General features: G+C 49.4%; 1 pseudogene; it reads left to right on the top strand.

The window, feature by feature from the left end:
* Nucleotides 1-40,501: 40,501 nt before the first annotated feature.
* LOC147976322 (uncharacterized) lies at nucleotides 40,502-42,360 on the top strand (annotated as a pseudogene).
* The last annotated feature ends 29,729 nt before the right edge of the window (nucleotides 42,361-72,089 follow it).

Genomic DNA, 72,089 nt, shown 5'->3' with positions numbered 1-72,089 from the left:
TTCTTCTTTTCTTGTCGCCGGGTTCGGGATGGCCGACTCCTAATCAGTCGGCTTGTTTTCAGCAGAACCCCCTTCTTCCAGCAACCGGGGCTGCGGGGGTGGAATGCCAGTTTCTCCCTGATCGCACGGTGGACGACGTTGACGACCTGGACCTGGGGGCGGCCGCCATGGAAGACGACGTCGTAGGGGAAGGCGGCGAGGCAGGTGGCCCTGGGCTCGGGGCCGCCTTTGAGGACTGGCCGGATGACGATGAGGTCGAAGTTGTTTCGCGTCGTCAGCCAGTGCCCGATCATCAAGGCACGGGCCCATCTACTGCGTCGGCTGCTCGTGGTGGCACGCAGAAATGCCGGGCCGCATCGACCCACTTCGGCAGCCGGCCAAAGAAGCCCAGGGGTACCGCGGCGGTGACCAAGCGGGATGAAGCGGCCGCGAAGGCGGCCCGCTTCCACAAGGTGGTGAAGCAGCCGCAGGCGGTTTCGGCGTAAGGGTCGCTTTTCTCACGCCTTTCTTTTTCCTCTTCGGTTGATATTCTTCTAAGCCCTCTTCTTGACTTATCAAACAGGGCCCCGCTTTCTCTCTAGCGGGCCTCTGCTGCCTCCATAGTCAGAGCCGTGGGAGGGTCTTCAAGCTCCCGCCGTGTGGATCCCCGTGCCGATCTCCTAGAGGCGACGGAGCGGAACATGCGGGAGGAGCGGGAGGCGGAGGAGCGGAGGGCGGTTCGGGAGGTGAGGGAGAAGTCGGTGGAGGCGCGAGTCGACGCGGCTGCCAAGGCCCAGGCGGAGGCCGCGGCTGCCGAGAGGGAGGCAGAGGCCCTGCAGAACCAGCATCCGCAGCTCGTCATCCCCCTTCGTGCCGCGGCTCCTGACATCCCAGTGCCCCCGACGGAGGAGGCCGGCCGCGGCCGGCCGGTGATGGAGAGGGAGGCGGTGCCGTCACCGCCGACTGGAATGGGCTAAGGAGGCCGGCCTAATGCACCACTCATGCAGCCGGCTAGAGGCGCGCCGACTGTGGGGGCGGATCTTGTTGTCTCGTCGCCGTCTTATCGGTGCACAGGGAAGGCGACTTCGGCGCCGGAGCCGCAAAAAACTGCGGGTGGCAGCTTGTCGGCCCAGGACCCAGAAGCAGCCAGCGATAGCTCATCTGGGTGGACGCTGGGCGGTGGGACGGCCGTGCTGAACGTGGCGGCGCAGGACATCCGGAACCGACTTCAGACCCAAGCCGCCGCGGTGAAGCAGTACACTCAAGAGTTTCTCACGACGCGAACGGTTATTCGGGTGAGTCCTCATGCTCTTCGTCGATTGCTCCTGATTTCTTCCGTGGGGGTGCGTCAGGGCACCCACTGGGTGTAGTCCCCGAGTTCCGAGTCGGCTGCTGAGCAGGAGGCTTGGAACTTCTTGGTAGACTTTGATTGTTTTCTTGTTCTTACTCGCATCTCTTATCTTATCTGCAGGAGTATCATAACCTCCACGCAGCTGCTTTCAACTCCCAGGCCCAGGAGTTGAATCAGAAAGCCACTGAGCTGGCCGGAAGCCGGAGTAAGTGCTTCATCTTTTATCTCAAGTGGGGGCGCGTCAGCGCACCCACTGGGTGTAGTCCCCGAGATCCGGGCCGACCGCTGAGCAGTCGGGTCGAATCTTTTCCAGATGACTTCTTTCTTATTGCCTTTTTTTCTTCTTCTTCATATCTGCAGGGGCCAATGCCGACTTGAGGGAGCAGCTCGGTGGGGCCCAGTCCGCCCTTCGCGCCAAGGAAACCAAGTGCAACGCCCTGGCTCAGGAGCGCGATCGCCTGGCTAAGAAACTGGCCGACCAGGAGGAGAGCCACAAGGCGGCCCTGAAGGCGCCGCAGGACAGCGAGGCCGCCCTCAAAGCCGAATATGAGACCGAGGCGGTGAGCTGGGCCGAGGTGAGGCAGGCGCTGAGTCGTCTTTTGATTTTGAACTACTGCTTTCTTCTTTGTGCAGATTACTTTCCCAGTTACTCCGTTGCCGCTACCCAAGCCATCGAGGCCTACCGCGACGCGCGATGGCAGGCAGGGGTCGAGATCGCGCCGGGTGCCGGCCGGTCACTTGAGGAGCAGCTTCTGGCGATTCAAGCCCGCCTGCAGCCGGCTCACCGCATGCTCCGCCATCTTCAGCGCACCGGGGCGTAAGTGCTGGCCGCCCTCTGGACCGGCGAGGCGGTTCTGTGCACCCCAAGTTGGACTGCCGACTGGCTGGAGGTTGCAGTCGGCCGCTTCGAGGCTAGGAAGGCGTCAGCAGCCCGGTCCGGCGCTGGGCGGGCGCTGGAGTTCGTCTGAGCATGGTATCCTGGGCTGAACTTGGACCAGCTGAGCACCCGGCGGCAGGAGGCCGAGGAGGAGCTGGAGGCGGCGCGGCCGGCTATCGTCCGATGCGCCTCGGCGATCGCCGAGTACACCGACACCAGTGCCTTTGCCCCTGAGGTGAATGATGACGCCGTTGCTCAGCCGGAGGAGTGGTTCGGGCTGAACCCGGCAGGAGGTGAGGACTCGGCGAAGGAGATTGATTCCAGCGACGAGGGTGAAGAGGAAGAGGGAGAGGATGGTGAATACGTCGTGCCTCCAGGAACGAGGCGCGTGCAAATGCGCCGTCTGCAAGAGGTGATGATCATGCCGAGACTCGCCAGCCGGCCACTCCAGTTGGCACTGCCGTCTCTACCAACCTGCCCGACCCGCCCATCGCTCCCTTGGCCTGATCCGCCGTCCTTGCTTTTCCTGCTCATTACTCTTTTGAACAACTTTTATTAAATTTGCGCAGTTCCACCCATTGGGGGTGTATTCAAATTATGTTGAATGCTGGCCTTTCGAAGGTCTTTTGTGTAATTATAATCATGCATGTGTTTGGCTTCCGTTCATGTTTGCTTTTCATCTTTTTGGCTTTTTCCTTTGCCGCCTTCCCCTGGTCGCCGCCTTCCCAGCCGGACAGCTGCTCTGCAGTCTATGGCTGGAGAAGGACTTGACCGTTTTTTTTGGGAAGACAAGTACTCGAGCTTTCTTAGATTGTAGCAAGGTGAATGGGAAGCCGGCCAGCCAGCTGCTCTGGTAGCCGGTTGGCGGGACGGGAGCCCGGCTTGTGTTATATAAGTTCGTTAGTCCTTAGCCATTTTTCGTGTGCGCATCCTTTCCTGCCTTTGGCTCTTGCCAGCTGGACAGTCGATTCTTTGAGCCATGACTTTTGACAAGAGGGGGCTTGGGTGCCGTCACACTACTTGTCTGACTGCAGGCAGAACTTAGATATAACTTAAGGCGGCGAGTCCCCGGGCCGACCGGTCGAACCCGGTGCCGGACGAAAAAAACAAATGTAGTAACATAATCATAGGCATGATACTCATCATTCATAGATAAAAGAGGGTAGTCCCCGAGTGCTCCTCGAGGGACCCTTTGTCTCGTACTTAGTACAAAAGGTAGCGTGGTACATACTGCTTTTTAACTGTAAAATCTTCGGAGGAGATTGGCGTTCCATGGTCGTTCCGACTCCTTGCCGGAATCATCTCTCTTGTGTGCCTTTGGCTTCTGCGCGTCGATTAGGTAGTAGGAGTCGTTGCCTAAAGCTCTGCTGATGACGAAGGGGCCTTGCCAAGGGGCCGAGAGCTTGTGCTGGCCGGCTGTTCACTGGATCAGCCGGAGCACAAGATCACCCTCTTGGAACGATCTTGGCTTGACCTTCCGACTCTGGTAGCGGCGTAGACCCTGCTGATAGATGGCGGACCGTTTGAGGGCTAACAGCCGGCCCTCTTCCAGCAGTTCGATGCCATCTTCTCGTGCTTCCTTGGCCTCCGCCTCCGTGTACATGGTAACCTGAGGTGAGTCGAACTCGATGTCAGTTGGGATGACAGCCTCGGCACCATATACAAGGAAGAAGGGGGTGAAGCCGGTTGACCTGTTTGGGGTAGTGCGCAAACTCTAGAGGACGGCCGGCAGCTTGTCGAGCCAACAGCTGGCCGAACGCTCCAGTGGTACGACTAGTCGGGGCTTGATGCCGGAGAGGATGAGGCCGTTTGCTCGCTCGACCTGGCCGTTTGACTGCGGGTGGGCAACGGACGCTAGGTCCAGCTGGATGCCTTGTGTTGCGCAGAAGTGTGCCGGTGCTCCCTTTGCAAAATTTGTGCCATTGTCGGTGATGATGCTGTGCGGTATGCCGTACCGTTTTGTGATATCTGCGATGAACGTCACGGCCATCGGCCCATTCTGCTTCTTGATCGGCTTGCTTCAATCCACTTGGTAAATTTGTCCACAGCGACGAGCAGATGTGTCTTGCCGCCGCGTGCCGTCTTGAATGGGCCCACCATGTCCAGCCCCCAGATGGCAAAAGCCCAGGTGAGGGGGATGGCCTTGAGTGCAGAAGCTGGCAGGTCTTGCTTGGAACTGAAAACTTGCTACCCTTTGCAGTGCTTGACTAGCTCCTTGGCGTCATCCAAACCAGTCGGCCAAAAGAATCCATGGGGGAAAGCTTTGGCGATGAGTGATCTTGAGGCCGCGTGGTGGCCGCATTCACCTTGGTGGATGTCCTTGAGGATTGCTATGCCCTTCTCTGGCTCGACGCAGCACTGGAAGACTCCAGTGACGCTGCGCCTAACAAGCTCTCGGTTTACTATTGTGTATGCTCCGGCTCGGCATTGGACTTGTCTTGCCGAGATCTCGTCAGTTGGCAAGTCTCTGTTTACTAAGAAGTTGAGGATGGGCTGGGCCCATGATGGAGCTGTGACTTCTTCTATTGTCAAAACTGCTACTGTGACCAGGGCGGGCGCGTGGGGGTGAAGAGTTGGAGTCGGACACCGCCTGTTGTGTGGATGAAGTCCCCCGGGCGGCTGCAGTAGCCCCCGGGCCGAGTTCCGAAGTTCCCGGGCCGGGTGCGACTATGGCAGTCCCCGGGCCGCTTGTCAAAGTCCCCGAGCCGCCTGCTTAGTTCCCCAAGTCGGACCTGACCGCATCGGGGCCAGGCGGCACGAAGATGGAATCAGATTCTGGACCAGAGGGGAACTCTCCTCCCATCTAGGGGGAGGCCAAGGAAGAAGAAGAAGAAGGAGGGGGGCTCTCCCCCTCTCCCCCGATGGCGCCAGAGTGCCGTCGGGGCAAGGATCATGACGACGATCTACATCAACAATCTTGCTACCGTCAACACCAACTTTCTCCCCCTCTATGCAGCAGTGTAACACCCCTTCTCCCCACTGTAATCTGTACTTATACATGGTGCTCAACACTATATATTATTTCCCAATGATATGTGGTTATCCTATGATGTTTGAGTAGATATGTTTTGTCCTATGGGCTAATTGATGATCGTGGTTGGTTTGAGTGTATATTTTATATTGGTGCTATCCTACGGTGCCCTCCTTCCCATGCAAGCGTGAGGGGTCCCCGCTGTAGGGTGTTGCAATACATTCATAATTTGCTTGTTGTCGGTTGCCGGAGTGACAGAAGCATGAACACGGACAAGTGGGTTGTTGCGTATGGGAGTAAAGAGGACATGATACTTAATGATATGGTTGGGTTTTATGAACTTAATGATCTTTGGTAGTTGCGGATTCTTTCCAGTGTTCCAATCATAAGTGCATATGATCCAAGTAGAGAAAGTATGTTAGCTCATGCCTCTCCCTCATGTAAAATTGCAAGAATGATTACCGGTCTAGTTATCGATTGCCTAGGGACAAAAGACTTTCTTGTTGACAAAAGCTATCTAATTTTATTGCCTTGCATTTTATTCATAGTTTTATTCTCACAAAGTACTTCTAGTTTTATTCTTGCAAACTTATCCTTTCACCTACAAAATAGTTTTATACTTGTTCTAGGTAAAGCAAATGTGAAGTGTGTGTAGAATTGTATCGGTGGTCGATAGAACTTGAGGGAATATTTCTTCTACCTTTAGCTCCTTGTTGGGTTTGACACTCTTATTTATCGAAAAAGGCTACAAACGATCCCCTATACTTGTGGGTTATCACTTGGAACAAGCTAAGGGGAGTCCCCATACCCGTTACTCAAGTCTCCTTTGGTGGGGAAGATGATGATGGTGGTGGTGATGAGATAGTAACGAGCTTATCCTCTGGCTTCCATGGCAGCGGATCACCATAATAAGAGGAAGCACGAGTCTCATGAGTCCTTCAACTGGTAGCTAAACTCATACCTTTAAATCTTGCCTCATATTCAAAGACTTTATTTTGGAGATCATCGATTTTGCTTTGCAGAAAATTGATTTGCTCGTTGAGGGTGAAGACGATGTCTTTCATGGACTGGCCATCCACCTTGTGATCACGAGTGAAATCCGTATTGATGAGGTGATTGGCACTGAGCCCACGTACCACCGTCCCCTTGCATTTGAAGACCTCCTGCTCCATAGCTTCGAGCATGGCCTCCATGGTTCCAGTCTTATTGGGACCTTGAACATTCCGGATGTGGAGCACCCCCTCATGCATCTCGATGGTTTGAGGGTGTTGCATCACCACCAAAAATTAAGGGTTGATTACCCTCTCGAAGAACTTGTCCTTGGAGGAGCTTAGAGCGGCCATTGCGATCTAGATCTGTCAGAAAACAACAAGAAAGAAGTACAGAAGATTTCTTTGCGATACTGTGGTCAATGCGTTTGGGGTGTATATAAAGATTTTTTATCTTGGGAAACAAGCCAACAAGAGTAAAACGGAGCCGGGAAGGTTCCCGAGGTGGGCACAACCCACCTGGGTGCGCCAGGAAAGTCAGGCGCGCCCTGGTGTCTTGTGCCCTCCTCGGTTGCCTTCCTGGTTGTTTCTTATTTTCCTAATTTTTGCAATATTCCAAGACTAACAGAAAATATTTTTTGCGGTTTTTTTGGAGTCCGTTTACTTACCATATCACGTACCTACTACTTTTTTATGATTGTCGAGTGTTCCGGATGGTTTCCTTTATGTGTTCCTCTGTTGTCATGGTTTGGATAATATTGCTTTCAAAATTAATAGGCGCACCTGAGATATAGTGTTTGATTCTTTGCCCATCGACCACCCTCGGATTAGTGCCTTCGGCATTATTAATTTTGATAGCTCCAGAGCAATAAACCTCTTCGATAATATATGGTCCTTCCCATTTGGAAAGAAGTTGTCGGCGTCCTGGGAACGGGGGTACCCAGGCTTGCCTGCCTGCAGCCCGCGACGTGGCCCCATCGACAGCCTGGTACGGCCCAGCTTCAGCAACAACAATCCAAGACCCTCGTGAGGGGCCGAGCCTCACGAGGCGGACGACACCAAGACCTCCCTGGGGGCGGCCTCACCAGGCTGGCTCCCGAGGTGCGGAGATATCAAGGCAAGCTGCACCTCACGAGGTTCGCATGACGTGAGCCATGACGACCAAGGCCAGGCAGGTGCCAGCAGACGCAGTGTACCAATTTCCTCTTTGGTGCTAAGGAGGCAAGCACAGGCACGGAGTCCTGAGGAATCAAGCAAAGGTTTCCTTATCGGTGCAACAAGACCAAGACCACCAGGACGACAGGACGGAGGTCATCGCGGAGCACACCACAGCGTCACCACCAGAGCCTTTTGCAGGCGAAGACTAATTTTGTCAGGATAGCTTGTACTAGTTGTCTCCCTTCAAATTTGGCCATTGTGGGATCCCTTCCTGCCTTACATTTGGGAAGAGGACCAAGGCAACTATAAATAGGACTTAGCCACCACCATAGACGAGGATGGATCATTCAGATCATCCTCTCACCCACCAGCTCATCGAGCTCAAGAACACCTCACCTCTTGAGGCTGTTCAACCACTGTACTAGTTCATCCTCAGCCCCTCGAGGCAATCCACCACAAAGCTGGAGTAGGGTATTACACCGCAAGGTGGCCCGAACCAGGATAAACTGTTGTGTCCCTTGTCTCTTGGGTTCGTCGAGCTAGGCCGTTGAATCGTTGAGCAGGCAGGCTGGGAATGGGAAGTTCTTCACATGCACCCCAGTGTTTGAACCTCTCAAGGGTGTGCGGAACCCTGAATTTGACATTTGGCATGCCAGGTAGGGGGTGCGTCGAAGCCTCTCTTCCATCGGTCAACCCGCCGCCGCTTCACCGCCTCCATGACCGATGCTCGTCAAGCTCGTGCCGAGTGTTAGGCCGCTCTTGCCGCTTGTGTCGCCCAGACAGCGCCCGTCGGCGGACCTCCCCGTCGTTCTCCATCACCTGCCGCCACTGGCCCGGCGGGGCACGAGCAACAAGCTTCGTTACAGCACCCCTCCATGCGATGGGATGGACGCACCGCCACCCCATCGCTCACTTCGGCTGGCTCATCATCTCACGCTCGTCGCGGGCCCGCGGATGCATAGGCTGCGTTGCTCATGGTGTGCGAGCTCTTGCGCTATCGCCCCGTCGAGGACTTCTACGAGGACTGGCTGGACCGCATCGCCGAGCTTGTCAGCACTGCTGGGGGCTCCCCTGCACCATCCCTCTTGTTGCCTCGCCCACCACCCGCTGTGGGTGATGTAACCAACGGAGCACCTCTGCCACCTCCCCATCAGGACGTCGCCCTCGGTCCAAGACACGCGGCCCCACGGCATGACCCGCTACGTAGGGCGCCCGCACACGGAGAAGAAAGCTGCCAGGAGGTCCAGCGTCCGCAAGAAGGTGCTCCAACGCTCCCTGCACCACCGCGTCAAGACCGCACGCCGCCTGCGGCAGCGGCGCGTGAGCGCCAAGACCGGGCTCCACCTCCACGACAGGCTCCCGTGACCACCGCGGGCTGCCGAGCCTATACTCCAGAGCTACGCAGCGTCGTCTCGCCGGGCAAGTTCAAGCCCGACCTGCCCCCGCGCTACGACGGCACCCAGACCCCGTGGAGTTCTTCAGCTCTATGAGCTGAGCATCAAGGCGTCTAACGGCGACGAGAAGGTCATGGCGAACTGGTTTCCCATGTCTCTCAAGGATGGCGCGCTCGTGTCTCCTAAACTTGCCTGCGGGATCGATCTCCTCCTGGGGCGATATGCACGAGCATTTCGTCGCCAACTTCCAGGGCACTCGCGACCGCCCACCTATCGTGAGTGACCTGCGACACATCAATTAGCAGCCGGGGGAAACCCTACAGAAGTACATCCAGCGCTTCAACATCGTTCTCCTCAAGATCCCCAAGGTTTCGGACGAGGCCATCATCTCGGTGTTCCCTGATGGCGTCCGTGATGTCAAGATGAAGGAGGAGCTCGCCATCCATGAGGACCTGTGCACGGCTCTGGAGATGTTCAACATGGAAATCAAGTGCGCACGAGCTGAGGAAGGGCACCTCTCCTTCCTCGAGCTCCCAGCAGCCGACCCAGAAGACAAGAAGGCCAAGGCCAAGGACATGAAGCGCAAGGGGCGGCTGTGCTCGCGGCTGGACGAGAGATGAAGCACGGCTGCGACCACCCAGAGTCATCCAAGGGCAGTCATCATTCTGCATCTTCCACAACGTACACAACCACAACACCAACAACTGTCAGGAGCTCAGGGCCATACGCGACGAACGCCTCGGTTGATGCCCCGAGCGCAACGATCGGGGATACGACCGCGGAGGAGGTCAAAGTGGAGGACGTTGGGATGACCGTGGCCTCCGCCAGGAGTGGCGCGACCAGCCTCATGAGGACTGCTGGTAGGGCCAGCCTCGCGAGGGCACCTGGAGAGATCAGCCTCATGAGGATAGTCCCCAGGGAAATGCCGGCCTCCCTCCGCTGCCACCGCCACCAAGAAGGAACGACTACCACCACCAGGATGAGGGGGTTGGGGGCTTCTATGAGCCATGCGCTATCGCCTGCATCTTGGGCAACGCTTAGGCCCCAGCCTCTCAGCGCATCTTCAAGTAGTTCGCTCATGAGGTGAACGCGGCCCTCCCCAGGATCGAGGCCACACGTCCGCTCAGGTGGTCCAAGTGCACCATCACCTTTAGCTCATCCGACCAACTCAAGTGCGCGGCAACTGCCGGCACCCTCCCGATGCTTTGCTCACCCGTCATTAGCAATTTCCTCGTCACCAAGACCCTCATGATGGAAGAGCGGGGCTCAATGTTCTTTCCATCGAGACATTCGACCGCCACCAAGTACCACATGACCAGCTGCAGCCCACCAAGCCTTTCTCAGGAGTGACCGATGGCTCCACCACCCCGATAGGGCAGATCCGTCTCCCTGTCACCTTCGGCCAACGCGACAACTACCGCACCGAGATCATCGACTTCGACATCGCCCACATCCGCCTTTCGTACAATGCCATCCTAGGGTATCCAGCCCTGGCCAAGTTCATGGTGATGACTCACCATGGTTACAATGTCCTCAAGATGCCAGGGAACCGCGACATCATCACAGTAGCCTGGGAGGAGAAGGATGCGGTGTGCTCTGTCGAGCGCGCCTACCAGGCCATAGCAATCGAGGACCCAGACAATGAGGGCACCATCCACTCTCCTGAGGCTGCCCCCAAGAAGAAGCAGCTCCTCCGCCAAGAGCCTTAGGAGAGTGGTGTCTCCAGCGACACCACCTTAGGACCAGCGCCCACGGACGGGGCGCCTCCCTATTGTGCATGGAGCGCCCAGCACCCTCCTCAGGCTGGGCTCGGGGGCTCCCTTCTCGAGGGACTCTGACTTAGCCAATGTCACGAGGGAGGCGCTCGGGAACCACATGGAGGCGTGCTACATCGCACGCTTCCCTCACGAGGGCACATTGCACGAGGTACCGGGTGCTCAGTAGTTGATCACCAAGGCGACCGAGGAGCTTCAAGATGCGAGAGCCATGCGCGGCGACCGCCACCCACCACCTGGCACGGCTCCTTGTCCTGGCAAGGACAACGGGCTGCGCGTTTGCGTCATCATTCCGGGGCTCAAAAGGGCCGCATCCCAGGATCGGTTTTGGCCATTGCACGTTGGTCGGTGTGAGGGCCCCCCTCACAGCTATGTTCGCATGACTTTTGGCCTGCCGAGCGTGGCTATTGCCTTCCAGCATCGCCTGCAGAGTGTCGTGGCGGCTCAGGAGGCCAGGCACCATGCGGTCCTAGCGGAGATGGCGATGGTTCTTCACGAGCCTCCCGAGCCTTCAGGGCCTCCCGAGATCTAAGACCCAGGCGGCTCGTGAGGAGCTACCTCTTCAGCACGCATCTTCAGCTACTCCAACATCTCTTCAGGAACGGAGCCAGGTGACATTTTCTAGTTTATTCAGTTGGGGGCACCCCACGGGCTGCATTATCCCCAGGTCGCATGGGCCAGTCCCTGCGACATGTATCCTTTTGCATCCTAAATTTGCTTTGTTGGGGGGGCGCCCCTCGGGCTGCATCATCCCGAGGCCACGTGGGTCTGTTGGCATGTGCCATTTTGCATCTATCAGAAGTAGCGTTATCTCCTTCCATGAGACGATTTATGTTATCACGTGCTTCCTTGTTGCCCTTCGTGGTTTCCCACGTTACTGACCAGCCTCCTGCTCATCCCGCAACGGGGGCTACGCATGCTGGCACGACGCTTGTGCTTGGGTCCGTCCCTATAACGCTGACAAACCTGAGAGATCGAGCTCTGGCTCGCGGCCCGTTCCGTGCATGTCACCTCACCAGACCCTCAGTGCCTTCATCTTCTTGCGGTAAGATCAGCGGCAGGACAGCAAAACGCGATTATGAGTTATATTCTCCTCTCGGACTAACTTGGAGGAATCTTCGGAGCTTAACTACGGGCGGCCCCGCCGTTCGCCCTCTTTTTTTACGCGATTCGCTTGCGCGTTAAATGGGGAGCTCCTGAGCATCGCACCTCAGGAGCTCCTACTAACTCTCCAGCCCTCACCCCCTGGCCTTGACCATGGCATCGCGACCTGGCATACCAGTGGTGGCTGAACCTCACTCGAGGGTCGGGACCCAAGGACGCAGAGCATTTAGATGAGCAAGGAAAGGGAAGGTTGGCGCGAGCCGTACCTATTTGCACCACCGCTAAAGCGAAAACCGAGCGTCACACAAGGAACCACCTCAGGGTTGCCAAAAGATAAGTCAACCGTGCATGATGGCGCGAATCTCTTTGTTCGCTGTTCTCCACTCTCATAAACTCGCTCCGGCAACGCTACTTCCCTTTTCGTCCTTTAGGGAGCTGCTTGCACGCCAAAGGGGACCTCTTGAGAATCGCGCCTCAGGAGCTCTTATCGGACCTCGGGCCGCTCACCTCCTGGCCTTGACCACGGCATCACGACCTGGCATACCAGTGACGGCTGAAGCCTACCTGGGGACTGGGACCTGCCGGCGTAGAGCGCTAAGCTACCACGAGCACAAAAAGGGGGGAACAGTGCCCAAGCAAGATGCACAACCACAACCTTATAATAGGAATAATAGACATTGGAGCAAAGGCATTACATGTTCTTTACATACCCCCATCGGGTTTGTCTCGATTCCTCGCAGGGAACAAAAGAAGAAAAATCTCAAGGAGCCCTGACTTCGGATATCACCGTCGACGCCATCATCAACAGTGGTCCACGCGAGGCCGGTGCCAACCCCATCCAGATCATCGTCGACGTCGAGCGAATGCCACTGCCGCGCTCCAGGCATGGTGAGAGCTCAGAGGCATGTAGCTGTTGTCGCTCGACTCCGGAGACTCACTGGGCTCGGAGAGTCGCTGGACTCCCAGGAGTCGTCGCTGCTGCTGGAGGAGCCGTCGGCAGGACCGGAAGCAGAGCTAGCACCTGCTGCCGCGTCATGCTGGCAGCTTCCCCCGGGGCAGCACTCCAGGCGGCGACCTTCCTCGTCGAAGACCCTGAAGAACAGCGTGGAAGCGCCATCGTACTCAAACTGGACGGCGAAGGCCCCGTCTGCGCGGCAGGCACGGGAGACCTTGCCCCATCCTCGAGTCATGAAGATGCCACCCGGAGGGACGGCCTCAACCTCCGCCCCCGTGGCTAGGCTGCAACACCCGGCATGTTGCAGCCAAAACTCAAGCGGCCCCCTCGGTGGCATCTCCTTAGCGAAGAACCGTGGGAACCGGATCCAAGTGCACAGCAGCATTGCCGCCCATATCATGAACTCACACGAGGTTCCCTCGGCGTGGGTTCGCGGGCCAGCCAGCCGCGCAGCCTCATTCCTGGCCACCGTGGCCGTGGCCCGCACGGCGCTGGGCGCTGTCGCCCGCTCCGGGGCCCTGCGCTCGGGCGTACAGAGGGAGCGGGAAGCCAGGCAGTGGTCGCTCGTTGTAGGGTCGTGCCACCTCCTATCTCTCCCCGGCGTCGCAAGGGCGGCTGAACCTTTTCTTCGGCGGAAGTGGTTCAGGCTCCTCCCGAGGGGCCTTTCCCTTTTCTGCCACAGAGAACCTCCTAATCGGCGACAAGGGAGCTACAGCAAGATGGAGAGACAAGGAAGAAGAAGAAGAAGCGGGTGATGGGAAGAAGGAGATGAGCAAAGGGGCTCCACCCCTCCCCTCATTTGTACCCGGAAGGAGGCCAACCACCAGCCTCCACGGTCGCACTTAATGATGTTTTTTCTCTGGATGCAGCTAAGTCTCGTCAAGTCGAGCGGTTGCCGAGGTAGCGTGGGGAAGCGGAGGCGCCCTCGTCCCATTAATCGCCACGCGTCAATCGAGGCCGCAGGCGGTTGGGGCACGCGACGCTCCGCCCTTGCCCTTTGGCTTTGCTCGAAGCCAAGTTCGAGCACGCCTTGGGCCCGGGGGCTACTGTCGGCATCCTGGGAACGGGGGTACCCAGTCTTGCTTGCCTGCGGCCTGCGACGTGGCCCCACCGACGTCCTGGTATGGCCTAGCTTCTGCAACAACAATCCAACACCCCTGCAAGGGACCGAGCCTCGCGAGGCAGACGACACCAAGACCTCCCTTGGGGGCAGCCTAATGCTGGCTCCCGAGGAGCGGAGATATCAAGGCCAGGTGCACCTCACGAGGTTCACATAATGTGAGCCATGACGACCAAGGCCAGGTAGGCGCCAGCGGGCACAGTGTACCAGTTTCCTCTTTGGTGCTAAGGAGGCAAGAGCATGCGCGGAGTTCCGAGGAATCAAGCAAAGGTTTCCTTATTGGTGCAACAAGACCAAGACCGCCAGGACGGCAATACGGAGGTCATCGTGGAGCCCACCGTAGTGTCACCACCAGAGCCTTTTGCAGGCGAAGACTACTTTTGTCAGGATAGCTTGTACTAGTTGTCTCCCTTCAAATTTGGCCATTGTGGGATCCCTCCCCGCCTTACATTTGGGAAGAGGACCAAGGCCACTATAAATAGGACTTAGCCACCACCATAGACGAGGACGGATCATTCAGATCATCCTCTCACCCACCAGCTCATCGAGCTCAAGAACACCTCACCTCCTGAGGTTATTCAACCACTGTTCTAGTTCATCCTCAGCCCCTCGAGGCAATCCACCACAAAGCTGGAGTAGGGTATTACACCACAAGGTGGCCCGAACCAGGATAAACTTCTGTGTCTCTTGTCTCTTGGGTTCGTCGAGCTAGGCCGTGGAATCGTTGAGCAGGCAGGCTCGTAAGGGAAAGTTCTTCGCACGCACCCCAATGGTCGAACCTCTCAAGGGTCTGCGGAACCCTGAATTCGGTAGAAGTTTTCCTACAAAGAATCTAAAACGAGAGTTGTACAAAAGAACATATTCACCCACTTTGAATTCCCACTTTTGGATTCTTTTTTCATGCCATCTTTTAACTTTTTCTTTAAACATCTTGGCATTTTCATATGCTTGGGTTCTCCATTCATCTAGTGAGCTAATATCAAATAACCTCTTTTCACTGGCAAGTTTGAAAATCATAGTTGAGTTCTTTAATTCCCAATATGCTTTATGTTCTAACTCAAGAGGAAAATGACAAGCTTTTCCATAAACCATTTTATAGGGAGACATACCATAGGATTTTTATAAGCTGTCATGTAGGCCCAAAGTGCATCATCCAATTTCTTAGACCAATTATTTTCGGACTTATTGACTGTATTTTGTAATATTAGTTTTATTTCTCTATTGCTAAGTTCAACTTGACCACTAGATTGAGGATGATAGGGTGATGCAATTCTATGGTGAACATCATATTTAGCAAGAATTTTACGGAAAGCACCATGAATAAAGTGTGAACCACCACTAGTCATTAAATATCTAGGGACTCCAAACCTTGGGAAAATAACTTCTTTAAGAATTTTATGGAAGAGTTATGATCATCACCACAAGTTGGAATAGCTTCTACCCACTTAGTAACATAATCAACAACAACCAAAATATGTGTATACCCATTAGATGAAGGAAAAGGTCCCATATAATCAAAACCCCAAACATCAAATGGTTAAACAACAAGTGAATAATTCATAGGCATTTCTTGACGCTTAGCGGTATTACCTATTCTTTGACATTCATCACAAGATAAAACAAACTTATGGGCATCCTTGAAGAGAGTAGGCCAATAAAAACCAGATTGCAATACCTGTGAGCAGTTCTATCTCCCACAAGATGCCCTCCATAAGATTCGGAGTGACATTTCTATAGGATTTGTTCATGTTCATGCTCAGGTACACAACATCTATTAATACCATATACTCCTTTATAAATATGTGGGTCATCCCAAAAGTAATGTCTTAAATCATAGAAGAATTTTTTTTTATTTTGTTGGTATGTGAAACTAGGTGGTATATATTTAGCAACAATGTAATTAGCATAGTTAGCATACTAAGGAGTGTTATGAGAAACATTTATGGCAGCTAGTTATTCATCAGAAAGCTATCATCAATAGGTAGTGGGTCATCAAGAATATTTTCTAACCTAGACAAGTTATCTGCTACGGGTTCTCAGCTCCTTTCCTATTAGTGATATGTAAGTCAAATTCTTGTAGCAAGAGAACCCACCTAATGAGTCTCGGTTTAGCTTTTTTTCATAAGATATTTTTATAGCAGCATGATCAGTTTGAACAATTACTTTGGAATCAACAATATCATATCTGAATTTGTCACAAGCAAACACGACTGCTAAAAATTCTTTTTTAGTAGTAGCATAATTTCTTTGGGCACTGTCTAGAGTTTTGCTAGCATATTGAATAACATTTAATTTCTTATCAACTCTTTGTCCTAGAACAGCACCAACGACATAATCACTAGCATCACACATAATTTCAAAAGGCAAGTTCCAATCGGGTGGTTGAACAATAGGTGCAGAAGTTAGGGCTTTCTTAAGTGTTTCAAAGCCTTCTACACAATCATCATAAAAAGAAATGGAACGTCATTTTGTAAAAGATTTGTAAGAGGCCTAGAAATTTTAGAGAAGCCTTTAATAAACCTCCTATAGAAACCAACATGACAAAGGAAACCACGAATACCTTTAATATCTTTAGGACATGGCATTTTATCAATTGCATCAAATTTAGCTTTATCCACCTCAATACCTCATTCAGAAATTTTATGTCTGAAAACAATACCTTCATTAACCATAAAGTGGCACTTCTCCCAATTTAAGACAAGATTAGTTTGCTCACATCTCTGCAAAACTCAATCAAGGTTGCTTAAGCAATCATCAAAGGAATTTCCATAAACAGAAAAATCATCCATGAAAACCTCAACAATCTTTTCACAAAAATCAGAGGATATAGCAGTCATACATCTTTGAAAGGTAGCAGGTGCATTGCTGATAACCCACAAGTATAGGGGATCACAATAGTTTTCGAGGGTAGAGTATTCAACCCAAATTGATAGATTCGACACAAGGGGAGCCAAAGAATATTTGAAGGTATTAGCAGCTGAGTTGTCAATTCAACCACACCTGGAGATTATTATCTATAGCAAAGTGATCAGTAGCAAAGTAGTTTGATAGTTTTGATAGTAGTGACAGCAGCAATAGTAACAGTAACAGTGATAGCAGTAATTTTGTAGCAAGTGTAACAGTGATGATAGCAATAGTAACTTAGCAGAAACAATATGGAAAAGTTCGTAGGCTTTGGATCGGTGACTTGTTGGATGTTATTCATCATGAGACAGTTATAACCTAGGGCGATACTGCACTAGTCCAGTTCATCGATATAACTTAGGCATGTATTCCGTAAATAGTCATACGTGCTTTATTAAAAGAACTTGCATGACATCTTTTGTCCTACCCTCCCACGGCAGCGGGGTCCATATTGGAAACTAAGGGATATTAAGGCCTCCTTTTAATAGAGAACTGGAACAAAGCATTAACACATAGTGAATACATGAACTCCTCAAACTACGTTCATCACCGAGAGTGGGCCCGGCTGTTGTCACTCCGGGGTTGTCGGATCATAACACGTAGTAGGTGACTATAACTTGCAAGATCGGATCTAGAACATGGATATAATGGTGAATTCATAAATGGTTCAGATCTGAAATCATGGTACTGGGCCCAAAGTGACAAGCATTAAGCATAGCAAAGTCATAACAACATCAATCTAAGAACATAGTGGATACTAGGGATCAGGCCCTAACAAAACTAACTCGATTACATGATGAATCTCATCCAACTCCTCACCGACCAGCGAGCCTACAAAGGAATTACTCACTCCCGATGGGGAGCATCATGGAATTGGCAATGGAGAAGGGTTGGTGATGACGAAGAACGAAGATCCCCCTCTCCGGAGCCCCAAACGGACTCTAGAGCTGCCCTCCCGAGGAAGAATAGGGCTTGGCGGCGGCTCTGTCTCATGGATCGCGATAATTCTTTCTCCCTGATTTTTTCTGGAAATATGTGATTTTATAGAATCAGGGGGGTCATCTGCGGGGCCACCAGGTGGGTACAACCCACCTGGGCGCGCCAGGAGAGGGGGCGCGCCCTGGTGGGTTGTGCCCACCCAGGGGCCCCTCTCTGGTGGGTCTTGGCTCCAGAAATTCTTATTATTGATATAAAAAATCCTCGTAAAGTTTTGTTCCATTTCGAGATCTTTTATTTCTGCACAAAACAATACCATGGTAGTTCTGCTGAAAACAGCATCAGCCCGGGGTTAGTTTCATTCAAATCATGCAAATTAGAGTCCAAAACAAGAGGAAAAGCATGAGAAAAGTAGATACGTTGGAGACGTATCAATTGCATAAACCAAAAGGCATACGTCTATAAGCATAAGTTCCAAAAGGGCAAGTAAAGGTGGTTTTCTCTTGATCAGGTTGCGACACAGCTATTTGAGAAAAACCAGAATATCCATCAAGGAAATAGAAGTGTGCATGCTTAGATAGTCTTTCTAGCATTTGATCAATAAAAGGCAGAGGGTAATGATCTTTTCTAGTAGCTTTATTTAATTTTCTAAAATCAATTACCATTCTACAGCAGTGATAATTCTTTGTGGAATAAGTTCAGTTTTATCGTTAGGAACAACGGTAATACCTCCCTTGTTAGGGACACAACGAACGAGACTTACCCATCTACTATCGGCTATGGGACAGATTATACCTGCTTCCAAAAGCTTCAATATTTTAGTTCTTACCACTTCTTTCATCTTTGGATTCAAACGTCATTGGTGATCAACAACGGGTTTAGCATCAGGTTCCATATTAATCTTGTGCTGGCAGAGAGTGGGACTAATGCCCTTAAGATCATCAAGAGTATATCCAATAGCAGCTCGGTGCTTCTTCAGAATTTTCAATAATCTTTCTTCTTCCTGTTCTCAAAGGTTAGCACTAATAATAACATTATATATCTTTTTCTCATCAAGATGAGCATATTTCAAAGTGTCAGGAAATTGTTTTAATTCAAACACAAGATCACTCTTAGGTGGAGGAGGACTACCTAGAGTTTCAATAGGCAAATTGTGTTTGAGCAGAGGCCGTTGTTCAAAGAAAATTTTATCCATTTCATTTCTTTCATGCATATGCATATCATTTTCATGGTCTAGCAAATATTGTTCTAGTGGATCAGTAGGACGCACAACTATAGAAGCAAGACCAATTATTTCATCCTTACTAGATAATTCTTTCTTATGAGGTTGTCTACTAAACTTAGAGAAATTGAACTCATGAGACTCATCACCAATGCTAACACCAGCAGTTTGTTTCTCACAATCTATTTTAGCATTAACGATGTTCAAGAAAGGTCTACCAAAGATAATGGGAAAAAAGTCATCTTGTGGGGAACCAATAACTAAAAAAATAGTAGGATATTTTACTTTCCCACACAAGACTTCAACATCTCTAACAATCCCAAGTGGTGTGATGGTGTCTCTATTATCAAGTTTAATAGTGACTTCTATGTCTTCTATTTCAGCGGGTGTTATGTCATTCATAATTTCTTGGTATAAGGTAAAAGGAATAACACTCACACTAGAACCTAAGTCAGATAAGCCATGATAACAATGATCTCCTATTTTAAGTGAAACAACAGGCATGCCAACAACATGTCTATGTTTATCTTTATCATCGGGTTTAGTAATTCTAGCAGCTTCATCACATAAGTAAATAACATGCCCATCAATATTTTCTACCAAGAGATCTTTAACCATAGCAACAACGTTCTACTTTAATTTTCTTAGAAGGTTTAGGTGCTTTAATATTTCTTTCACAAACCACGGTTGAAACCTTAGCATGTTCCTTTATCCTAACGGGGAAAGGTGGTTTTTCAATAGAAGCAGTAGGCACAACAGGATCAACATTGTAAGTAATAGTTTCATCTTTAGCTATTACCGGTTCTTTAATTTTGTTTTTCAATAGGGGGATGATATTTGAACCACTTCTCCTTAGGGAGATCAATATGAGTAGCAAAATATTCACAAAAAGAGGCTGCTATCTCAGAGTCAAGTCCATATTTAGTGCTAAACTTGTGAAAAGCATTGGTATTCATAAAAGATTTAACACAATCAAAATCAAGCTTAATACCTGACTCTTTACCTTCATCGAGTTCCCAATCTTCAGATTGTGTTTAATTCTTTCTAAAAGATCCCACCTGAATTCAATAGTCTTCTTCATAAAAGAACCAGTACAAGAAGTATCGAGCATGGATTGATCATCACGAGAAAGCCAAGCATAAAAGTTCTGAATAATAATTTCTCTCGCGAGCTCATGATTGGGGCATGAATATAACATTGACTTAAGCCTCCCCCAAGCTAGAGCAATACTTTCTCCTTGATGTGGCCAATTTATATATATATATATATAATTTTGATCATGATGAACTAGATGCATAGGATATATTTTTTTGGTGAAATTCCGATTTCAATCGGTTCCAGTTCCAAGATCCAATATCGTCGCATAGCCTATACAATGTCAATGTTTTTACCTTCAAAGATAAAGGAAAAACCTTCTTCTTAGATTCATCTCCGGGAAAACCTACAAGCTTAGATAATCCACAAAATTCATCCACATAGATCAAGTGCATATCAGGATGTAGTGTTCCATCTCCTGCATAAGGATTAGCTAGCAGTTTTTCTATGATACCCGAAGGAATTTCATAACCAATATTTTCAGTAGGTGCATTAGGTTGAGGGGAAACTAATTGTGCTTTCGGTTGAGGCGAAGATACCCCGAACAATGCCCTCAAAGGATGATTTTCCATAGTAGCAAGTGACAATAAATTTCAGCACGCATTAATAATTTTTCTTTACCAAGAGCGCTTCATTCCCCGACAACGGCGCCCGAAAATATTCTTGATGACCCACAAGTATAGGGGACCAATCGTAGTCCTTTTGATAAGTAAGAGTGTCGAACCCAACGAGGAGCAGAAGGAAATGACAAGTGGTTTTCAGCAAGGTATTTTCTACAAGCACTGAAATAGTCCGTAATAGGTAGTTTGATAGCAAGATAATTTGTCAAGGACAAGTAATAGTAACAGTAAATAAAGTGCAGCTAGGTAGCCCAATCCTTTTGTGGCAAAGGACATGCCAAAATGGTCTCTTATAATAAGCAAAACGTTCTTGAGGGTACACGGAAATTTCACCATGTCACTTTCATCATGTTGATTTGATTCGTGTTCGCTACTTTGATAATTTGATATGTGGGTGGATCGGTGCTTAGGTGGAGTTCTTACTTGAACAAACCTCCTACTTATGATTAACCGCCTCGCAAGCATCCGCAACTACGAGAAAAGTATTAAGATAAAATCTAACCATAGCATTAAACATTTGGATCCAAATCAGTCGCATATGAAGTAGCGCATAAACTAGGGTTTAAGCTTCTGTCACTCTAGCAACCCGTCATCTAATAACTACTCCACAATGCATTCCCTTAGGCCCAAGTATGGTGAAGTGCCATGTAGTCGACATTCACATGACACCACTAAGGGAATCACAACATACATATCATCTAAATATCGAACACATAGCAAGTTCACATGATTACTTGCAACATGACTTCTCCCATGACCTTAAGAACAAAAGTAACTACTCACAAATGATAATCATGCTCAAGATCATAGGCCGGCTTATTATGTCAGTGAGGTTAATTGAATCTAAGCAGAGGTACCCACATTAGTATAAGCTAGTCTATGGAGTGTTCATGGCTAGTCGCAAGTTGAAGCATTATTTCCTTGGTCATCCCATTACTGTGGTCAGCTCTGCTCCTCTAGGGGATATTATTCAAAACAGAGAAGCTACAGGCCGGGTGGCCAACTGGGCACTTGTGGATTTCATCAATGACTAGACAGAGTTGTAGATACCTAAGGAAAAGCATATCTGAAATATGCCTGTAAAATTGACTCATGCCGCCGGCCTACATCGCCATATGCAGTGAGGGTAACAATCCAATGATTTATAAGCGCATGATTCCAATGGCGCAATCCAAAATATACTGGCGACTTAACGTCCAAAGCCAGGGTGGGTTAGCAAACCCCAAGTATGCTCAAATATGAGTCATAAAGGTCAAGGCTACATGGCCTAAATTGTTTTAAACCATATGTTAACATGGAACAAGAATATGAATCCCAAAAAATGTTTTAGAAAAAACAATGAATCAGAAAAATAAGGCTTTCATAGGTCGCCAAGCCTTAATCTCAAGTTCTTTCATGGGCCGCACAGCCACTGAGTTAATCCTTCATTCAAACCTGTAAGCCAGCCCTCACATGACAAAACACCATTTTAACCTTAACTAATTCAGGGTCTTTATTACAAGATTGACTGTTAAGAGTACGGTGGGTCATTCTAGGATTACCTGGGCGGAGTGACAAGGACATACAAGCAAGATAACCCGGAATTTGGTGTTTACACCTGGCATATAAGTCGATCATGAGGGTAAGCATAGCTATGCTCATTGAGCAAGAAGCCCCCAAGTGACCTATAATGAGCCCTCAAGGCAGGATACCTATGTTTGAACTACGCACTACAACAAGTTCTCTATGGTAACCTGTAATTTGGGAAGCAAACCCCCAAGTGGTTTGCAACAAGGCGTGTAAGCCAGATCAAGAGGGTAAGCACAGGTGTTCTCATTGAGCAGGAAGCCCCCAAGTGACCTTACGAATTGATAATAAAGACACAAATACTCAAAAATGAAACGACAGAGGCCCTGAATTGTCAGGGATGCCAGCTTTATTATACTAATCATAATATATACATTGATGAAAGTATGTACAACACAAGAGCCGGTGGCTCAAGTGTAATAAGGCCGAAGATGAGCAATATTCCAAGGTCGGTGGGTCTCGTCCTCTGATGTGCATGAGTCCTTGTGGTCTCGAATATCAATGAGGTAGTATGACCCGTTGGTCAGGTTACTGCTGACCACAAAAGGTCCTTCCCAAGGTGGGGATAATTTGTGCATATCTGTTTGATCCTGGATGAGCCGGAGCACCAAGTCGCCTTCTTGAAAGGTCCAGGTCTTAACCCATCGACTATGATAACGATGCAGATCTTGTTGATAAATCGCCGAACAAGCCGCCGCAAGGTCCCGGTCCTCATCCAGGAGGTCGAGATCATCCTGACGTGCTTTTTCATTATCAGTTTCAACATAAGCCGCCACACGGGGCAAGTCGTCTCGGATGTCACTGGGAAGGACTGCCTCTGCTCCATAAACCATGAAGAAGGGCATATAACTCGTAGATCTGTTGGGGTAGTATTGATGCTCCCAAGCACTTGGGGTAACTCCTCAACCCAACAACCTGGCGTCCTCTGCAAAGGGACCATAAACCGGGGTTTTATGCCTCTCAAGATTTCTTGATTGGCCCTTTCAGCTTGACCATTGGACTGGAGGTGAGCCACTGATGAAACATCGAGACGAATATGCTCTCATTGACGGAACTATTTCGTAGCACCCTTAGACATGTTAGTGCCAGTATCAATTATGATACTAGGTGGGTAGCCAAAATGGAAAATCACCTTCTTAATGAATTGAACCGTTGTTGCCGCATCACATTTGCTGACCGGCTCTGCCTCAACCCACTTTGTAAACTTCTCAACTGCCACCAACAGGTGGGTCTTTTGTCCTTGGATCTCTTGAAAGGTTCAACCATATCCAGCCCCCAGACTATAAACGGCCAAGTGATTGGAATCATTCTCAATTCTTGAGCCGGCACATGAGCCTGTCTGGAAAATTTCTGACAGCCATCGCACTTGCTGACCAGATCTTCTGCATCAGCATGAGCAGTTAGCCAATAAAACCCATGAAGAAAAGCCTTAGCCACAAGAGACTTAGAGCCGACGTGATGGCCACAATCTCCTTCATGATTTTCCCTTAGAATCTCACGGCCCTCCTCCGGAGAAATACAGCGCTGGAACACCCCTGTGACGCTGTATCGGCATAAGTCGCCATTGACAGTGGTCATTGACTTAGACCACCGGGTTATTTGTCTAGCCAAAGTTTCATCCTCAGGTAACTCACCCCGGGTCATATAAGTTAAATATAGAACTGTTCAATTAGGAATAGCATGAAGGGCCGCCACCAACTGTGCCTCCGGATCAAGGATAGCAAGATCCTCCTCTGTGGGCAACTTAACTGAAGGATTAGTCATTGCATCAAGAAAGACATTAGGTGGCACTTGCTTACATTGAGACCCCAACCGGCTTAAAGCATCAGCCGCCTCATTTTTCATGTGATCAACATGTTCCACCTGATTGTTGGAGATATGCCGTAGAGGCAATCATGTATGATGATATTTCCTATGTGTTTATGAATAAAGATAGTCCTTGGACATTATCAATGATGTGTATCGGCAAGTACGTGACTTGTTTGTGGGACAATGCATTGTATGATGACTGTCCTAAAAGGTCCCTAGTCGAAAGGGTTGTGTGGACGCGAGGCCGACTAGACTAGCATATGACATGGTCGATGGCTTGGTCTCAATAGCCATGAAGCATTGGATGCTAACCTGATAATATGGACTCGGAAGGATCTGGTCGGATTCGACATAGTTGGATCTGAGTTGAGATAAGGTCCGAGTCGGATACACCCAACTATGAGACGCAGCGATATGTCATCTGTGAGTCTCTAGTACAACATATGTTCTATGTCCTAAGACCTGAGCTGGCTCATGTACTCGGGATGGTGACAGACTTGCTTTGGGCCAACCAGACGCTACTCCGTGACTGGGTAGTTACAAAGGTAGGTTTCGGGCTTGTCCAGACCCATGCTGCGAGACATGGTCGAGCAAGATGGGATTTGCCCCCTCCGATCAGGAGAGATATACTCTGGGACCCTCGTGTGATCCGACCAAGATAAGCATGGCCATGCGACATGGATTATGAGATAATCCGATTTGTGGTCGGCATCACTGGAATGATAAAGAGGTTAGGCTAGCACAAGGGTGACAGACTCGCCTTGAGCCCGACAACATTTATCGTGTGGCAAAAGGAATGGAAGTATGATGTACAGGTTCGCCTAACCAGCTTCATACTCTTCTTGGTGTTCGGCATGCCTTGCTAGGGGCCGCTACCAATAATGCAGTTCAGAGGTGATCCGAACTGCGACCAAGCCGGCTTGAACCTAAGGGGTCGCGCGCTTAAGGGAAGGAAATGTACGAGGTCGGATCCGAGGACACTGGTGACTGGTCAAATGTGATCCGAGCTGTGTTCGGATTCTGGCTGAGTAGACTTATGGGCTTTAGGGTCCATGCGAGGCCCAAGTGTTGATCCCTAGACAAATGCCTATATAAAGTGGGGGTGCGGCACACTCATGCGATTGATTGCTTCGGCGCTGTCACTAGGGTTTGCATGTGTTGCAAATAGACACCTCCACTCGCCGCCGGTTGTGTGATCAGACCTAGCAGTCCGCCACACGATGTTCCTCCTGCACGCGCGGATACTGTTAGAGGTGGCGCACTTGCGCCGCTCTGGTGAACCTGTACGTGGGAACCGACGACCGACTGCTCGAGGGAGATCGAACGAGGAGGAGACGATCCACGCGGACGCGCTGCACCAACTCTTCTTCCGCTGCACGGCACTGCGCGTCTAGTGGTGACGATCTGTGATCCATCTCCCGTAGCATGTTCTTGATTGTTCTGCGCATAGGAAAATATTAATTTCAGTCGACGCACCCTACTGTAGAACCCAACACTGATAACCTTTGAAATGACCAGCAATACCATCAACTGCCCGACGATGAGCCGCCATGAGTGGGTCTTTGGAATCCCAAGTTCCCGAGACATGCTGAGCCACCAAATCTGATTCGCCAAAACATCTGACCCGACTTAGGTTCATCTCTTTGGCTACCCGAAGGCCATGGAGTAAGGCCTCATATTCAGATGCATTGTTAGTATAAGGAAACATTAGCCTTAAGACATAACAAAACTTGTCACCTTGTGGGGAAGTCAAAATAACTCCTGCCCCCGAGACTTCCAACTGCCTGGATCCATCAAAATGAATAGTCCAATATGTATTATCAGGCTTTTCCTCAGGCATCTGCAACTTTGTACAGTCATTGATGAAATCCAAAAGTGCCTGAGACTTGATGGATGTCCGAGGCATATACTTCAAACCATGAGGTCCAAGCTCAATGGCCCACTTGGCCACCCATCCTGTAGCTTCTTTGTTTTGAGTAATATCCCCTAGAGGAGTAGAACTGACCACAGTAATGGTATCACCAAGGAAATAATGCTTCAACTTGCGACTAGCCATGCACTCTCCATATACTAGCTTCTGCCAATGTGGGTACCTCTGCTTAGATTCAATTAATACCTCACTGACATAATAAGCTGGCGTTTGAACCAGATATTCCTTGCCTGATTCCTTCCTTTCCACAACAACCACTGCACTGATGTCTCTGTTGTTAGCAGCCACATATAAAAGCAAAGGCTCCTTATCAATAGGAGTTGCAAGAACCGGTGGCTCGACCAACTATTTTTTAAGCGCCTCAAACGCCTGATTGGCAGCATCACTCTAGACAAAGTGCTTTGTTTTTTTCATCATTTGGTATAAAGGAATAGCCTTTTCTCCCAAGCAGCTTATAAACTGGCTTAAAGCCGCAATACGACCCGCCAAACGCTGGACATCATTAACACACACCGGTTTAGACAAAGAAGTGATACCCTTGATTTTCTTGGGGTTAGCTTCAATACCTCTCTCAGAGACCAAAAAACCCTGGAGCTTGCCTGCTGAGACACCAAAGACACATTTGGCTGGGTTAAGCATCATCTTGTAGACCCGGAGGTTATCAAAGGTCTCCTTTAAATCATCTAATAAGGTCTCCTTCTTCCTGGATTTCACAATGATATCATCCACATAAGGATGGACATTGCATCCAATCTAGTCGTGGAGGCAATTCTGAACACAATGCTGATAAGTCGCCTAGACACATAGCAGAAGGCTCCAAAGGGAGTGATGAAAGATGTCTTCTCCTGGTCCTTAACTGCCATCTTGATCTGATGATAACCAGAATAAGCATACTCAGGATACCATCAAATTAAGATGAAGGAGTCCGACCAGGCCACAACGGCATTCATTACCCCGTATGGGCCTTTCTATTTCAACACTATGCCTTTCGGACTTAAAAACGTCGGCGCCACTTACCAACGCATGATTCAAACATGTCTGGAAAAGCAAATTGGCAAGACGCTGGAGACATACATAGATGATGTAGTCATCAAGACCAAACATGTCGAATCATTGGTGGGCGATTTAGGCCTCACATTCAATAACCTCCGAACATATGACATACGACTCAATCCAAAAAAAATGCATTTTCGACGTTCCAGCCGGAAAACTGTTAGGGTTCATTGTTTCCAATAGAGGAATCGAAGCAAACCCAGCCAAAATTCGAGCCCTGTCACAATTGGCAATGCCAACAGACCTAAAGCAGGTCCAAAAACTAGCTGGGTGCGTGGTAGCGTTGAGTCGCTTTATCTCCAGACTAGGAGAAAAGGCACTACCACTTTATCGACTACTCCGACACACCGAACACTTTGAATGGACGGATGGGGCCACAACCGGATTGGAAGAAATAAAACTTTGTTAGAAAGCAACCCAATCCTTTCTGCCCCAAGTGTCGGCGAACCTATGTTGCTCTACATATCTGCAACTCATCAGGTGGTGAGTGCGGTACTCGTCGTCAAACGAGAGGAAGAGGGACACAAATTCCCACTCAAAAAACCAGTATACTATGTATCAACGGTCCTCACACCATGCAAATCTTCATACCCACACTATCAAAACATAGCGTATGTGGTCTTCATGGCATCCCAGAAGCTGTGGCACTACTTTCAAGAGTGCTCAAACACGGTGGCATCTGAAGTACCACTCAATGAAATCATAAATAATCGGGATGCGATCGGCCGCATAGCCAAATGGGCCATCGAGCTCTTACCATTTGAAATAACATACAATCCACACCGAGCTATTAAATCTCAGGTGTTGGCCGACTTCGTCGCCGAGTGGACGGAAGCTGAACTTCCTAAAGAATACATCACATACTCCAATTGGGTAATGTACTTCGACGGCTCTAAAATATTAGCCGGATTGGGAGCCGGTGTCATCTTAACATCCCCTACAGGGGAAAAAGTCCGCTACGTATTACAAATAATGTATACGGACTCCAACAACGTAGCCGAATACGAGGCACTACTGCACGGTCTTCAAATGGCTGTTTCTATAGGCATTCAATGCCTAGAGATGCGCGGGGATTCGAACCATGCAATATCCCAAATAAATGGAGAATTCGATGCGAAAGATCCAAAGATAGCGGCATATCAAAATGCCGTACTCAAAATATCAGCTCGGTTTGAGGGGCTCGAGTTCCACCATGTTGCTTGACACAGCAATCAGGCAGTGGACATCCTTGCTCGAATGGGCACTAAATGCGACCCCGTCGTGCCTAACACCTTTGTGGAAAGGCTCTTCAAGCCATCCATGGTATGGCAGGACGAGAGCGGAAATACCAGTCCAGCGGGCACCGAAATGATGCCTTCCGCCCATGTAATCATGGTTGTAATTGATCCATGGACTGAACCCTTCCTAGCCTACCTGAATAGGTAGGAGCTCCCTGATGATCAGAATGAGGCTCGTCGCATAGTTCGACACTCTAAAGTCTACAAAGTTCACAAAGGAGAACTCTACAAGAAAAGTACTACTAGAATTCTTCAAAGATGTATCTCCGAAGAGGAGGGGCGGTAGCTCTTGGCCGAAATACATGCTGGTCTCGGTGGCCATCACGCCGCAGCTCGGGCCCTCGTAAGTAAGGCCTTCCGTACATGTTTCTTCTGGCCAACAACCCGAACAGATGCATAGGCCCTTGTACAATGTTGTGTCGGATGCCAGCTTTTCACCAATCAAAGTCATATGCCGCCCACTGCCCTAAGAACAATCCCCATTACTTGGTCTTTTACGGTCTGGGGGCTAGATATGGTCGGACCCCTTAAAGGGGGAAGCCATAAGAAGAAATATTTGCTGGTTATGGTGGATAAATTCACTAAGTGGATAGAGGCCAAACCAGTAAAAACGGCTGAAGCTGGGCCGGTGATCGACTTTATATTCGGCGTTGTACACCGTTATGGTGTCCCTCATAGCATCATTACTGACAATGGCTCTAACTTCACATCCGATGAGGTGAAAAGTTGGTGTGCTAATCTAGGCATCAAGCTCGATTACGCCTCCGTATATCACCCTCAAACAAATGGTCAGGTCGAACGGGCAAATGGCCTCATAATGAGCGGCATCAAACCCAGACTAGTGTGATCCCTACGGGAGTCAGATAAACACTGGGTCAAGGAACTTGATTCCGTACTCTGGGGACTGCGGACCACGCCCAATCGCGCGGCCGAATAAACACCCTTTTTCATGGTGTATGACGCAGAGGCTGATTTGCCCTGTGATATTATTCATGACTCACCTCGAGTGCACATGTATGAAGAGAGAGAAGCCGAGCTTGATCGGCAGGACGATCTAGATGGCCTGGAGGAGGAGCGCGATGTCGCAAAAGCCCGTTCCGCATTCTATCAGCAACAGGCTCGGAGATACCAATGCAGAGAAGTGCGGGCCAAGACTTATAATGTCGGTGAACTCGTTTGACGCCTCCCAGATAAGAAGAAGGACAAGCTCAAACCAAAATGGGAGGGTCTCTTCATTATAGATGAATTTCTCACAGGAGGAGCCTACCGCCTTTGTAATGCATCGGATAATCGCCTAGAGCCAAATCCATGGAACGCTGCTCGGATTCAAAGATTCTACGCATAAGTTCGTCCATACTTCTTTGTCATTCCTTTTTCTCCTCTTAATTTTGTTTTCTTGTTTTTATACGATTCCCAGTGTGTTCGGATAAGCCGAACACTTGAGGGGTACACATCCTTAAATGTATACACCCGCCATGACTGGGGGCTTCTTTAACCGAAGCTTATTATTATCCCGAGCCTGGAGCTCACAATATATGTGCCATTTGCTCATATACATCCTTTTTGCCACTATATGCACCTCTATGACTTAAGTTTTTGCCAAGTTGGGTTGCCTTGCTCCTGTGTTTATGCCCTACGTTCCCGATTGTCCGGCTAGGGTGTAAAGGGAGCACCTCTCAATTGTTAGAGCCGGGTCACCGGACATGTACCTCAGATGGGTGAAGCCAAAAGCTAGCGTTCTTAAGATAATAAGTGGTCGGCAATCAAAAGATAGATTGTTACATTATTGTAACCACTCCAACACTGCGGGGCGCTTTTTTTGTATTGCGGACCAACACTGTGGCACGCATAATTACAGCATGCCAGCCAAAGGAAAGGAACCCTTAACGGAACTATTTTCCTTTAAAGATGTTTCTTACATATGTAATATAACATACATCCTGAACTAAACTTTTTGTCTGTTATAGCACAATGACCGGGTTTCCTAGTTTCCGAACATAATGAATGCTTCTTTTCAAATAGTATCCGAAAACACTCCACCATTTTCGTTCGGAGGTTAAAGCCGAAAGCCTGCGATGACAAACTTTTCACATGTTCGGATGAAGGTATAGGTTGATCATAACGTACATGAATACATTAAATCAAACACCTATTCCTTATCTATTCCATCTATAAGACTGTCTAACCTACAGTCTTCCTGCGAATACTTCGCAGCTATCATTACTTGGTCATACACCAAATTCACTGGAATTTCTTTTCCCTCTGGTTCCTATGGTCCCACTCGGGCCATATGATTTGGATCCAGCTTGGTGAAACGTGTCTTCACCATGGCCCAGGCTTCTCATGCGCCTTCACGGCAGGCGGATGTCTTCCTTAGCTGAAACCGGTGTCGGGCACCTTGGAATAAGTTTGCCAAGCCTTCCATACTTTTTGGAGGGGTATCAGATGGCCATAATGCCATCACCATACTCCTCATGGCTTTCCGGGCCCGAGCATGTACCACGGGCAGCTCCTTCAGCATGTCGCCTTGTAATCCAGATACCTCTTCCTCCGGGCGACCAATTAACAAGCCTGTAAAGCAACGGAGTCATGACGTTGCAAACTATGGACTAAACATGAGCCCCCAGAGTGGTTTAACAATCGAGGGAAGACATACTGAATATACCGCCCTTCAGCTTCTCATTTTCTTTCTGAGCGGCCGATAACTGAGCCTTTAAGCTCTCTATCTCTTCGGATTATTTGTCTTTTCCCCCCTTGTGTTTTTTTCTTCCCGGATGTACTCATTGCGGCCTTTTTATTTCCGTCAATTCGGTGGTGACAACATTCAGCTGCGTCTGATTCACCTTTAGCTCCTGGGATAAGCGCGGTATTTTTCTCTTTGAGAACCTGTGGGTCATATCAATCCTTAAATCGGGTTACCTCACCGCTTCAAGTCTCGGGGGCGACTGGCATATGACTATCAAAAATTGCATAAACTTTTACCTGTATATCCTTCGAGAACAACTGAGTGACTCTGGCAAGTCCGTCTCGAGCGGCTCGGATATATGCATCCACCGAGCTGAGTGCAGTAAACTCTTGCTTGGAAAAGGCCGGAGCGTGCATAGCCTCTTTCAATCGACGGTGATTCATCACGCTCTCCACTTCAGAATTCGTGATAGATACGTCATTCGAATCCTCTTGAGGAGGTGGAACTGGCATTGCATCGGCTCTCATCCTAGTTGGCGAGTCTGGCACTGGATTGGCGGACATTCGGCTAACTGGGCGTTTTCCCACCATCTGCCACGTACTTCTCCTGACATCAAGGATAAAAGGAGACTTTTAACAATCCAGACTCATGCCTAGGCATGTATTAAACAAACATACTTCTTGGAAGATTGTGAGGTTTCTGTAGCACTCCCAGTCCCTTTTCGTTTTGAACGACGACCTTGCATAGGGGCCTCCCTTGAGGAGGTACGGTCCACTGAGCGCCGATCCTATTAAAATCCGGATCAGTATAATGGATAAAAGTGCAAATAGGGATTTCCTTCTAAGAGCCCCTCGAATACATACGATGTAGAAGGGATAGCGGCGGGGGTAGTCGGCGGTGATAGCCACTTTCGAGCCATCAAGGCTTGCTTGATAAAATACCCCATCATTGAACTCTATGTATATGTCCGGATCCTCACGAAAGCCAGGGTCTCCGTCACGGTTATGATCCTGTGGCTGTGCAGCGGAACAGCGAATGTCCTCGGTCATCTTCCTCCATGACTGTTTATGGCAACAAAGGGAAAAATGGATTAGTATCTGTGATAGCAATAAGGCAACACAGATGATCGAAATCTTACCCATTCTATGGGGTTGAACATGGAAAAGCCTTCCCGGCAGTTTAAGCGGAGGAAATCTTCTTTTTCACCCTTATACAGATTAGCTAAGATTGTGGCCAGTTCAGCAGGGATATCTGGACCCTTCCGTTTGTAATGGGACGCATCATCTTCTCCGTTGTAACACCGTAAGGGAGTTACTCTGGATTGGAGAGGCTGGATGCACCTCTTTATTGCAATAGCCATAACCTTGACTATCGAGAGCTAGCCATGGGCTAGTAACCTGACCTTGCTAACCAACCTTTTTACTTCCGCAATGTCCTCCTCCTTGGGACTTCAGGGACGCCAGTTCAAACGCTTCCTTAAAGGGGTGCTGGAAAACTCAGGAAGGCCGCGCCGAACTGGGTCCGGTAGTGGGATGTCATCCATATAGAACCACTCCGAAGACCACTGCAGGTATACTTCTTTGGGAGTTCCTATGAGGCATCCGGATCTGGCTATACGCCATACTTCAGCACCGCCCATTTCAAAAATAGAGCCTCCTCGATGGCGGGGAAAAGGCAAAAGAACTTCCTCCATAGTTCAAAATGGGGCTCGATGCCTATAAGAATAGTTCGTAGAGGGCAATGAAGATTGAGATGTACAGGATCGAACCTGGGGTGAGGTGATACGTCTCCAATGTATCTATAAATTTTGACTGTTCCATGCTATTATATTATCTGTTTGGATGTTTATGAGATTTATTATGCACTTTTAAATTATTTTTGGGACTAACCTATTAACCGAAAGCCCAGTGCAAATTGATGTTTTTTGCCTATTTTAGTGTTTCACAGAAAAGGAATATAAAACGGAATCCAAACGGAATGAAACCTTCGCGAGGATCTTTTTTTGGAACAAACGCAATCCATGAGACTTAGAGTGGACGTCAACGAAGTAGCGAGGCGGCCACAAGGTAGGGCGGCGCGCCCCCCACCCTAGTGGGCCTCTCGCAGCTCCACGACCTACTTCTTTCGCCTATATATACTCTTATACCCTGAAAACATCCAGGGGAGCCACGAAACCACTTTTCCACCGCCGCAACCTTCTATACCCATGAGATCCCATCTGGGGACCTTCTCTGGCGATCTGCCAGAGGGGGATTCGATCACGGAGGGCTTCTACATCAACACAATAGTCTCTCCGATGATGTGTGAGTAGTTTACCAAGACCTTCGGGTCCATAGTTATTAGCTAGATGGCTTGTTCTCTCTCTTTGGATCTCAATACAAAGTTCTCCTCGATGTTCTTGGAGATCTATTCAATGTAATTCTTTTTGCGGTGTGTTTGCCGAGATCCGATGAATTGTGGGTTGATGATTAAGATTATCTATGAACAATATTTGATTCTTCTCTGAATTCTTATATGCATGATTTGATATCTTTGCAAGTCTCTTCGAATTATCAGTTTGGTTTGGCCTACTAGATTGATCTTTCTTGCAACGGGAGAAGTGCCTAGCTTTGGGTTCAATCTTGCGGTGTCCTTTCCCAGTGGCAGCTGGGCAGCAAGGCACGTATTGTATTGTTGCCATCGAGGATAAAAAGATGGGGTTTATATCATATTGCTTGAGTTTATCCCTCTACATCATGTCATCTTGCCAAATGCGTTACTATATTCTTTTGAACTTAATACTCTAGATGCATGCTGGATAGCAGTCGATGTGTGGAGTAATAGTAGGAGATGCAGAATCGTTTCGGTCTACTTGACACAGACGTGGTGCCTATGTTCATGATCATGCCTAGATATCATCAGAACTATGCGCTTTTCTATCAATTGCTCGACATTAATTTGTTCACCCACCATAATATATGCTATCTTGAGAGAAGCCACTAGTGAAACCTTTGGCCCCCGGGTCTACTTTACATCATATAAGTTTCCGATCTACAATTCTAGTTTACTATTTATTTTGCAATCTTTACTTTTCAATCTATACAACAAAAATACCAAAAATATTTATCTTATTATCTCTATCAGATCACACTTTCATAAGTGACCATGAAGGGATTGACAACCCCTTTATCGCATTGGTTGCGAGGTTCTTGTTTGTTTGTGCAGGTACTAGGTGACTTGCGTGTAGTCTCCTATTGGATTGATACCTTGGTTCTCAAAAACTGAGGGAAATACTTACGCTACTTTGCTGCATCACCCTTTCCTCTTGAAGGGAAAACCAACGCACGCTCAAGAGGTAGCAAGAAGGATTTCTGGCGCCGTTGCCGGGGAGATCTATGCCAAGTCAAGTCATACCAAGTACCCAGCACAAACTCTTATCCCTCACATTACATTATTTGCCATTTGCCTCTCATTTTCCTCCCCCCACTTCACCTTTGCCATTTTATTCGCCTCTTTTCCGTTTTCCCTTTTTCCGTTCGTCTTCTTTTGCTTGCCTCTTGTGTGAATGTTTGTTGGATTGATTGTTTGTCCCGATGGCTCAAGATAATACTAAATTATGTGACTTCCAATACCAACAATAATGATTTTATTAGCACTATGATTGCTCCTCTTACCAATGCTGAATCATGTGAAATTAATACCGCTTTGCTAAATCTTGTCATGAAAGATCAATTTGCTAGCCTTCCTAGTGAAGATGCCGCTACCCATCTAAACAACTTTGTTGATTTATGTGGTATGCAAAAGAAGAAAGATGTGGATAATGATATTGTTAAATTGAAGCTATTTCCGTTTTCGTTTAGAGATCGTGCTAAAACTTGGTTCTCTTCTTTGCCTAAAAATAGTATTGATTCATGGAATAAGTGCAAAGATGCTTTTATCTTTAAGTATTCTCCTCCCGCTAAGATCATCTCTCTTAGAAACGATATTATGAACTTTAAGCAACTTGATCATGAGCATGTTGCACAAGCTTGGGAGGAATGAAATTAATGATACGTAATTGCCCTACACATGGTTTGAATTTATGGATGATTATACAGAATTTTTATGTTGGTTTGAATTTTGCTTCTAGAAATCTTTTAGATTCGTCCGCGGGAGGCACTTTTAGGGAAATCACTTTAGGAGAAGCTACTAAACTCCTAGATAATATTAAGGTTAATTATTCTCAATGGCACACCGAAAGATCTACTAATAAAAAAGTTCATGCGATAGAAGAGATTAATGTTTTGAGTGGAAAGATGGATGAACTTATGAAATTGTTTGCTAATAAGAGTGCTTCTTCTGATCCTAATGATATGCCTTTGTCCACTTTGATTGAGAATAATAATGAATCAATGGATGTGAATTTTGTTGGTAGGAACAATTTTGGTAACAACACGTGTATAGAGAAAATTTTAATTATAGGCCGCTTACTAGTAATTCCTCTAATAATTATTGTAATTCCTACAACAACTCTTATGGAAATTTTAATAAGATTCCCTCTTATTTTGATACTAGTGTTAAAGAATTTATGAATTCACAAAAGAATTTCAATGCTTTGCTTGAAGAAAAATTGCTTAAGATTGATGAGTTGGCTAGGAACGTGGATAGAATTTCTCTTGATGTTGATTCTTTAAAACTTAGATCTATTCCACCTATGCTTGATATCAACGAGTCTCTCAAAGCCATGAGAATTTCCATTGATGAATGCAAAGAAAGAACCACTAGGATGCGTGCTAAAAAAGATTGCTTTGTGAAGGCGCGTTCTTCTAGTTTTCGTAATAATAATGATGAAGATCTAAAAGTGATTGGTGTGTCTCCTATTAAATATTTGTTTGCCAATATGAATCTTAATAGATATGGGACTGGAGATGAGTCAACTTTAGTTAGAAGGCGTCCCAATGATTTGGAGTTTTTAGATCTTGATGCAAAAATTGGTAAAAGTGGGATTGAAGAGGTCAAAACTTTACATAGCAATGAACCCACTATTTTGGATTTCAAGGAATTTAATTATGATAATTGCTCTTTGATAGATTGTATTTCCTTGTTGCAATCCGTGCTAAATTCTCCTCATGCTTATGATCAAAACAAAGCTTTTACTAAACATATCGTTGATGCTTTAATGCAATCTTATGAAGAAAAACTTGAATTGGAAGTTTCTATCCCTAGGAAACTTTATTATGAGTGGGAACCTACTATTAAAATTAAGATTAAAGATCATGAATTCTATGCTTTATGTGATTTGGGTGCTAGTGTTTCCACGATTCCAAAAACTTAGTGTGATGTGTTAGGTTTCCGTGAATTTGATGATTGTTCTTTAAATTTGCATCTGGCGGATTCCACCATTAAGAAACCTATGGGAAGGATTAATGACGTTCTTGTTGTTGCAAATAGGAATTATGTGCCCATAGATTTCATTGTTCTTGATATAGATTGCAATCCTACATGTCCTATTATTCTTGGTAGACCTTTCCTTAGAACGATTGGTGCAATTATTGACATGAAAGAAGAAAATATTAGATTCCGATTTCCGTTAAGAAAAGGCATGGAACACTTTCCTAGAAAGAAAATTAAATTACCTTATGAAGCTATTATGAGATCCACATATGGATTGCATACCAAAGATGACAATACCTAGATCTATTCTTGCTTTTATGCCTAGCTAGGGGCGTTAAACGATAGCGCTTGTTGGGAGGCAACCCAATTTTATTTTTTGTTTCTTGCTTTTTGTTCCTGTTAGTAATAAATAAATCATCTACCCTCTGTAATGATTGTGTTTTTTATGTTTTAATTAGTGTTTTTGCCAAGTAAAGCCTTTAGGACCTTCTTGGATGATTGTTATTTGATCTTGCTGAAAAAGCAGAAAGTATGCGCTCACGTGAATAATTTTCGTTTTTAACTAGAGAGCGATAAAATACTGATTCCAACTGCAGTAGATCAATATACAAATTATTTAGGATGTCCTAATTTCTCAAGATTTTGGGAGTTACATAAGTATTCGAAACCTACAGATTACTACAGACTATTCTGTTTTTGACAGATTCTGTTTTTCGTGTGTTGTTTGCTTATTTTGATGAATCTATGGCTAGTTCGGGGGGTATGATGTCAGGACCCCGATTCCGAGTCACATCGATCTAGCCGGTAACACCTCATATCACTTTGCGGCCTCACGCACGATATCCCCACGGGTGTCGCCTTACCATGGCCCGGGACCGTTTGCGCCTTTTGGCTCACGTATACGATAGTGTCGCTAGCATCCATATGGCAGAGAACCCGGGCTGACATGGCTAGTCGCGAACCCAAAGCGGCACAGACCTATGGGGACAGGCATACATGAATCACATCGAGCATGTCGGTCAACAGCGTGTGAATCCGGGGTGTAGCACTGGGCTAACAGGACTCCGGGGAACCCGGGCTATAGCAGGCTAGGCAGGACTCCGGATGTCACCACGTGACATTTCCCCAAAGGGACAGACATAGGAACGAAGTGAAACACATGCCGGCCAGTCAAGTGTCCTGAGCAGTAGTGCTGGGCTAGCAGGACTCCGGTGACCCGGGCTGTAGCGGACTACTATGGCTCAAGGAGCACTAGACTACATTTCCCCATAAGAGAGGCTGCCAAAGATAAACAACTAGATTGTCGGATCCCACACATACCAAGCATTTCAATCATACACACAATATGCTCGATATGTGCAAATACAACATGGCATCACAACAAAACTCTACAACTCAAGTACTTTATTTAAAGGCTCCGGAGAGCCATACATAACATGTTCATACAGGTAGGGGTCACATGACTCGACACTCAAGTCATACAAGCATACAAGCACATGCGGAAGCAAATAAGTCTGAGTACAGACACTAGAAAGAAAGAAGGCTTGTCGAAGCCTGTCTATCTACATAGGGCCCTCCATGGCCAGAATCACCACCTGGGTGGCAAGTTACTCATCGACGTCGAGGTCTACATAAAACCCATCGGAAGGGGCGATGTTGTCGTCTGAAAACAGTAATTAAAGCAACATGAGTACAAAGGTACTCAGCAAGTCTTACAACAGGTCCTACTATACATGCTTATTCTCAAGAAGGTGGTGGAGTTATTGCAGCAAGCCAGCTTTGACTCTTGGCTAAGCTATCATACGAGACACCACTGTAAAATAGTTTCCGCACACGAGTCCACTAATCACCAACACAATACTCCACCGGGGATCCTCCCTCGTCATCCTATAAGAGGGCCATCCTCGATACTCACACTTATCTTGAGTCTTTTAGTAGTAACCATTATCTTGTCTATGAACTGTATAGGCAACCAAGTAGTCCTTTACCGCGGACGCGGCTATTCGAATAGATGATGTTAACCCTGCAGGGGTGTACTTCTTCATACATGCTCTCACCACTTATCGTCGTTTACACGACATGTACTCGGCAACCTTCAAGCGGAAGCCCAACGAGGGTGTCAGCCACGGCCTACCTAAACACTCAAGTCTCTAGTCCAGGTTATCGCCTATCTAGGTTCCATCCGCAGGGAGTCCGGCCGAGGTTTCCACATACGGCCCCGAATGATGTGAACAGGGTTCCCGAGACACCAAACGGGTGACTCGGTACACCGTGCCACGGTGTATCTACCGCATCATAGCCCATCCCTAGGGTCAGCTCTACGCACGGCCGCCAACACATAACCTACAAACACCAGAAACTAGTTGCAACTCCTTGACAAAGTACTAGGGTGATTAAGAAGCCGAGATGGTCCATTGGTTTCGGGCCCAATGTATGGTAGTAACTGGTTCTTGAATCACACATACATATCTCAGTTCTTAGGGACGGCCTCAATGAAACAACCCACCATGTACTCCTACATGGCCTCTCATCGATACCTTTACCAAATTGTCGGGTGGTTGGTGCGACATATGCCAACAGGTGGCTTATCATTGTGGGAGCCAACAGAACGTCGCTGGTGCCTAGAAACGGGATAAGGCGAAGACATGCACGCCGACGGATCGTACACAGCTTCGGGGCTCTCCGTGGAGATAACACCCCTACTGCTGCTCTGCGGGATCTCCGCATGGTCACTCGAGCGACAAGTAGCCACAAGAGGCTCCTTGAGCTGTTCGGTGAGAGGGAGAAGAAGGGCAAGGCTAGCTTACTTCTCCTCTCGATGTGGTGTCTAAAATTCCTCCAAAGATCTCCCCTTGCATCGGCGCCCTAGGGGGTTTATATAGGCCTACCCCCCAGGGGTACAATGGTAATCAAGCTGGGCGTGGGCCCTAGCTGTTTGCATCTACGCCCGCCGGCTTCTCCGCCGGCCGTTGGGGCCTGCCGACTGGTGGACCCCGCCGGCTGCTGGCCTTCGGGTCGACAGGCCGGTCCCACTGCTTGGGGTCGTGTTGGGGGCTGGTTACTGTTGCCTCACCTCTGGTGATGAGGGCTCTGTCGTGGTAAGCATGGCTACGTTGCCGCCGCCGGGCGGCTTATCGCTGTAGCCTTACCTCGTCTTGTCTTCTTAATGAGGCGCCTCCCTCGAGGGAGGGAACTAGCCGGCTATTGGGAGTCGGCCACACCCCAGGCCGACTGTGGGAGGCCTGGCCGCCTTTGGGTGTCTCCTTGATGGATGGGGCCCGCCACCCACAGGTCGTACTGACAGCTCGCCGTGGGTGACGTCATGGTCAATATGGCAACAGTGCCGCGCCGGACGGGTGATGGACGCCCCGTACGACGCACTGTGGCCATGCGCGTCCCGGGATTCAGGGGTGGTAGGCTTCACTGTAGCCACGCCCCGTCTCATCGCCATTATGTGGGTGCAGACTCTGAGGGCACGATCTTGGCCGCCTGCTGGGGGCCGGCTTCTTGGAGTCGGCCTTCTCGCGGCCGGCTTCTTGGAGCCGGCCCTCTCATGGTTTTCTTCACAAGGATTTTAGGGCTAGGCCGCCTTCGTGCAGCCAGCCTGAGAGGTAGCCAGCTGGGGGAAGGCGGCCCCACGCCTTGGATGCTTGGATGCTTGTTCGGCCTATAATTTTTCTGGAGAGCCAAGTGGAGCTGGCTAGGCTACCCGTGGTCATTTACTCCGACAGTAGTCCCCGAAGTTGGTTGGGCTCCGAGGCTAAAAAAAGACGAGAAGCTGAATCAACTTCCTATCTTGAGGGGCCGGCAGCTGGGAGCCGGCTTTGATTTGGTGCGCCGTCTTCTGGAGGTTTCGAAGCTTGAAGGCGGGAATCAGGGGACGCGCAAGTCAGCCTGCAAGTTAACCGCTCTCTGCCCACGCGCCACATGGTACCCTACAGCCAGAAGAGCCTACCAGCCCATGCGCGAGATGGGACGTCGCCGCAGTCCGGGGCCCGCCACTACCGGGCCTCGGCCCACGCACGGATCTTCTGTGGCCTGGGTGGACCGCGCGCCTCCCAGCGGCGGTTTCCACATGCTGTTAAGGCGGAATAAACGCGGGATGTGGGGGAATGGGCGCAGTTAATCCCACGTCCCCCATGCCTCGCCTCCTCGTCTTCGCCGCACGAGGCTATAAGTAGGGGGGAGGAGGGGGAGCGGAAAACGCTCGCACGCTCACCCTCGCCTCGCCCCTTCCTTCTTCTTCTTCCTCTCCGTCGCCACAGCTTCCTGCCGCCGCCTGGCTCTTCCGCCAATCTTCTTGGCTCGCCGTTGCTCTGTCATGACAGGGTCATGCGCCTCTCCGCCGCCGCTCCTTTCTCGTTGCCGCGCCGTCCCCATGGCGCTATCAAGCTCTTGGGATGGCTCCAACGTCCATGACGACCACGTTGACTTCCTCCGCCGGACGCGGCGGCTGCCAGGCGCGAACTACGTGTGGGTCCATCTCGCGCCGGAGAGGGAGATCTCGCCGGCACCGGAGGAGGACGAGCGGGTAATCTTCCGCTCTCACTGCCTGCGCGGCTTCGGCCTGCCGGCGAGCGGGTTCTTCCGCTCCTTCCTCGAGTTCTATCATCTCCAGCCGCATCACCTCACTCCAAACGCGGTGATGCTGTTGTCGGCCTTCGTCGCCTTGTGCGAGGGCTTTCTTGGCATCCTCCCCACCCTCGAACTCTGGGGGAAATTCTTCCAGTGCAAGCTTGGCACCATCGTCGCGGGCGTGCCCGCCCCATGCTGTGCCTTCATCGCCATGGGGCGGACGAGTGACAACAATCCGTTTCCGCCCATCCCGCTAATCCAGTCGGTGAAGCTTTGGCAGAAATCTTACTTCTACGTGAAGAACGTCGCTCCGCAAGGCGACTTCGTCAATCTGCCGACTTACGTAGCCAGCCCTCCGGCTGGGAGGCAGCCCTCATGGTCCTATCGGGCCAGGTCACTGTCTCAGGGTGGGTCCGCCTCCGTTGCACGGCTTCGGGTGATGATCCAGTCGAAGGGCCTGACCGGGCCGACCTGGTGGCCGCCTTCGTGGAGCGCCGGGTGCTCCCGCTCCTGGGCCGACCTCACATAATTTGTCAGATGAGCGGCCTCTTTGACCCATGCCGGCTAAGCACCAAGGAGATGCCCCACGACGAGGTGTCTTATATGGTGAACTATATATCCAACTGCAAGCTCGTCGAGGAGTGGCGGTACGGCAAGGAGCCGTATTCTCGCGCCAATCCTCCGCCTGTGGTAAGTTTCTCTTCTTTTCTTCTTTTCTTGTCGCCGGGTTCGGGATGGCCGATTCCTAATCAGTCGGCTTGTTTTCAGCAGAACCCCCTTCTTCCAGCAACCGGGGCTGCGGGGGTGGAACGCCAGTTTCTCCCTGACCGCACGGTGGACGACGTTGACGACCTGGACCTGGGGGCGGCCGCCATGGAAGACGACGTCGTAGGGGAAGGCGGCGAGGCAGGCGGCCCTGGGCTCGGGGCCGCCTTTGAGGACTGGCAGGATGACGATGAGGTCGAAGTTGTTCCGCGTCGTCAGCCAGTGCCCGATCATCAAGGCACGGGCCCATCTACTGCGTCGGCTGCTCGTGGTGGCACGCAGAAATGCCGGGCCGCATCGACCCACTTCAGCAGCCGGCCAAAGAAGCCCAGGGGTACCGCGGCGGTGACCAAGCGGGATGAAGCGGCCGCGAAGGCGGCCCGCTTCCACAAGGTGGTGAAGCAGCCGCAGGCGGTTTCGGCGTAAGGGTTGCTTTTCTCACGCCTTTCTTTTTCCTCTTCGGTTGATATTCTTCTAAGCCCTCTTCTTGACTTATCAAACAGGGCCCCGCTTTCTCTCTAGCGGGCCTCTGCTGCCTCCATAGTCAGAGCCGTGGGAGGGTCTTCAAGCTCCCGCCGTGTGGATCCCCGTGCCGATCTCCTAGAGGCGGCGGAGCGGAACATGCGGGAGGAGCGGGAGGCGGAGGAGCGGAGGGCGGTTCGGGAGGTGAGGGAGAAGTCGGCGGAGGCGCGAGTCGACGCGGCTGCCAAGGCCCAGGAGGAGGCCGCGGTTGCCGAGAGGGAGGCAGAGGCCCTGCAGAACCAGCCTCTGCAGCTCGTCATCCCCCTTCGTGCCGCGGCTCCCGACATCCCAGTGCCCCCGACGGAGGAGGCCGGCCGCGGCCGGCCGGTGATGGAGAGGGAGGCGGTGCCATCACCGCCGACTGGAATGGGCTAAGGAGGCCGGCCTAATGCGCCGCTCATGCAGCCGGCTAGAGGCGCGCCGACAGTGGGGGCGGATCTTGTTGTCTCGTCGCCGTCTTGTCGGTGCACAGGGAAGGCGACTTCGGCGCCGGAGCCGCAAAAAACTGCGGGTGGCAGCTTGTCGGCCCAGGACCCAAAAGCGGCCAGCGATAGCTCATCTGGGTGGACGCTGGGCGGTGGGACGACCGTGCTGAACGTGGCAGCGCAGGACATCCGGAACCGACTTCAGACCCAAGCCGCCGCGCTGAAGCAGTACACTCAAGAGTTTCTCACGACGCGAACAGTTATTCGGGTGAGTCCTCATGCTCTTCGTCGATTGCTCTTGATTTCTTCCGTGGGGGTGCGTCAGCGCACCCACTGGGTGTAGTCCCCGAGTTCCGAGTCGGCTGCTGAGCAGGCGGCTTGGAACTTCTTGGTAGACTTTGATTGTTGTCTTGTTCTTACTCGCATCTCTTATCTTATCTGCCGGAGTATGATAACCTCCGCGCAGCTGCTTTCAACTCCCAGGCCCAGGAGTTGAATCAGAAAGCCACTGAGCTGGCCGGAAGCCGGAGTAAGTGCTTCATCTTTTATCTCAAGTGGGGGCGCGTCAGCGCACCCACTGGGTGTAGTCCCCGAGATCCGGGCCGACCGCTGAGCAGTCGGGTCGGATCTTTTCCTGATGACTTCTTTCTTATTGCCTTTTTTCTTCTTCTTCATATCTGCAGGGGCCAATGCCGACTTGAGGGAGCAGCTCGGTGGGGCCCAGTCCGCCCTTCGCGCCAAGGAAACCAAGTGCAACGCCCTGGCTCTGGAGCGCGATCGCCTGGCTAAGAAACTGGCCGACCAGGAGGAGAGCCACAAGGCGGCCCTGAAGGCGGCGCAGGACAGCGAGGCCGCCCTCAAAGCCGAATATGAGACCGAGGCGGCGAGCTGGGCCGAGGTGAGGCAGGCGCTGAGTCAAGGCTACAGCCGGGTTGAAGATTTAATTGATGGTAAGCCACCTTTTTCTTTGTTTCTTTGCCTGCCTCCTGCCATCTGACTCGTCTTTTGATTTTGAACTACTGCTTTCTTCTTTGTGCAGATTACTTTCCCAGTTACTCCGTTGCCGCTACCCAAGCCATCGAGGCCTACCGCGACGCGCGATGGCAGGCAGGGGTCGAGATCGCGCCGGGTGCCGGCCGGTCACTTGAGGAGCAGCTTCTGGCGATTCAAGCCCGCCTGCAGCCGGCTCACCGCATGCTCCGCCATCTTCAGCGCACCGGGGCGTAAGTGCTGGCCGCCCTCTGGACCGGCGAGGCGGTTCTGTGCACCCCAAGTCGGACTGCCGACTGGCTAGAGGTTGCAGTCGGCCGCTTCGAGGCTTGGAAGGCGTCAGCAGCCCGGTCCGGCGCTGGGCGGGCGCTGGAGTTCGTCTGAGCTTGGTATCCTGGGTTGAACTTGGACCAGCTGAGCACCCGGCGGCAGGAGGCCGACGAGGAGCTGGAGGCGGCGCGGCCGGCTATCGTCCGATGCGCCTCGGCGATCGCCGAGTACACCGACACCAGTGCCTTTGCCCCTGAGGTGAATGATGACGGCGTTGTTCAGCTAGAGGAGTGGTTCGGCCTGAACCCGGCAGGAGGTGAGGACTCGGCGAAGGAGATTGATTCCAGCGACGAGGGTGAAGAGGAAGAGGGAGAGGATGGTGAATACGTCGTGCCAGACGGCGAAGCGACCAGCCAGCCTCAGCCTGATCGTGCCTCCAGGAACGAGGTGCGTGCAAATGCGTCGTCTGCAAGAGGTGATGATCATGCCGAGACTCGCCAGCCGGCCACTCCAGTCGGCACTGCCATCTCTACCAACCTGCCCGACCCGCCCATCGCTCCCTTGGCCTGATCCGCCGTCCTTGCTTTTCCTGCTCGTTACTCTTTTGAACAACTTTTATTAAATTTGCGCAGTTCCACCCATTGGGGGTGTATTCAAATTATGTTGAATGCTGGCCTTTCGAAGGTCTTTTGTGTAATGATAATCATGCATGTGTTTGGCTTCCGTTCATGTTTGCTTTTCATCTTTTTGGCTTTTTCCTTTGCCGCCTTCCCCTGGTCGCCGCCTTCCTAGCCGGACAGCTGCTCTGCAGTCTGTGGCTGGAGAAGGACTTGACCATTTTTTTGGGAAGACAAGTACTCGAGCTTTCTTATCTTGTAGCAAGGTGAACGGGAAGCCGGCCAGCCGGCTGCTCTGCTAGCCGGTTGGCGGGACGGGAAGCCGGCTTGTGTTATATAAGTTCGTTAGTCCTTAGCCATTTTTCGTGTGCGCATCCTTTCCTGCCTTTGGCTCTTGCCAGCCAGACAGTCGATTCTTCGAGCCGTGACTTTTGACAAGAGGGGGCTTGGGTGCCGTCACACTACTTGTCTGACTGCAGGCAGAACTTAGATATAACTTAAGGCGGCGAGTCCCCGGGCCGACCGGTCGAACCCGGTGCCGGACGAAAAAAAAATGTAGTAACATAATCATAGGCATGATACTCATCATTCATAGATAAAAGAGGGTAGTCCCCGAGTGCTCCTCGGGGGACCCTTTGTCTCGTACTTAGTACAAAAGGTAGCGTGGTACATACTGCTTTTTAACTGTAAAATCTTCGGAGGAGATTGGCGTTCCATGGTCGTTCCGACTCCTTGCCGGAATCATCTCTCTTGTGTGCCTTTGGCTTCTGCGCGTCGATTAGGTAGTAGGAGTCGTTGCCTAAAGCTCTGCTGATGACGAAGGGGCCTTGCCAAGGGGCCGAGAGCTTGTGCTGGCCGGCTGTTCACTGGATCATCCGGAGCACAAGATCACCCTCTTGGAACGATCTTGGCTTGACCTTCCGACTGTGGTAGCAGCGTAGACCCTGCTGATAGATGGCGGACCGTTTGAGGGCTAACAGTCGGCCCTCTTCCAGCAGTTCGACGCCGTCTTCTCGTGCTTCCTTGGCCTCCGCCTCCATGTACATGGTAACCCGAGGGGAGTCGAACTCGATGTCAGTTGGGATGACAGCCTCGGCACCATATACAAGGAAGAAGGGGGTGAAGCCGGTTGACCTGTTTGGGGTAGTGCGCAAACTCTAGAGGACGGCCGGCAGCTTGTCGAGCCAACAGCCGGCCGAACGCTCCGGTGGTACAACCAGTCGGGGCTTGATGCCGGAGAGGATGAGGCCGTTTGCTCGCTCGACCTGGCCGTTTGACTGCGGGTGGGCAACGGACGCTAGGTACAGCTGGATGCCTTGTGTTGCGCAGAAGTGTGCCGGTGCTCCCTTTGCAAAATTTGCGCCATTGTCGGTGATGATGCTGTGCGGTATGCCGTACCGTGTTGTGATATCTGCGATGAACGTCACGGCCATCGGCCCATTCAGCTTCTTGATCGGCTTTGCTTCAATCCACTTGGTAAATTTGTCCACAGCGACGAGCAGATGTGTCTTGCCGCCGCGTGCCGTCTTGAATGGGCCCACCATGTCCAGCCCCCAGACGGCAAAAGCCCAGGTGAGGGGGATGGCCTTGAGTGCAGAAGCCGGCAGGTCTTGCTTGGAACTGAAAACTTGCTACCCTTTGCAGTGCTTGACTAGCTCCTTGGCGTCATCCAAACCAGTCGGCCAAAAGAATCCATGGGGGAAAGCTTTGGCGATGAGTGATCTTGAGGCCGCGTGGTGGCTGCATTCACCTTGGTGGATGTCCTTGAGGATTGCTATGCCCTTCTCTGGCTCGACGCAGCGCTGGAAGACTCCAGTGACGCTGCGCCTAACAAGCTCTCGGTTTACTATTGTGTATGCTCCGGCTCGGCATTGGACTTGTCTTGCCTAGATCTCGTCAGTTGGCAAGTCTCTGTTTACTAAGAAGTTGAGGATGGGCTGGGCCCATGATGGAGCTGTGACTTCTTCTATTGTCAAAACTGCTACTGTGACCAGGGCGGGCGGGTGGGTGGTGAAGAGTTGGAGTCGGACACCGCCTGTTGTGTGGATGAAGTCCCCCGGGCGGCTGCAGTAGCTCCCGGGCCGAGTTCCGAAGTTCCTGGGCCGGGTGCGACTATGGCAGTCCCCGGGCCGCCTGTCGAAGTCCCCGAGCCGCCTGCTTGGTTCCCCAAGTCGGACCTGACCGCATCGGGGCCAGGCGGCACGAAGATGGAATCAGATTCTGGAGACGGCTTGATAGACGGCTTGAGGAGGCGGTGGAGAGAAACGCCGGCTGGTATAGCTTGCCGGGTGGAGCCTATTCGTGCCAGGGCGTCTGATTGCCCGTTGTCGGCCCGTGGCACGTGGAGGAACTCGCATCCTTCAAAATATCCACTGATTTGCTGTACAAGGAAGTGGTAGCTCGCCATGTTTGCGTCCCTGGCGTCCCAGTCACCAGATGACTGCTGGACCACCAAATTTGAGTCGCCATAGCACAGGATCCGGCGGATGCCCAGCTCTTTGGCTAGTCGGAGCCCGTGTATGAGCACCTCGTACTCGGCCACATTGTTGGAGGCAGTAAAATGAATTTGCAATGTGTACTTGAGCTTGTCGCCCTTGGGAGAGGTGAGGATGATGCAGGCTCCCAAGTCGGTGCACATCTTGGACCCATCGAAGTGCATCCGCCAGTGAGTGGAGTAGGGGGCCAGTGGCAGGTACTGGGTTTCGGCCCAGTCGACGAGGAAGTCGGCCAGTGCTTGGGACTTAACGGCGGTGTGAGGCTGGTAGAAGATCGTGTAGGGAGCTAGCTCAATGGCCCATTTTGCCACCCCGCCGGATGCATCCCGGCTGCCTATGATCTCAGCGAGCGGGGCAGTACATACGACCGTGATGGGATGCTCTTGAAAGTAGGGCTTGATCTTCTTGGCGGCGAAGTACACACCAAAGCACATCTTCTGGTAGTGTGGGTAGTTCTACTTCGAGGCGGATAATACTTCGCTTAAATAATACACCGGCCTCTGGACTAGCTGAGCTCGGCCTTCTTCTGGGAGCTGGACCACGATAACTGTGTTGACCACCCGGCTAGTGGCGGCAATGTAAAGGAGCATGGGCTCTTTCTCAGTCGGTGCCGCCAAGACAGGCGGCGTGGTCAGCATCTTCTTTAGCTCATGGAAAGCTTGGTCTGCTTGGTCATTCCACTCGAAGTGAGTGGACTTCTTCATGAGTCGGTGGAGGGGGAGAGCTTTCTCTCCGAGCCGGCTGATGAAGCGGTTCAGGGAAGCCAAGCATCCGGTGAACTTCTGGACATCTCGTAGCTTGGTGGGAATCTCCATTCTCTCTATTGCCTTGATCTTCACTGGGTTGCATTCGATGCCGCGTTCGAGGACCAGGAAGCCTAGAAGCTGGCCGGCTGGTACTCCGAACACGCATTTCTTGGGGTTGAGCTTGATCTGAAACTAGTGCAAGTTTTCAAATGTCTCTCTGAGGTCTTCCAGCAAGGTGCCGCGCTTCTCCGTCTTCACCACAATATCGTCTACATAGACGTGGGCATTTCTGCCGAGCTACTTGAGGAGGCATTTCTGCATGCAACGCTGAAAAGTGGCACCGGCATTTCTCAAGCCGGATGTCATAGTGAGGTAGCAGAAAGCTCCAAATCGTGTGATGAAGGCGGTCTTCAGGCGGTCAACTGGTCCAACTTTATCTGGTGGTAGCCTGAGTAAGCATCCAAGAAGCTCAACAGCTCGCATCCGGCTGTGGAGTCTATTACTTGATCAATCCTTGGCAGGGCGAAGGGATCTTTGGGGCAGGCCTGGTTGAGGCTAGTGTAGTCTATACACATGCGCCACTTGTTATTTTTCTTCAGCACGAGGACCGGGTTGGCGAGCCACTCTGGAAATAAAACCTCCACAATGAAGCCGGCTGCCAGAAGCCGGGCTATCTCTTCTCCTACAATCCTTCTCTTCTCTTCCGATAGTCGGCGGAGGGGCTGTTTGACTGGTTTTGCACCTTCTCGGACGTGTAGCTTGTGCTCGGCGAATTCCTTCGGAACACCCGGCATGTCCTTGGGGGACCATGCGAAGATGTCCCGATTCTCATGGAGGAAATCGACGAGCTCACCTTCCTATTTGCTGTCCAGGTTTGCCCCGATGGTGGCAAACCTTTTTGCGTGCTCCGGGTCCAGAGGTATCTTCTTTGTTTCTTTGGCCGGTTTAAAAGAACCTTGGGCATCACACTCCTTGGGGTCTGGGGACAGGGCCGGCTGCTTGCCGACCATGGCCGCGACTCGATCCAACATCTTCTTCTCTTCAGCAATCACGAGGGACTCGGCCAGCCGGCTACTAGCTGCCGCACACTCGGAGGATTTCTTGTAGTCTCTGGTTATGGTGATGATGCCCTTGGAACTCGGTATCTTCATCTTGAGGTAGGCGTAGTGGGGTACGACCATGAACTTGGCCAGAGCAGGTCGGCCAAGCAACGCGTGGTAAGGGCTCTCCAGATCCACTACCTCAAAACATACTGCCTCTCGGCGGAAATGATCCTTGTCCCCAAAGAGGACATCTATCTTGATCTTGCCAAGCAGTATGTTCGTCGGGGAACTCGTCTTGAACAGCCCTGACTGCTGGTCGAGCGGCCGGCTGCTGAGGGGCCGGAGGCGGCTGACCAGCAGGCGGAGGCGGCACTATCCCCTCGCCTTTGGAGATTCGCATGAGCAAGTGGCATTTCCGGGTCGTGTGGTTTGAAGGCTTCGCGCCACTGTGGAACTTGCAGGGGGCATCAAGTGCTTTCTCGTAGGAGAAAGCCGACTGCCAAGCCAGCCTGATGCCTTTCTGCTTCTTGGGCGTAGGCCGCCCTTCGGTTTGTTCGTCTTCGACTATGGCCACCTGCCGACTGGCGGAAGGCGGCATGGGAGCCTTGCGCTTGTGGTCGTTCTGGTACGGGCGTCGACTGGAGTCTCCTGCCGGCGTCTTGGGACTCGGAGCAAGCACCTTCCCGGAGGCGTCTACTCGGAGCTTGGTCTTCATTGAGGAATCGGCCGTGGCGTATTTATCAGCTATGACCGGCAGCTCGTCGAGGGTAGTCGGCTTGTCGCAGAGGAGTCGGTGCTTGAGGAGGGTGCCTTCTCGGCACCCGGCGGTGAGGTACTCTATAGCCTGAACCTCGTGCACCCCTTCGCAGGAATTGCGGAGCTCGGCCCAACACGTGAGGTAGTCGCGAGTTGATTCGTTGGGCCCTTGGACACACAAGGAGAGTTGTCGGGGCTTGGGAGCCTGCTTGTAGGTGCTGGTGAAGTTACGGATGAAGGCTTCTGTGAAGTCTAGCCAGCTGTTGATGTTGTAAGGCTTGAGGCTATTGAGCCAGGTGCGCGCCGTGCCCTGGGGCATGAGGGGGACATACTTCACGGCAACACGCCAGTTACCGTTCGCTATGCGAACCGCTATGGAATAGTCGATCAACCAATCTTCCGGCTTCACGGAGCCGTTGTACTTGGGCGTGTCTCTTGGGAGCGAGAACCCTTTGGGGAAGGGCTCATTGCAGATGCGGGGGCCGAAGCAAGGCGGGCCGACATCATCTTCTTCTTCCAGATCCAGGGATCGCGCTAGGCGGTCGATCCGGTGGCGGGCGTCATTCTCGCCAACTCCTTCGCAGCGGCCCAGTCGGCCGCTGAGAGTCGGATGCGTGACGGGCGGCGGAGTAGGGTATCTCTCCCCACGAGGTGGAGGAGGAGGCGGGTCGCCCCGCCACTGCACAGCTCGAGGGTGGCCTTCTGCGTCACGCTCGATGGAGATTCGAGTCCGGCTGCGGCTGGCAGCCGGCTCCTTTTCTTTCCTTGCGCGGGTGTTGCCCGCAGTCGGCGTTCGGGACGTCACACCGTGCTCTCGGCGTGGGGGAGGACTTTCGGCGCGGACACCGGCTTCATGCCGCTCTGTGGCCGCGTCGATAAGCTGCTGGATGCGTCTGGTCATGTAGGGGAGCTCGTCAGGCCCCAGTCCATTCAGCTCGTCTGCGGCCGCCTGGGCGGCGCGTAGGTTCTCGAGAGGCGTGGCATAGACGGGGCGGCCTGCTCCCAGCATGTCGGTGATAGCCGCGCCGTGTTTCTTGATGACGTCGACGCGGCTCGGCCCGTCGGGAAGCGGCGTGCCGAAAGCGACGCGGTCGACTTCGCGCTGGTGAGCCTCGGCGAGGCATCTCATGGAGGCTAGCTTTTGGCCCTCCGCAACGAGGGTGAGGCGGCGCGCCTCCAGTGTCTTGGCATCGGCGTCGGCCGGGATGGGGGCGAAAAAGTCATGCAGCGCCGTCTGCAGGGCGTCGTGGGTGTTTTCGCCAGAGGTGGCACCGTGTCTGATGACCAGTACCTCGATGATGGCGCTGCCGCTGCTGTCGGCTCGAGGAAGAGGGTCATTGATGATTACTACGTTGGTGGGGAAGGCGTCAAGCGATGCCGTGTCAGAGTCGACAAGCATCGGATCGGTGGAGCCAACCGACTCCAAGTCCGCGGAAGCTCGCCGGAGACGTGGAGTTGGTCGAGGAGGCTGACGAGGTGGCTCTCAGGGCAGCCTGTGCCCGCGTCGGACGCGGGCTTGGCGGAGATGTGAGCCTCGCCAAGAAGATCGGCGAGGCAGCTCGCCGTGCAGGCGTCGGCGATGCCTTGCAGCGCGTCAGGGCAAGCGCCATTGGGCGAGCCGGGCTGGCTACGCTCGCTGGGAAGGAAGAGGGTTCCCGTCCAGAACAGGTCTCCGGACGACGGCGCACCTGGCCCCACGGTGGGCGCCAAATGTCGGGTGGTTGGTGCGACATATGCCAACGGGTGGCTTATCATTGTGGGAGCCAACAAAACATCGCCGGTGCCTGGAAACGGGATAAGGCGAAGACATGCACGCCGGCGGATCTTACCCAGCTTCGGGGCTCTCCGTGGAGATAACACCCCTACTGTTGCTCTATGGGGTCTCCGCATGGTCACTCGATCGACAAGTAGCCACAAGAGGCTCCTTGAGCTGTTCGGTGAGAGGAAGAAGAAGGGCAAGGCTAGCTTACTTCTCCTCTCGATGTGGTGTCTAAAACTCCTCCAAAGATCTCCCCTTGCATGGGCGCCCTGGGGAGTTTATATAGGCCTACCCCCCAGGGGTATAATGGTAATCCAGCTAGGCATGGGCCCTAGCCATCTGCGTCCAGGCCCGCCGGCTTCTCCGCCGACTAGTGGACCCCGCCGACTGCCGGCCTTCTGGTCGACAGGCCGGTCCCACCGCTTGGGGGTCTTGTCGGGGGCTGGTTACTGTTGCCACGCCTCTGGTGACAAGGGCTTTGTCGTGGTAAGCATGGCTACGGTGCCGGTGCCGGGCAACTTATCGCTGTAGCCTTACCTCGTCTTGTCTTCTTAATGAGGCGCCTCCCTCGAGGGAGGGAACTAGCCGGCTATTGGGAGTCGGCCACACCCCAGGCCGACTGTGGGAGGCCTGGCCGCCTTTGGGTGTCTCCTTGACGGATGGGGCCTGCCACCCACAGGTCGTACTAACAGCTCACCGTGGGTGACTTCATGGTCAATATGGCAACAGTGCCGCGCCGGACGGGTGATGGCCGCCCCGTACGACGCACTGTGGCCATGCGCGTCCCGGGATTCGGGGGTGGCAGGCTTCACTGTAGCCACGCCCCGTCTCATCGCCATTATGTGGGTGCAGACTCTGAGGGCACGATCTTGGCCGCCTGCTGGGGGGCCGGCTTCTTGGAGTCGGCCTTCTCGCGGTCGGCTTCTTGGAGTCGGCCTTCTCGCGGCCGGCTTCTTGGAGGCGGCCCTCTCGTGGTTTTCTTCACGAAGATTTTAGGGCTGGGCCGCCTTCGTGCAGCCGGGCTGAGAGGTAGCCAGTTGGGGGAAGGCGTCCCAACGCCTTGGATGCTTGGAGGCTTGTTCGGCCTATAATTTTTCTGGAGAGCCAAGGGGAGCTGGCTAGGCTACCCGTGGTCATTTACTCCGACACAAATCGTGTTCAACACACTTAGCTCACACAGTAGGACATGTTCACAGCTTTGCAATTCTTCCCCGATGAATCAGACCTGACACAACTCTAAGCAATAGCAGGCATGACAAACAAGCATGAAGGAGTAGGGACATCAGGGCTCAAACAACTCCTACTCATGCTAGTGGGTTTCATCTATTTACTGTGGCAATGACAGGTCATGCAGAGGAAAGGGGTTCAACTACCGCAGCATGTAACAGTTGAATCGTTGTTGTCCTAATGTAGTAAAAGAGAGCAGGAGCGAGAGAGTGGGATTGTATCGGAATGAACAAGGGGGTTTTGCTTACCTGGCACTTCTGAAGATAGTATAACTCTTCATCGGTGTCATCGAACTCATTGTCGAAACACGTCTACTGAGAGGGGACAATTACCAGCAAAGGAACATAAACAACATTCAATTAATGCAATGCACATGCAAATGAATGATATGACATATTAAGGTACTGAACTGAGCTAATGCAACATCAAGTCATTTTAATTGAAGTGGAATTCAAACTACATCAAATTCCAACTCCAAACCTATTTTTCAAATTTACCTTAACCATGTTTTATCCTAATCAGTGGAGTTAACTTGCTCAAACATGCATGAACATGGCATAAACAGATTCTTTAAATTTTTCTGATCATTTTTCATATGTAAATTATTTCCATTGGAGTTATAGATTATTTTCTATGATTTTTTGAAGTTTTAACTATTTTGTGGAATTTCCTGGTTATTGAAAATGCCAGAAAAGCTTTATGGCGTCAGCAAGGTCAACAGTGACGTCAGCAGGTCAACTGACCCGGTCCAGGTCAAACCTGACCTGTCGGGCCCACTGGTCAGTGACAGAGGCACTAATCCCAGATTGACTCGTGCTTTGACTCGACGAGGGGCCCACTGTCAGTGGCTGTGGGGTGGTTAGCTGGCAGGGATTAGTGCTAATTATGGCCACGTCGGCAGTCGCCGGAGTTCTGCTGACGGCGACCAAAACCACGGCGGCAACTTGCCGGATTTGCGCTACGAGCGGCGGCTGGACGCGCGGAGACCACCAGAAGGTAGCCTGCGCTCGACCGCGTCTAGCAGAGCGATGGGGAGGCCTCGGGGTCGCTGGAAACAACGACAACAAGCACAGAGGCGGCGGCCGAAGTTCGGCCACGACGAACACGGGGATGCGGTGGACGGCAGGAGCAGTGGGTGTGGGTTTTGGGCTTCTGGCATTGCTCTGAATACGGTGGTGTGTTTGGTTGCGGCTCGAGGTGACGGCGGCCACAGCGGCGACATGGCTGGGCGGCGGTGAGCTTCGGGCACGGTGGCGCTGGCGCTAGGGGAAGTGCGAGGCGACGGGGAAAGGGACGAACGGAAGAGCTGCTCACAGAGGACTCGCAGAGAAGCCCAGCGGGGTCGGGGAAGCGTCGGAGGCGGTGAATCGAACGACGACGATCGTCGGGGCAGAGGACGACGATGAGCTCGATGGCGACGTTTCAGGCATCCCGCGAGTGCATGCTTCATCTTGGTGATCCACAGCGTTGAGGCGAGCCCGTTGGACAAAGTAGAGGACGAGGGGAGCTCGGTGTACGCGGTGGCAATGAACTGCAGCGACGGAGCACTCTCGGGCGTCCTCGAGGAGGGGGCTAGAGGAGCGGGAGGGTGTTCTAGGGTGATGGGAAAGGCAGAGGGGGATGCGGGGCACCTCCCAAGCGACATGGATGGGCACGGGGACGCTCGGGAGGTGGCAAGCAGAAGGTGGCCCTCGCCTCCTGTGCGTGCGCCACACACAGTGCACACTGGCGGGAGGAAGGGGATGACTGGCATGTTGCCTGGTGGACTGGGCCGCCAGCAACAGTGCCAGCCCACAGGTGAGTGGGCTCTAGGTAGGCCTCTGCTCTATTTTATTTCTGTTTTGTTTTGTTTTTATTTATTCATTTTTCCACTGATTCAAAATTCAAAATAAATTCAAAACAGGGCAAAACCTTCTGAATATTTTTATGTTGCCATTATGGACTTTTCCAGAGGCACATAAATAATTCCAGGGCCTTTTGAATTATATTCTATAAAAAATGAATATAATCCAAAACTCAAATACTTATTGATTTAATTTCAAAGTCCCAAAATAATTCCTTAAAAAATATTCACTATTTTTGGTTTGGTCTCAAAGCCTTGCCAAAATTATCAAACATTTATGAAGTCATTTTGGAAACAATGAATGCAATTTAAAGGGTTCTTGCCCTTCTTTTAAAATGATTTCTGAGGCTTTCAATTTCCTCATTTCAAGTTTCTTGAAAATAACAGGATGCATGATGCTCACTGATGCAACTATCTGCAACCAATTCTAGGGTTGTGACATATGAACCATATTGAAGTTGGAATACAGTAGGTTTAATACGAATATAAATAAAGAATGAGTTTATTATAGTACCTTAAGGTGGTGATTTGTTTTCTTATACTAACGGAGCTCATGACATTTTCTGTTGAGTTTTATGTTGTGAAATTTTCAAGTTTTTGGGTAAAGATTTGATGGATTTCGAAACAAGGAGTGGCAAGAGCCTAATCTTGGGGATGCCCAAGGAACCCCAAGCTAAAATTCAACGACAACCAAAATCCTAAGCTTGGGGATGCCCCGGAAGGCATCCCCTCTTTCGTCATCATCTATCGGTAACTTTACTTGAGGCTATATTTTTATTCACCACATGATGTGTGTTTTGCTTGGAGCGTCTTGTATGATTTGAGTCTTTGCTTTTTAGGTTACCACAATCATCCTTGCTATACACACCTTTTGGGTGAGACACACATGAATTGGAATTTATTAGAATACTCTATGTGCTTCACTTGTATCTTTTAAGCTAGATAATTTTGCTCTAGTGCTTCACTTATATCTTTTTAGAGCACGGTGGTGGTTTTATTTTATAGAAATTATTGATCTCTCATGCTTCACTTATATTATTTTGAGAGTCTTTTAGAACAACATGGTAATTTGCTTTGGTTATGAAATTAGTCCTAATATGATAGGCATCCAAGATGGGTATAATAAAAACTTTCATATAGAGTGCATTAAATGTTATGAGAAGTTTGATCCTCGATAGTTGTTTTTAGATATAGAGGTGGTAATATTAGAGTTGTGCTAGTTGAGTAATTATGGAATTGAGAAATGCTTGTGTTGAAGTTGGTGTCGGATTACGAGTTCCAACAAAACCCTTAAGGTTCGAACACTGGGGTGCGCGTGAAGACCCCCCCCCCCTATCGATCGATGTCCTAACTTAGCCTAGATCTCATGAACTAACTCGACGAACTCGCAACACAAAGGACACAAGATTTATACTGGTTCGGGCCACCGTTGTGGTGTAATACCCTACTCTAGTGTGGTGGCGGTTTGCCTCTTGGGCTGAGGATGAACAGTACAAGGGGAAGAACAGCATCCTGAGGTGGAGGTGTTCTTGTGCTTGGTGAACTTATGTGGTTGAGGATGATTCGTCCTGCCTATGGTGGTGGCTAGTTCTATTTATAGAGGCCCTGGTCCTCTCCCCAAATATTTAGCGGGAAGGGAGCCAACAACGGCCAATTTGAAAGGGGACAGCTAGTACAAGCTATCCTGACAAAAGGTGGTCTTCGCCTGCCAAAGGTTCTGGCGGTGACGCCGTCCTGGGCTCCATGGTGACCCCCGTCTTGCCGTCCTTCTTGTCTTGGTCTCGTTGCACCAATATGGAAACCTTTGCTTGACGCCTCGGTACTCCGCGCCTGCGCTTGCCCCCTTAGCACTAAAGAGGAAACAAGGACGTTGCGCGCGCTGGCGCCCGCCTAGTCTCGATCGTCATGGCTTACATCACGAGGACCTCGCGAGGTTTGCCCGGCCTTGGACTCTCCGCCCCTCACGAGCCAGCCTGGTGAGGCCGCTCCTGAGGAGGTCTTGTGTCATCCGCCTCGCGAGGCTTGGCCCCTCGAGAAGGTCTTGATTCCTTGTTGATGAAGATGGGCCGTATAGGCCTGCCAGGAAAGCCATGTCGTGGGCCGCAGGCAGGCAAGTCTGGGGACCCCCGTTCCCAGAACGCCGACAGTAGCCCCCGGGCCCAACGCGTGCTCGGGCTTGGCTTCGAGGCGAAGCCAAGGGTCAAGTGGGGGGCGCCGTGGGCCCCAATCGCCTGTGGCCTCGGTCGACGCATGGCGGTTGATTGAACGTGGGCGTCTCCGCTTCCCCATGCTACCTTGATACCCGCGTGGCTAAATGGACACATCGGTCTACACGGTTATTGTTCCATCGCTTGCGCCATTCTCCTCCAATTCCTCTGCTTCCCCTAGAATCTGCTTCTCTTTCCAATCCGACCTTATCTCCGCTCGCCCCATTGCCATGGCGCCGGCGCAAGCAGATAAGGGGAAGAAGCCTCTGTCTTCGGCTAGTGCACCCCCCCCCCCCCCGCCAAGCCCGCAGTAGGCCGATCGCGTGTGCTCAACGATGAGGCCTGCTACCTCTTGAGCACTGCCTTGGTTTTCCCTTGAAGAGGAAAGGGTATGTAGTAAAGCAGCGAAAGTATTTCCCTTAGTTTTTGAGAACCAAGGTATCAATCCAGTAGGAGGCCACGCACGAGTCCCTCGCACCTACACAAACAAATAAACTCCTCGCAACCAACGCGATAAAGGGGTTGTCAATCCCTTCACGGTCACCTACGAGAGTGAGATCTGATAGATATGATAAGATAATATTTTTGGTATTTTTATGATAAAGAGAAATAAAGATGCAAGTAAAATAAATAGCAAAGGAAATAACTAAGTATTGGAAGATTAATATGATGGAAAATAGACCCGGGGGCCATAGTTTTCACTAGAGGCTTCTCTCGAGAGCATAAGTATTATGGTGGGTGAACAAATTAGTGTTGAGCAATTAACAGAATTGAGCATAGTTATCAGAATATCTAGGTATGATCATGTATATAGGCATCATGTCCGAGACAAGTAGACCGACTCCTGCCTGCATCTACTACTATTACTCCACACATCGACCACTATCCAGCATGCATCTAAAGTATTAAGTTCAAGAGAACAGAGTAACGCTTTAAGCAAGATGACATGATGTAGAGGGATAAACTCATGAAATATGATATAAACCCCATCTTGTTATCCTCGATGGCAACAATACAATACGTGCCTTCACTACAAAAAAATACACTTCCGTGATGATACGTGTTTGTCACAGTAGGTCGCATTTTTTGTCATGCATGTACATCCATGACGATTTTATGACAGAATCAAGATAGTCATACCTGTGCTGTCATAGAAGTGTTCCATGACATTACCAAAATTATCATCACGGAAGTGTGCACTTCCATGACGATAAATCACGCGTCACAGAAGTGCTTTCGTCAAGGGTGACCGACACGTGGCATCCACCATAACAGAACACCGTTAAGCTATTGGGCCGGGTTTTGGATCCGATAACCCGTTAACAGCCCCAACCAATGGGGATTTTCCACGTGTAAAATCATCTTTGGTTGGAGGAAACACGTGTCGGCTCATCGTTGGGACAGATGTCATCCACTCATTGGACAGAAGGCGCCTATGATACGTCAGCACGTGGCACGGCCAACAGAGGCCCATACCTGTGAAAAGGCCGGCCTGTTTGACTTGGTCAAAAGGTGGCGGGCCGGCCCATGGAAAGACTGTTAACGACCTGTTCGCATATAGCCCATTTACAGCCCGCTAACCCAAGGCCCGTTACGCCCTATCCGAATTAGGCCCAGTAGCGTCGTCTGGGCCATCCAATATGATTCTAGTCCGTTTTCACTTCTGGCCCATGTATGGCCCATGACGTCTTTCGGCCCATATGAGGCCCTATGTAACTCTTGGCCTATTAACGGCCCGTGGTGAAACTGGCCCATAATGAACAATGTATCACATTACACTCATTAACGGCCTGTGTTGAAACTGGCCCGTAATGAACAGTGTATCACTTTATACCCATTAACGGTCCGTTATTCCGTTTGGCCATTTCCAGCCCATGTTATCTTTCAGCCTTCTCAGGGCCCATTTATTCTTGGGCTTATTTCCAGCATTCTTTTACTTATGGCTCATTACTGTCATTTTCTTCCTGTGGGCCAAATTCAGCCCGTGGTTACAGTCGGCCCGTTTGTGGTCCGTTAATACGTTGGGTCGTTTTCATAGCATCATCAAATACGGCCTATAAACGATGGCCCGTTATGGTCGGCCCATGAACGGATGATTCCAACTCTAGCCCGTTTACGACCATAATGCAGCTTGTTATTGGCCCATGTTTGCCCAATCGATCATACGGCCCGTATAAGGCCCATTGATGATACGACCCGTAGAAGGCCCATTGATGATACGGCCCATAGAAGGCCCATTGTTCCTATGGCCCGTAGAAGGCCTACTGTTTCTATGGCCTGTAGAAGGCCCACTGTTTCTACGGCCCGTAGGAGGCCCAGTGTCACTATAGTAAATATTAGCCCATGGTTATTGTGGCCTAGTTTTAAAAAATAGGTTATGGCAGCCACTAGCAAACCGCGGAAAAAGAACTGCACTAACTACAAGCAAACAAATAAACAAGACAACAAGGAAATAAATAAGCAAGCAACTTATGCTAGGCTATCACGACTATTACACATATTACATCCACTAGGCATCAAAGTTCGCCACCAGTGCAAATATAGGGAACAAAGCAGCATATAAACGCCCCAGCAAAACAAGTCCAGAACTGAAACCACTTTAGAAGAGTTCAAGAAACAATATCCTGGGTACCCATAATACTGGCAAGATGCTTAGCAAGCTTATTTACTTTCTCTTGTTTGGCGCTTAAATCCTCCAGTGCTTGCTGTTGCACAAGAAAGTACGCATCTGAATTCTGTAGGGACATCCTCACTCCTTCGGCTTCTTGCCGTAGCACAGCTGACTGATGCCTTTCATCTTGTAGCTGAGACTGAAGAAGCCGAAGTGATTCAGGCAGCGAGTTCGAAGAGCTTGTGCCAGCGGTACTGGCCAGTAACTTGAACACTACATCAACGCAGGATTGTGGGGTTTTCTCACTGTCTACAAGATCGTTTTTATCACCTTTCTTGGAGACCAACAGGGTTGTCTCACTATCTTGAACCTTATCTGCATTACTTTCTCTACCATTGCATAGTGGGGTGCTCTTCTCCAATATTCTGTTTGCATACTACAAGAGAAACAAGCAAACACATCACATGTTTAGCTTGTAGTATACGAAACTCATTTTGGTAAACCAGTTCAGTAGTAAGGTGGACAGGATAACATCATGAAACAAACATATATCTATGTACTATGGTAACTGTATTTTCCATATCATTCTAGTTTATGTTCCCTAATCAAGATAGAGACACAGTTCAACTCATATATTTTTAAGACACAGCAGCATAGACAGAATATAAGTGTGAGAAACTACACAGCATTGGCAGCACTTGTAATGTGCATCACATGAGAACATAATTATTTATACAACTTAAACTGAAATCAACATAGAGCAAGAAGTTAGAACAACAATCCAGTTAAAGAAATATGTTTAAAACATACCTGTTGCGCCATTGGAGTTTCAATTGGATCCTTCAAATTCGAAAGTAGTTGGTATGAGTAAATACAGCGATGCAACAGCAAAGGAGTATGGACCATAGCTACGGAATCTGACCTGAGAATAGTTGCTCTTCTGCTTTAAATGTGGAGTTTGGGTTAGCTATGGTGGTATTCGTGCTTTGGGCACTACAGTAGCTTTACAAACTGCTCGTGTGGGGGTACTCTGTGGTGGACATGGTGCTTTGTCAACTATAAGTGGGTTACTATCTGCTGGGGTTGCGGTTAGATGGGTTGTAGCTGGTTCTCTGCCCAACGGTGTAAGTGTGCAATCTGGAAGAGTCTCGATTATGTGTGGTGGGGCTAGTTTGCGGGCCAGTACAACCATGGTTCTATCTGCATCGATGGGTAGCACTGTCTTTTGTGAAGAATGGGTTTTTGCTCCCTTAGATACTGCCATCACCCCCTCCAATTCAAATGGCTGATAAACAAGAAAAGAAATTGAACATACAGACATTCTATGATAGACAGATGTGGTAATTCACATATATGTTGTCTAACCAAACAAGACAGCATGACACAATTTCACATATATGGTGCCTAACTAAATAGGATAGCATGACACAGTTTCAGATATATGATGGATAACTTAACAGGATATAATGGCATAATTCAACATATGATGAGTACCTAAATAGGATGACATGACAAAACTATATGATGTCCTTCTAAAATAGGTTGGGATGAAATAATTCACATACATGTTGTCTAAGTATACAGGATGGCATGATATAATTGACATAATTGATTCATATACTAAGCAGCTGGCACTCACATGTATGATCTCTAAACTAAGCAGATAGAATTCAATATTGTGCATATGATGTCTAAACTAAGCAATGCAAGACACCATATGCATCATATGAGAAATATAAACATTGCAACTTAGAGCATACAGCTTGGGTGGGATATAGGACAGGTCGTCTGTCTCCGAATCCTCCTCTGAGGAGCTCCCTGTAACCATCGAGATATATGCTTCAACAGGTACCATTGCCTGCTCTGAAGACCTTATTTTCACTCTAGATTTTTCCATAACCGGCTCAAATGGCTGATACACATGAAGAGTAGTTCAATATACACAGATTGTCGACAAATGGAATACGTAATGAAAAAAAAGATGGCATGAGATAATTCACATATATGATGCCTGGCTCCATGGAGGTGCATAATTCACATATATGATAACTGGCTGAAAAACATGGCATTGCATAATTCACATATCTGATATAGAAAGCAAACCGGAGGCATTCACACAAAGCATGTCTAATCTAAGCAGATGGCATGGGAATGCAAGACACCATATGCATGATATGAGCAATATAACCCAGCCAAGTTAGAGCATGCACCTCGGGGGGGGGATACGACTGGTCATCTCTCTCTGAATCCTCCTCTGAGGAGCTATTTGTAACCAGCAAGAAATCTGCATCAACAGGTAGCACTGACTGCTCAGAAGACCTTGTTTTCACTCCATATTTTCCCATGACCGACTCAAATGGCTGATGCAGAGGAAGAGTAGGTGAATGTATAAACATTGTTGAGAAATGGAATACATTATGGAAAAAATATGGCACGATACAATTCACATATACGATGACTGGCTAAACAGGATGGCATTGCATGATTCACGTATATGATGCCTGGCTAAAGATGATGGCATTGCATAATTCCCCTATACTCCCTCCATTCCTAAATATTTGTCTTTTTAGAGATTTCAAATGGACTACCACATACGGATGTATATAGACATATTTTAGAGTGTAGACTCACTCATTTTGTTCCGTATGTAGTCACTTGTTGAAATCTCTAAAAAGACAAATATTTAGGAATGGAGGGAGTATGATATAGAAACCAAACAGGTGGCATTCACACAAAGCAAATCTAAACTAAGCTGATGACATATAAGATGTATAATGTAAGCAATGCAAGGCGCCATATGGATGATATGACCAACATCAGCATGCCAGGTTAGAGCAAACACCTCAGGTGGTAAACAGGGGTGGTCGACTCCTTTTGAATCTCCATCTGAACAGTTATCTTCCTCTGGAATACAATCTGGAAATGCAGGAGGGGGGCACTTCGCCCACCATGGAGCGGCGTTATATTCGCACGCAATGGTCTTCTCTTTTTCTCTACATGTTCAGTACGATTGTGTACAATATCTGACATGCATAATAAAAAAATAGTTAGATTTTGTAGGCCTAAGGGGTGCATGCAAAAATCTAGAGTGGTGGTAGCAAACGAGTGGATGGATCCAAAACTAATGATAGTAGGTAGATTATAGATTCAGTTTAAAAAGATAGACAATGGATCATCTATTGTTTGTTGCCCACCCAGCATGAACCACATAGAAGTCCCCAGATGAACCAGATAGTAGACAGATACTATTCATTGTTGGCTCGATATGAGACCCATGGGCAATTCAAAACTCAAGATTGAACGATAAAGTAGCAGGTAATAATAACCGATGTATAACGTAAGCAAACACGAAAGACTGCGACCTCTCTTTTGGAATTGTGTAGTCCTCAGGTTCATCTGCTCATTCGATGATGGTAATGCAATTGGCGTGGCTGCCGGCAACGGGGAAGATGATCTGAGGCGGCGAAAGGAAGTCTGCAGGGGGATATCTGCTGCAGTGAACGCTTCTATCGATGGTGCACCTCAGGTGGGGTGGATGACGGCACGGCAGGAGTAGGACATAACACACAGAGTTTTCTTTGACGCCTACCTGAAAATGAAGTAAATCTATAAGGGCTCCTTAGAATTGGAGGATTCTATCAACGCAGGGACAGGAAAACACAGGAATAGGATAGGAATGCACGTGCAAAACAGAGCATTTGGAAACATAGGATTTCAGTCAACCTGGGTGTTTGGCTCACATGAATTGGAAGAACAGAGGAATGGAGAAACAAAGTGATGCGACGAGTGTACAACCTCTTTGACATAGCCTTGTGGATCTCAGCATCATTGGGTTGGACATGGAGGATGGTGATGATGCTGGTGTGACTGTCGGAGGCGGGGAAGAAGATCCGAGGCCTCTGGAAACGGCGCCGAGGGTACTGCTCCGCTGTGATGGACGGTTTCGTCGTTGGAGCAGCTCCGCTAAGGTGTACGGCGACGAGGCCGAAGCATGACAAGACAAACAACATTAATCTGAAGTGGGACCCTAATATCATCTGCAATAGATGATGTGAAATACATCACCAAAAAGTGCTAGATGTAAAACGCATCAGCCGCGCCACGGCCGCTCCGACAGATGTTGTAAGTACTGTTCACTCTAAACTTAACTGAAGAAAATGAACTTCACAGTCGAAACTGAATTTTACTGTCGAAACTTATTGAACTAGTAACAAAGCATTGCAATAGATGTTTAGGGCGTTCGAGCACTAGTAGCAGAGAAGTAGTGATCTAAATCAGCAGACGCTCGAGCAGGGAACACACTAGCAGAGAGCAAGTCGCGCAGTAGCACCGTGAGCGAGTGCTAAAGCAACAACTCCTGTAGCTGCCGGAGGTCGTGCAGCAGCAGCAGCGCAAGCGAGAGCAAGAGCAGAGCAGCAGCATGAACGAAAGCAGGAGCAGTGCAGTAGCGCGACCAACAGCAAGAATAGAGCCGCAGCGTGAGCGAGAGCCAGAGCAGTTGCAGCTAGTGCCATTGTGGAAGTCGTCGTCGAGGAAGCAACGACATGGGGGAGAGACGTCGTGGATGATGTGGCCGGCGACGGCGCTGTCGATGGAGACACGCCATGTCTGCTCGGTATCGAGCACCGGCAGCCCCGTGAAATCGAATAAAAGATAAAATGCAGTGGTGAGTGCAGAACCTCCTTGGTGGCGCCGAGTTGGCCTCAGCTTCATCAGAGGAATTGGTGAGAGTGATGCGGTTTCGGTGGGGCAGGTCAAGACGGCGCTATGGGGATTGAGGTGGCGCGATAGACGAGGTGAACGCTGGGGCAGCTCCTTGGAGGTGGAGGACGGGGTGGCTGATCCGGCGGGATGACGAGATCGACAACGGATCCTCATCCGGTGCGGTGGATGAGGGACGGCGAGCTGTTGCGGTGGACGACATAGTCGCAGAAGAGTCTCCGGCTGGGCGGCGGTTGGGAGGCCGATGGAGGAGCGTGGGGTTTCTCGGTTTTTGGCGGCCTCGGTGTACGAATGGGGGGCGAGGGGGAGGGGGAGCCAAGCTTAGGGACGCGCTTGTCCAAAATGTAGGGTAAGTTACCAGCATACCCCCACCAGTTTTGACACCGCGACATGGAGCTTCATTTCCGGCTGAGGGGTAGAAGGGGGATTTCGCGTGTCTGGGCTGCGAGAGCGATTTCGGATGAGGAGGGAGTTCTCGCGCGCGTCCAAATTTCGGGATAACAAGGCTCGGTGCGGGTTGAAGAAGCGGGAGTTTCAAAGCATGTGAGACAAAAGATACTCGAGCTTGAAAATTTCGGGATAACAAGGTGCGGATTCGTTGTTCGGCAGAACAAACTTAACGTGTAAAAAAACAATTCATACAAGACACAATAGAGTCATGTCCCCTTTTACTATATTGCTATAGATGCCATTGAAAAAACTACAAGAAAAATGTAAAAAAAATCGGGAGAACAAGATTACCCTGCACAGTACCAAATCGATTCGCACTTCCCTCAACAACAACAAAAAACAAATCAATTCCCACCAAAGAAAGAGTAATGTCCCTTTTTATATGATTACAGATGCCATGATCTCGAATTTCAATTTTTGAATCCATGTTGTGTTGAATTCGAATATATTGTTAGGTGACCTTGCGGTTTATAATTGATGTAGTCGTACATTTTGATCTTCCATCATATATGAACATTTTACTCCACCATGTGAACATATATATTGTCGTCTACCATATGGACTAAATTTGAATCAATTTTCCTTATTTGAATATGATTGTTGTCAAGTTATACAATAATTTAAATATTATCTTGATAACAAAAAACATACATATAACAGTAATCATATTTCACTATGAACTACATGTACCATAGGCTCTCCAATTCAAATATTTGTATCCATTTTATGTTGAATTCAAATCATAGTACATTATTGGTCTAGGTAGCGAGATGTTTGGGATAATCTAAACCCTGTTTTCATACGTATAATTTTTGGCTGAATTGGGACAAGTTTTGGTATAAGCCTCTTGCAAAACCGGAGATTCTCTCAACAAGCCTCGTGGTTCTGAGAGGGAACGTGTCACATTTGTGTGCGAAACGATATACGTGAAAGTGCGTTATATCGACTAGAGGGGGGTGAATAGGCGATTTTTATGAAATTCTTCATTGAGGAATTTGCTGGTGAGGAAATTCCTTAGCGAAGAACTACTAGCAGCGGAATAAGTACTCAAAAGTAAACATAACAGAATACAAGCATAGTCATCATGATGAAATGAAGATAGGCACAGAGTACAGGAAGAGTAATCACAGGATAACACAGGATGAAGACAAATAGACTGAAGAAATTAAACTGAGGAAATTGAGAAAGTCTTCAGTCAAAGTCTTCAAACACAGATATGAACAAACACACAACATAGTTATGAGGAAATGAAGGAGTTGAGGAAATAGAACCAGTAAGGTTGGTGAAGACAATGATTTGGTAGACCAGTTCCAACTGCTGTCTCAGTTGTACGTCTGGTTGGAGCGGCTGAGTATTTAAACTCGAGGACACACAGTCCCGGACACCCAGTCAAGGACACTTAGTCCAAGACACCCAGTCCTCACCGTATTCTCCTTGAACTATGGTCACACAGACCTCGTCCAATCACTCGTGGTAAGTCTTCAGGCGACTTCCAAACCTTCACAAACTTGGTCACTCGGCGATCCACAATTCCTCTTGGATGCTCTAGACCATGACGCCTAACCGTCTGGAAGAAGCACAGTCTTCAAAGGTAACAAGCGTCGGATCCACTCAGGATCAATCTCTTCAGTGATGCTCAATCACTTGGGGTTTGTAGGTGTTTGGGTTTTGGGTTTTTAGTTTTTCCTCACTTGATGATTTTCGCTCAAAGTCCTCAGAGGATGGGTTGCTCTCAAATGACAAGTGTCAGTTTCTCTCGGAGCAGCCAACCAGCTAGTGGTTATAGGGGGGTGGCTATTTATAGCCTAGGGAGCAGCCTGACATGATAAGACATAAATGCCCTTCAATGATATGACCGTTAGGTGGATAGATATTTTGGGACAGCTGGCACATAGCACAGCAACGGTCGGAATTTTGAGTAGCAAAATCCTCAGGGTTATCATGTTCCTTACTGTGTAGGCAATCTGCACTGGTGAATTCCTAACTCCTCAGTCAGGACAAATTCCTCAGAGACCAGAAGAACTTCGTCTCTGTCACTGAAGAAATTGACTGAACAGTATGAGATTTCCAATGGCTTCACTCGAAGGGATTGGTAGGTGTAGGATTTTGAGTTGAGCATCACATGGAAATTTTTCCTTAGTATTTCCTCGACCCCCTTTAACAGTACGGTGTTTCCTATGACTCAAGAAAGAGAAAATGAAACTACGAAAACAAAAGTCTTCTCGCTTCATGTTCCCCGAAAGAATACCAAGTCTTCAAGATCACACCAATTTCTTCACTTTCAAAGTCTTCAGAATACCAAAATCTTCAGTCGAAGATATTCATTTTTAGGGGTCGACTTTTCCTGTAAATATCAAACTCCTCATAGACTTATAGACCTGTGTACACTCACACACGCATTAGTCCCTTAACCTATAAGTCTTCAATACACCAAAATCACTAAGGGGCACTAGATGCACTTACAATCTCCCCCTTTTTGGTGATTGATGACAATATAGGTTAAGTTTTCAACGGGGATAAACATATGAGGTGTAAATGCTGATATTGAGGAATTTGATTGCAAGATATACAAGAACTCCCCCTGAAGATGTGCATAGTGAGGAATTTGCTTTTGAAGCAATGCACACTTGAAGAGTAGAATCATGGAAATCTCCCCCTATATCTTGTAATTCATACACGCATTTAACATATAATATGAAGAATTTGAAATGCATGATGAAATATGGTGCGTGATGAAATTCAGCATGCGTGCAATAATATTAACGAGGAATAAGCATGCAGAATAGTGCATCAAGAGTATCAGAGCACAGTGCATCAAAAGTATCAGAGCACCATCGGGTTTAAGATTACAACTCGATCCAATAAAGTTTCAGAAGAACGAGAGTTGTAACTTAGCAAAAAAAACGCCCATATAGTAGACCCGCTTGAAGACTAACTCATATTTCTCCCCCTTTGTCATCGAATGGCCAAAAGGATCGAAAATGAGGACTAGCGCCCCTGAAGATAATCATGTTGATGAAGGAGCGCCAGCGTTGTTGGGGTCGTTAGTTGATGTAGGGCCTGCCGTAGTGTCGTCCAAATCTTCATGTTCATCAGTGTCGCGCGATGAAGAATATGAGCTGGCCACCAGAGAAGGAACCTTGACCTTCTTGAATTTCTTCGGTGGAGGTGCAGACTAGTCAAAATCTTCATTAAGACCCATGTTCTTCAGATCTTCTTCACCATACAGATGTGACAGGATTGCCCAGGTGTGACCGAAGACTTGATCGAGGTAGTAGTGGTTTTTCTTCACTGCATTGTGTGTGGTAGTCATGTTGTGAAGAAGTGAACCAAACTAACGCTTAACCCATTTGTGATTTTGATCCACCTTCTGGTGAAGACTAAGCAGAAGTTCACGGTCAGTCATCACGCGCGGAGCAGTGGCTTGAGGAGTGGACTTTGGTGCATTGGCAGAGTAATCATTGGTGGAATAAGATGCAGCTTTGCGAAACTGACCATCCAATGGACGAATGCCTTCATCTATTACAGCTGGTGCCTTGCCCTTTCCATTAACTGAGGAATATGTCTGCTTGAGGACTTCAATTGGGGGCAAGTAGCTGAGGTGATTCTGGAAATCAGCTTTGTAGTTGAGTGAAGACCTTGTCCTGAGGAATCTCATGATCTAAGGTGCATAAGGCTTCAGCTCAAATGGAGACAGTGCAACATTGGCCATAGTCCTCATGAAGAAATCGTGATAATTGACAGGAATGCCATGAACAATGTTGAATACCAGATTCTTCATGATGCCAACAATTTCCTCATCAGATGAGTCGTGGCCTTCGATAGGACTGATTGTCCTCGTAAGAATATGATAGACAGTTCTGGGCACGTACAGCAATTCCTTCACGAGGAATTTGGTTCTTGGTGCTTGACCTGGCTTCAAAGATTTCATCAGCACCTGCATGTAATGATGTGTGAGCTCAGGTTCACTGTAAATGCAGCGAGCTTCTTCAAGGGGAGGAGTAAGTGGTAGAGCACGAAGCAATTCAGAGGCTGGTGCGGTGTAGTGAGTGTTTTCAGACATCCAGTCTAGCACCCATGAATTCACATCTTTAGCATCTCCGATGATGTGCAGCATTGCATAGAATTGAAGAATCAGTTCTTCATTCCAATCGCAGATGTCAGAGCAAAAGTTTAGCAGTCCAGCATCGTGAAGAACACTGAGGACTGGTGCGAAGCACGGCAGAGATTCCATATCCACGTGAGGAATATGCTCATGGTAGAAGATCTTCTCCTTGTTGAACAACACTGAGGAATAGAAATTGGCTTGACTAGCAGTCCAGAAACGCCTCTTCCTAATGCGAGCAGAGTCATATGGGTTGTAGTCTTCGAAGAATACGTGCTCGTCGAAGAAATCATCAGCCTTGAACTTTTTCTTGCGTGAGAATGGATCCTTTGGCTTCGGCAGAGGAGTGTCAGTGAGTTGCATCACGACCTCAGGAATCTCAATCACAGGTCTTCAGGCTGAGGAATTTCTGGTTCCTCCTCAGTGGTAGTCTGCGTAGTTGGTTGTTCAGCAGCAGCAGTTTCTTCAGCGCTAGTGGCTGGAATTTCCTCACGGACAGATGCAGTGGGATGAGTTTCTTTAGAGCCCGTGTGAACAGTTTGTGTGGGGACTGAGGAATGTGCTGTAGAGGGGTGAACATTGGAGAGTTTGGATGCTGACTTTCCTAGAATTCATCACTGATTACGGGTGTGGAGTAGCCAATGTCCACATCTTCATCTTCCATTTCTTCAACGCCAGCCTCATCAGCTGTGAACTGAGGCATAGGCGAGGAGATGATAGGAGTTGAAGGGATCGCATCCACTTCAATTTCTTCATCCAATGGTTCAGACGAAGCAGCAGAAGGAGTTTCTTCATCAGATCCATTGGGGATCACATATTCTTCATCAAAAGGAACGAGGTCCTTTGATGGCCTGGTTGAGATGGGAACAGTATCAATCGGGTTTGCAAATGAGCTTGTCATAGGCTTCATTTTCTTCGGAGCTGAAGAATCTGAAGTAGCTGATGCTTTCCTTTTCTTCACTGCAGCATGCTCTGTAGCCTTGGTCTTCTTCACATCTGATGCAGATGGAAGGATTCGAGTTGAAGTTGGTGCAGGAGCAGCTGAGGAATCTAGTTGATTTTCTTCAGGCACAACTGATGCAGTTGCCCTGAGTTCTTCAGTTTATCCTGGCAATTTCTTCAGCGGCTAGAATGCAGTCATCAGCCCTGGAACTCACATTATCTTCAGCAGCTTGATTGTCACCAGCGGTGCTGGCATTTTCTTCAGTAGAATGAGCAGATGCTTCAGCCTGAGGAATTTCCTGTTGCGTTGGGGCTGCAACATTGGAAGTGAAGTTATCCGCAAGTTTCACAAAACGAACCTTGGCTCCAAGCCAATCAGCGCGATATGCGTCAAATTCATCACTGAGTTTTTTAATCTCAGTCTGAATAGTGACAAGTTCTTCAGTTGTCATAGAGATAACGTTTTTCTTCAGATAACGCTCTTTCTTGTATTGCGCTTTCTTGATCTGCCTGGCCTTCTCAAATTTCCACTTTTCTTCTTGAATGAAGTGGGTCAGCATGTGACTCTAGCCAGGAGTCAGCTTGAAGTCAGGCAAGGGAGTGTTGGGGTCCTTGTGCCAATCATCAATGTAGTTGACGATCAGCTTGGGATCCAAAAGCAGTGGCACCTCTGATCCTTTTGCTCTAGCGGCCCTGACTTGCCTGTCTCTGATGATTTCTGCAAGTTCATCATCATCAGCTTCGTGTTCATCAGACGGCACTTGGAAAGCGACTTGCTTCTTTTGAGGACTTGGGCATGGACCTCGTCCAGCAGTGGCCTTTGTCTTCAGCAGTGAGGGGCCAGCTGAGGAACTTGGTGCAGCTGAGGAACTAGTTGAGACACCTGAGGCAATGGAAATGCCGGCAGTCCTTTGGCATGAAGCGAGATGCACATGTGCTGAGGATTTTGTCGAAACAGCTGAAGGCTTTGGCGGAGGAACTGAGGACTTTGGAGGAACAGGAGCAGCATGAGGAATTGGCCGTGAGGGCTTTGATGATTCTGGCCGTGAGGGCATTGCTGAGGAGCTTGGCCTGTGTGCAGGCTTCTTAGACATAGCCTTCTTTGGCTTGACAGCAAAGGCCTCAGCAGAGGCAGCAGCAGCAGCAGAGTCTTCATTGAATTTCCTCACTGCTTCTTTGGCTTGCTTAGCCAACTTGCCTTGGCGCTTGGCCCATTCATCAGGATAGTCCTCACCGCGCTTGAGGCTGGTGGGATCAGCGACTTGGCCAGGTGCCAATGGTGCTCTTGGGCATGGAGGATTGAGTGCGAATTTCTTCATATACTTAGGAGCGACATATCTATACTCCCTCCATTCTCTTGCCCATCTCTCTATCTTCTGAATGCGCACTTTGCGCTCATTCTTGGTTTCCTCAGTAGGTGTGCAGTACCCAGCATATATGTCATCAGGGATTTCAAACGCTGTATTTACCTCAGGCCTCTTTCCTCCCTTCTGTGGCCTTTTACCATCAGCCATTTTCTTCAGTTGAGGAATTTGAACAATCAAATTCTCTGAAGAAGTATGCAACTTTTCTTCGAGGAACGCTGCAAATGAGTTAAGTTGATGAGAACCTAGTGATTCAGCAGCTGACATGTGTACCTATGAACAGAGTATAGTTGCGAGGAATTTGGAGAGGTAATATGCGTTCTCAGAAGGTTTTTCAAAATGAACAAGTTTGAGGAATTTGACCAGATGAGTCTTGAAGATTTTCACTAAGCGTTCTTTGTCTTAGGTTCTAGAGTTGTATAGATGAAAGATCCACACAATTGAGGAATCTTGAAGAAAAATGATGCTTAGAGAAACGAATCAAGAACAGATGACTTGTGAGGTGTTCAGTGTGTGAAGATATGAAGAAAAACACTTTTGAAGATTTTGTAGATAATCATTCGAATAAATGAGGGCAGTAAAAGTAACTTTTAATTACCCTGGACGAAGAACACGACGAACTGGAGTGAGGAGATGTGAAGTTCGTCTGTGCAGATCTTCAACACCCTAACTTGGCGGAGGAAGATGACTACGGCGGCGGCAGAGTGAAGATGTCCGCGGTCGGCGCGAGTACGTCAGCGACGAGGTCGAGGCAGTGAAGCTCTTCCTCACCGGCGGCGATGATGTAGCGGCGGCGCTAGGGTTTGAGAAGCTCGAGCTGGAGAGAGAGGTCGAGCGGAGTAAAAGAAGTGAGGAAGGGAAGGGGGGTATTTATAGCCACGGTGAAAAACTGCTCGCCCGAAGAAATTAGACGAACGTGCCCCTGACCCTTCTCATTCGCTTGACATGTGTCACCCACGTACTGAGAGTTGGAGATCGTGTGCGATCGTGGGTGAGTGGATAAGTATAACGTGGGATACGGAACGGTTTGAGCGGCAAAGCCGAAAATTTTGATAAGATAGGTTTTAAAGTTCCGTTCGCAATTTCTTCAGCTGACAAGGACACAGTGAAGATTTTGAACGAGTTTCAAATAGAACGCACATGAAGAATTTGTGAATAGATTGGGTTGAGTATAGCATAGAGGGGAAGGGTCCGATCACATTCACTTAGCAGAAAACCAACTTGAAGAAATAGCAATAAGTGAATGCTGTAGGGGACATAAACTCATATATATATATATATATATAGCCAATGAGGAAAAATGACGGAACCAGTGAAGACTATGCAAAGTTGAAGAATATGAATAATTTGAGGAATTTCAACTTTTGGTGGTGGCGTGACCCATCGTATAAGAATGATGATTTTAGATACCGCGTACAATTATCATTGGGTTCTGAGAATCAAATTCTTCATTAATTTCTTCACACTAAGAGTGTTATTCTTCATTGATTGAAGAAAAATGTTTCTTCATGTGTTGCACATCTAAGTCATCA

The sequence above is a fragment of the Triticum urartu genome, chromosome 4A (assembly GCF_056163025.1).
Source record: "Triticum urartu cultivar PI428250 chromosome 4A, HENAU_Tu73, whole genome shotgun sequence".
In the NCBI taxonomy this organism is placed as follows: domain Eukaryota; kingdom Viridiplantae; phylum Streptophyta; class Magnoliopsida; order Poales; family Poaceae; genus Triticum; species Triticum urartu.
The sequence above is the reverse complement of the archived record's forward strand: the minus strand, read 5'-3'. Positions and strand labels throughout refer to the sequence as shown.